Source organism: Onychomys torridus, chromosome 13 (assembly GCF_903995425.1).
Source record: "Onychomys torridus chromosome 13, mOncTor1.1, whole genome shotgun sequence".
NCBI classification, from domain to species: domain Eukaryota; kingdom Metazoa; phylum Chordata; class Mammalia; order Rodentia; family Cricetidae; genus Onychomys; species Onychomys torridus.
Window position 1 is genome coordinate 48,684,356 of NC_050455.1, and position 72,089 is coordinate 48,756,444.

General features: G+C 41.4%; 2 protein-coding genes across 3 annotated transcripts; both read left to right on the forward strand.

The window, feature by feature from the left end:
- The first annotated feature begins 8,008 nt into the window (after positions 1–8,008).
- On the forward strand, positions 8,009–9,703 carry LOC118594864 (interferon-inducible GTPase 1-like). Its single transcript, XM_036205091.1, has one exon. It carries the CDS (start codon positions 8,014–8,016, stop codon positions 9,283–9,285), a length of 1,272 nt encoding a protein of 423 aa, XP_036060984.1. The 5' UTR covers positions 8,009–8,013; the 3' UTR covers positions 9,286–9,703.
- Positions 9,704–18,531: 8,828 nt separating this feature from the next.
- On the forward strand, positions 18,532–37,523 carry LOC118594816 (interferon-inducible GTPase 1-like). Of its 2 annotated transcripts, none has more exons than XM_036205019.1 (2): positions 18,532–18,600; positions 35,158–37,523. In XM_036205019.1, exon 2 carries the CDS (start codon positions 35,179–35,181, stop codon positions 36,436–36,438), a length of 1,260 nt encoding a protein of 419 aa, XP_036060912.1. In that variant the 5' UTR covers positions 18,532–18,600; positions 35,158–35,178; the 3' UTR covers positions 36,439–37,523. The 2 variants fall into 2 exon arrangements, with proteins under 2 accessions (XP_036060912.1, XP_036060911.1); XM_036205018.1 differs by lacking the exon at positions 18,532–18,600 and adding an exon at positions 21,012–21,066.
- The last annotated feature ends 34,566 nt before the right edge of the window (positions 37,524–72,089 follow it).

Below are 72,089 nucleotides of genomic sequence, written 5' to 3' on the forward strand. Positions count from 1 at the left end.
ACTCCATATCCATGTTCATCATCCAAGGAAGTCAGGACTGGACCTCAAGTAGGGGAGGGCCCTGCAGCAGTTGGTAATGTAGTTAGTGTCCATGGATTGGAGCCACATGGCTTGCTAGACCTGCTTTATTTTATCCCAAGACCACCAACCAAAGGAAGGCATCCCCCATCAAACACTAATTTTAAAAGTTCCTTACGGGTTTGCCTGCAGTTCAGTCTTATGAGGGTGTTGTCTGAATTGAGGCTCCCTCCTCTCAGCTGCATATAGCTTGTGTCAAGTTTACATCAAATTATTCAGCACAAGGATCAAGAGAAAATGAACTCTAATGTGTCATGGAATATCTTTTTTTATTAAGAAAATTTGTCATTCATTTTACACACTAATCAAAGCTCCTCTCTACCCTGCTCACGCCCCCCCAGACTCGCCCTCCAAGCCCATCCCCCACTGCCACCCACAAGAAGGCAAGGCCTCCCAGAGGGAGGCACATGCAGTAGAGGCAGGTCCAAGCCCTTCTTCCCCCTGCCTCAAGGCTGCATAAGGTGTCCCATCACAGGTAGTGGACGCTAAAAAGCCCACTCATGCACCAAGGATGGATTCTGATCCTACCACAAGGAGGGCCCGCAAAGCAGTTCAAGCTACACAACTGTCTCTCCATGCAGAGGGCCTAGTCCAGTCCCATGCAGGCTCCACAGCCACTGATCCAACTTTCATGATTTCCCGCTAGTTTGGTTTGGTCATCTCTGCAGGTTTCCCCATCATGATCCTGATACACTTCCTCATAGAATTCCTCTTCTCATTCCCTGACTGGACTCCTGGAGCTCTGCCTGGTGTTTGGCTGTGGATCTCTGCATCTGCCTCCATCAGCCATTGGAGAACAGTTCTGTGATGACAGTTCAGGTATTCACCTGTCTGATCACTGGGTTAAGCCAGTTCAGTTCAGGCACCCTCTCTACTATTTCTAGTAGTGAGAGCTGGGTCATCATTGGGGATTCCTGGGAACTTCCCTAGGACCTGGTTTCTCTCTATCCCCATGATTTCTCCCTTTATAGTATCTCTTTCAATACTTTCCCCCTCCATCTCTGTTCCAGCTCAACATCCCATTCCCTTATGTGCTCATCTCCTATCACCTACCCTCCATTGCCCACTCCTCATCCCCAGTTTACTCATGGAGACCTTATCTATTTCTCCTTCCCAGGATGTTCCTTGCATCGTTCTTTGGGTCTTCCTTGTTAGTTAGCTTCTCTGGAGTTGTGGGTTGTTGTCTGAATATCCTTTGCTTTGCATCTAGTTGGCACTTATGAATGGGTACATACCATGTTTGTCCTTCTGAGTCTGGTTTACCTCACTCAGGATGATATTCTAACCTAGTTAGCAAGTTGATTCAGGAGCTTCTCTCACTGGCTAAGATTTGGGTTGAAATGAAATGACAGGGCAAATTCCCCTTCCTTGAATCCTGGAATCAATGAAGAAAACCAAAAGTGAGTTTAATAGTTTCACTTTCCTGTTCCTATAAATGCAGGAGATTCTGGAATGAGACTGGATATACTCTCCTTTGTGATTGGCTAGCACATTCTGAATGTGGGATGCCAATAGAGTATATAAGTACTGGCCAACTTCTAGTTTCTGCAGAAGAAACAGAGGTGGAGTTCCAGTAAAGAAATTCCAGCACAGCCAAGAGCTATTCCTCTGTCCCGAGCAGTGAGAGCATCGCCAGGACACAGGATTGTCTGGTAACTGAGCATTCAGATCTCACCTTTCAACCTCCCTGTCTCTTTCCTAGGGAGCCTGTGCATAAAGAGACATCTAGAGATGGGATCCTCAGTTTGGAAGATAGGGGGCTTTGATTAGAGACAGGCAAGACTTATTGAAGTTCTCATGTAATCATTCAAGTTTAGATAGACCTAAAGTAAAAGACCAAGTTAGTGCTTAATATTTACACAATTATTCTGGTTTCAAATTTTTGTTTGTTTGTTGGTTTGTTTTGAGGACATTTACTCCCTAGAACAGATGTAAATGAGCCTTTTAGGATATGTGTTGTGAAATATCATTACAGAATATATTAAAAGTGTTGTGTCTCAGTCTTGTGACTTCCTCGTACTCTTTTCTTGCCTCTTTTTACCCAGCTCAGCATATTTATTCTAAACTCCAGAGGAATCTAGACTGGGGTGAAAGACGACCCCTGTAGAATGCTTCTCCTATAACGTGCTAGGGAACTCTTTTAGGATAGGTTTGTCTTGTTTCAAAAATATTTTTCTGTGCTGTATGACAGATTCATACATCTATGTAGTACTTTTATAGTCTTCAAACACAATTCCGCTCTCTTTTCCCACTCTTATTCTCTCTGGGAACCTTCCTCTTCCCAATGTTTCCCCTATGTTTTCTTGTCTTTATGTTTTTAAATACTCCACTGATTTTAATCAGGATCAACTTTGTTTTCTGGTATGGGGTTTTTACTTGATTGTGGACAACTTTCTAGTGGTCATATGTTAAAGAACAACAACTCTCACTCCCTCAACAGTCACTAATCCTAATATCTCCTCAGCTAAGTCTTCAGGTACCCCTGATTTCCTTCATGCTGAAATGTGGACAGACTAGATCTTGTTGAAGTCTCCTGCAGGGAACCCCAGCAGCCATGAGTTCACACATTGAAATGCCATGTGATATTCAGAAGACATTTTTTCAGGCCACTCCTCCTGTCTACTTTGTTGGTGAAATTATTAAGGCCACCCCACGTAGTTAAAAGGAAGGTTTATTTTGTGGGGTAATTTACAAAAAAGGGGTAGGTTGCAGGGTCTGGCAAAGGTATAGCGCAGTCCGGCGGTGTTCTCTGGAGAACTCTGCTCTGTCTCCCTCCAGCGTCCAGGGTCTGGGAACTGAGAGAGTGACCTCTTGCCAATCCTTGGTCTTCAGCTGCCTCCGCCGCCCTGTCTTGTGGGCGTGACCATTACTGAAGCCTCAGTGGGGGTTGGAACTTCCAGGCCAATGCTGGGATGGCTATCCACTACACTACTCCTCTGGCTCTTCTATGATGTTTCTTGAACCGGGTTAGGGTGGGGGGTTCATAAAGATGTCTCCGTTATATTTAGGTATGAGCACTCCACTGTCATGTATTCTCACCACTTTGACCAGTTATAAGACTGTGCATTCAAACACTACCCACTGCAGAAACAGAAAACATGGGAATTAAACAGCAACAACACCAACAAATCCCATGTCTGAGTAAGGTGTCACTAATCTCTGGTGTAATCAGAAGTAATGAGAGGGAAATTGGCCCGTTTCTCAGAAAAGCAGAAGCAGATGCTGTGGGCATTTTTACTTAAGGAACCCTCTTTAACATCATGGTTTTTATTGGAAAGTTGGAGTTCTAATGAAGAAATGCATCCTTTTTGTTATGACTGATGTTTCATATAAGTGTAGTTTGTTGTGTTCGTACTCAGTGCAAGATATTTAAGACAAATATTTTTTTGCTTATTTTCCTCTTTCTTGTTTTCTTTTGTAGTTCTTTTGTAATTTGGTATGGTGCATTTTATTTGCTTTTTATTACATTTATTTATTCATTCTCTGTACTCAGGTACTGGGACTAGGTGCCCATATGTGAGCACATGTATGTGGAGGTCAAAAGACAAGTTGTGGAAGTCAGTTCTCTCTCACCACTAGGTGAGTCTTGGGACTAGAACTCAGATCATTGGCTTAGTGACAATTGTCCTTACCTGCTCAGGCATCTTGCTGGCCCAAGACAGTTTTAGAGTGTGTATGATGAGAACAAGGGATGGGGATCAAAGGAAGGGAGGCTTTGTAAAAAGATCCAGCAATTTTGTCTTGATAATTTCACCAGGCTAGATCCAGTGGTTCCAGGCTCATGGTTGCCCTGATAGATGTAACTACTTCCGTTTTCATCAGGGTCCAGTCAGCTTTGGTGATTTTCCCAATTGATTACCAAATAGTTAATTTCAGTAGCTATCAGAAAAGCTGAGGTCTGGCTTCCCCTCCTCTGTTAGGTTCATGTGAGGCTGACAGACTTGAACCTGGATGTCTGTCCAGTTTGGGAGATAGTAACAAAATTCAGAGGGGACCCTGGTATTTCAGTAGGAATTGCCTAGACAGGAGGCCAGAAGCTGAGCAGCACCACCAACCCCCTGTAGGGTGAGCCTTTTCCTGAGGTGGGCAGCAGGGTTTGGGCTTTGTGGCCTTTGTTCTTGGTTCTCTGGTTTGTTGCTGGCAGTTCAGGGACCCAGGGCCTGTCCCTGTCAGCAGCCAGGCTGCAGCAGGAGACTGAAATGATTACCTGAAGGAACATAAGGTTTAGAAATTTTTGCCCCCAAAAAATGTACATACCAAATTAGGTTTTAAAATACCTAATTCTGTAACATTATATAAAAATATGTTGTCCACTACACATGAAATGCTGTTAGATTCGGTTTTTTCTAACTTACCACAACCTTCATCTTATGGTTGTGATGAATGTTATTTTAAATAAGTCTACTTTTGTAATTTTACCAAAAGCAGAGATCAGTATTTTAAGAGAACCTCCTTGGTATAAATAAGGCTAGATTTTAGATTTATATCAGTGTAGTGAACTTTGACATTGGAAATTTTAATAACCCTTAACTGTAGCTAACTCAGTCATATTTATATACTTTATTGTTACTCTATAACTGTCCTCTATCTTAAAAGAACACCAATTTAAAAGTTCTTTTCATTCAGCATTTCCAAAAACACATTATCGGCGTACTTATAATATTTTAAACATTTTTCTCCTACTTATTGGATCCTTTTTTACTTTTTTTATATTGTGAGACATGACATAAATGAGCAACTTTGATGTAGAAAAAGTTTTTGTAGCCCCTGATGAACTTGGAGGGATATGAACTGAATCCTTTATCATAGGGTCATAAGCATAGTCAGAACAATTTCTCAAAACAGGCAAAAATGAGGTTATGTTCCCCACTGCAGTAAGTAGTCAGAGCTCTGAAAAGGGAAAGACAAACAACATACAGATACCTCAAACCAGAGGCTATTCAGCTGATACCAAAACACTCAAAAAAACACAATACATGTGTGCTTTCAAATTATAAGGCAGCAAAGTTTTAACTCAAAGTATTTATTCACCCTAAAAAATGAAAACCAACCTGTGGGAGACATTCTGGCCAGGGGCTGTGCTCAATTTCGAGTGTTCATTAGGAAAGCAAAGTTTATCTGTTTAGGAAATCAAAGAACATTGCAATATTTAACAGACAATTATTAAACAAGGCCAGGAGCCTGGGAGGATTATGCACGAACAATTGTAATGTAAACTCACCTTTCACCAGAAAATCTAAGTAATTTGTCAAAGATTTATTTACCTTATGTGAACTAAAAGGAAGTTGGACAAATCTAACAGTTTTAATTAATATTACTAGACATTTTGGTGCCAGGTAAGCAGTATATGAGCATAAGCATAAATGTAGACATGACACAATATGCACATACACATAAATATATATATCAAATACATTTTAAGGAAGCCAAAAGAATATTTTTGTTAAATTTACCCTGTCCAATTATTTTTTAAAGTCTTTTATTCTGATTAATATTTTCCTGATCTCGACGTGAGGTTTAATCTTCAATGACTTCTTTAATATTCTTAAATTTTACTTGAAGCAAATTAGAAAACTTCTAACTAATTATGTAGTACCTTAAACAGGATGACTAAACACAATGTGGATGAAGCTGAAAAACAATGATTAGTCAACAGCAAAACTATTTTTTTACTCGGTTGAAATTTTGAGTTAGGTGTTTACAGTCCTAAGCTGCAAAATCACACATCTGGGTCTGCTGGCACATGAAAAGCAAAATCATCCAATCAATAAAACCAAAACAGACCCATCTTTCTCCCTGAGGTTTCCTTATGCTGAAAAACTCCATCTCCATACCATTAGAAAAGATCCCAGGTCTGGAGTTCAAGAAGGACACTGGGGCAGATTGTTATTTGAGTAAGAGACTGGTTAAAAAGTGTTGTGAATGCCAATGATGGACAGACAGACAGCAGCATGGCAGAGGCTCTGAGACTGGAGCCACATGGCAGAATGAGGAGTCCCTTCTTATGGGTGTCAGAGAGAGGATATTCTGATGTGCCATGTTACTCTTGAGTGTGCTTGCAGTCAAGCAGTCTATGGACAGCAGTGGGGGGTGGGGAGGGGGAGAATCTAGGGGTAAAGGTGATTTTAGTCATGGAAACCAAAGCTCTATCATTTCTGAAATGATCACAGTCCAACCAGAGTGAGCTTGCTTTACAAAATGAGGGAGTCCTGGCTAACACTTTAGATTTCAAGAAACTAGGCCCTTTAGTTAACCAGCAATAAAATCCCAATGCACCGATTTTACATCTTCGTGAACTCAAAGACAATATAAACAAGCCAAAGATAACACAGTAGAAAAATACTGATTACCTCAGCCAGGCAAAGCTGACAGTGGAGATATTTCCAAAGTGGCACTCTAACTCACTCCCCAGCTATGAAAGAATCATGATTTTATTCATGGGGCCCATACATGTTCAAATAGGGTAGTCCAACATTCAAGCATGCTCATTTTAGGATTACATTCCCTGAGCATGCGCATTTAAAAGTGATGGACAGACATACCTCTGGGAATCCCCAGCTTTAACAATTTCATTGGAGCTGACAATAAGGAAAAGGACAGTTTGAAGGTATTGAATGAAGGAATCTGACCATGAAGGTGCCTGCCTTCATTAGTCAATAATAGATTGACAATGTTCTTGTCCTAGCTGAATATCCATTCATGGGGGCTGATCAAACATGGCTGCACAGCACTCAGGGTACCAAATATTTTTGTAGGAATGTCAGTGACTTCACCTGTTTTCCACCTCATGATAGCTTATTGTGTCCAGATTTTACATGAACCTATGGTATAGAATCTAGTAGCACTGGAAGATTGATAGCCTACTTTGCTCATGGTCTCTGCTTCCTGGTTTCCAGGACTCTCTGGGCTAGAGAATGCTACATGAAGAAACTACCTGGGTTCTTAATGCTGTAGAACTGACTTATACATGTCCATTTTTACCTGTTGTCCCAACAGTAGCAGACCTAGCACCTGCCAGTTCTTCTTTTCCCACTGGGCTATCCATAAGTCAAGACTCTGGATATAACCCAAGTGTCAAATCAAATCCAAGTCTCAAGACATATTGTGATGAATAGACTTGCAAATAGTGGTCCCATTTCACCTCAGAAAGAGGCTTGGCCATTGGCTTCACCCCAACTCTTCACTGGAAAAGAGTTACATGTTACAGATCAGGAAGGATTCCTCAATAAATATTGAATGGAGAATCTTCAGTAAAAGAAGAAATTCAGAAAATCAGTTATGCCAAACAGATAAATAAGGGACTACATGACAGCAAGAGGCCTGAGAGTGTTGAGGGCATTGCCAGATCTAAGCAAAGGGAATAACAAGAAAATATTAACCTTAAAATTACCATGAGTACTGAACAAAGGCCAAATAGCATAGATTGCGAAGAATGATGGGTGCATGCACAGTCGGACATGCAACACAAGCAGGGCAACATGGAGGCCATGAGCAGATATAGCTGAATGATACTGGAAGCTCATGTAGTCTACATAGCACAGAGGCACAGAGCAGACTGAAAAGATGAGGTAAATCTGTGAAGAGACAAGGGAGAATTAAACCATTAAACTCTTGTATGATTGTCTCAGCTACCTGCAGAAAGAATGCCCCTATTGTGTCATTTATAGGTGAAATCTAGAGTAGCCAAATTCATGGAGGTAGAAAACAAGGTACTGAGAAGAGCTGTGGGGAGAGGGAAACAGAGTGATATTAGTCAAAGGACACAAATCCCAATTGTGTAAAATAAACATAATGGGAGATCCAATGCATAGTGACAACGTTTAAGCATTGTATGTGGCAATATACTTGAAAGCTGCTATAATGAAGATTTTCAATTTGAAACACACCCTCCTGACTTGTCCTTCTATCTTTCAGTATCTTTTATGGAATACAGTCATGGGTCAGCTGTTCTCTTCATCTAAGGATGAACGCTACAAAGATTTGGCCTCCAGCTTTGCCGAATATTTTAAGAAGTTTAAAACAGGAAACAAAATCATTCCTCAGGAAACCATAGCTTCAATTGAGTTAAGCCTGAAAGAAGGAAACATTCAGGGGGCAAACTCTTCAATCACTGATGCAGTAAAAAAAATTGACAGTGCCCCACTCAATGTTGCTGTGACAGGGGAGTCTGGAGCAGGGAAATCTACCTTCATCAATACCCTGAGAGGGGTTGGGCATGAAGGGAAAGATGCAGCTGAAGTTGGGGTGGTGGAAACGACCATGGAGAGACATCCATACAAACACCCCAATATTCCCAATGTGGTTTTTTGGGACCTGCCTGGGATTGGAACCACAAATTTCCCACCAAAAGATTATCTGGAGAAAATGAAATTCCATGAGTATGACTTCTTCATTATTGTTTCTGCCACACGCTTTAAGAAAAATGATATAGACCTCGCCAAAGCAATCAGCATGATGAAGAAGGAATTCTACTTTGTGAGAACCAAGGTGGACTCTGACATAAGCAATGAAAAGATATTCAAACCACGCACCTCTAACAGAGAAATGGTCCTACAGAAGATCCGCAACGACTGTGTGAAAATCTTTAAGGACAATAAGATTGATGAACCACCAATCTTCTTGATCTCTAACATAAATTTGTCTGATTATGATTTCCCTATCCTGATGGACAAGGTTATGAGTGTTCTCCCTGTACACAAACGACATGTTTTTATGCTCTCTTTGCCTCATATTACAGGTGCATCCATTGAAAGGAAGCAGCAATTCCTGAAGCAGAGGATTTGGCTAGAAGCCTTTACAACTGACCTCCTGAGTATCATTCCTTCACTGAGCCTCTTCATGGGCAGTGATGTGGAGAATCTGGAGAAAAGCCTGAACTTCTATCGAACTGTGTTTGGAGTGGATGATGCATCCTTGCAGAGTTTGGCTAAGGACTGGCAAATGTCAGTGGATCTGATCAAGGCAAAGATGAAATCTCCTAATGTGTTTGAAACTACAAACAAAGAAACAATACAAGACAGGCTTTCAAGATATTATGAGGAGTTCTGTTTAGCTAATGGGCATTTGATTAATAAGAATGTTTATGTTAAAGAATTATATTACCTAAAATTATATTTTGTTGACATGGTGACAGATGATGCTAATGCTCTCCTCAAAGAGATATGTTCAAGAAACAACTTGGTGTCTGATGAGGCTGAAATCCTGTAGTTGTCAAAAATCAGAATCAATGACAGAAACATAGGACACTGATATTGCAAAATTACATACTGGGTTTATTCATGCCATCAAGGCTTTATCCATACTTAGTGATCATATATCCACATTAGCTATAGCTGAGATCAATCAGATGTATGTAAATAAGCTGAGATCTAAGAACTATCTACTCACTTTGAATGACCTCTCAGAAGGAGTAATTGCACAATTATTTGAATTACTTGACTATGAAGCAGCATCCATTTTTAGGTTTAACATTGTGATGGTTACAGTTTTGGACAGACTCTAGATCACATGAGAGATGAACCTCTGGGCTTGCCTTTGGGGAATTATGTGGCTTATGTTAATTGAGGTGGGAAGCCCTGCCTGCTGTGGGTACTATCATTCCCTAGCTAGTGTGTATCTTTGAGTGTGTATGTAGAGAGAGGTGCTAATCAGCAGCATGCTTTCATTCATCCATTGCTCTGTGCTTTTTCACTGTGGGTGGAGTGGCACTAGCTGCCTCCAGCTGGTGCTGTGACTTCTTGGTAATGATGGCCTCTGTAACCTTGAATTTGATACTTGTGTCCTCTCTTGATAGAGATACCCAAGGAGAAACCATAACTGGGCTGGGGACATGGCTCAGTAGATAAAGAACTTACCTTGCAAGTCCGAAGACCTCTGTTTAGACCTAGAGCTCACACAGAGCCAGCTAAGCATCTGTAATCCACACACTCCTGTGGTGAGATAGGAGGCAGAGACAGAGAATCTTGGAAGCTCTGAGGCCAGCTATCCTGCCACATGCCACAGGGAATAAGAGACCCTGACACAACAATTGGATGGTAAAAGTCAAGACCAAGGTTGTTCTGTGACCTCTGTACACATGACATGTCATTTTCATGCCTGCATTCACACGTGCAAATGTACACAAACAAAAGTTTATTCTTAGAAGAAGATGGAAGGTTTAGGGTAGCAGCTCAATGGTATAATATCGTATCACATGCATGAGACCTCGGGTTCAATCCCTAGCACTCCTGAAAATGGGTAAAAGGAGGGTGGAGAGATAGCTCTGAGGTTAAGAACACTGTCAGATCTTGAAGAGGACCCAGGTTCAATTCCCACATAATAGAACCCTCATAGTAGCTACAGTAGCCTATAACTTCTGTTCCAGGGGACCTGATACACTCTATTGACCTCCACAGGAATCAGGCATACATGTGGTAAACAGATATACATGTAAGGCAAACATTCAAAATATAAAAGTTTAGTCAAGAGCAAGAGAGAGAAACAATAACCATAGAGATCGCAATAGCCTTAATAATAACTAAGAAATTCCTACAAATCCTACTCAGATTCCTTGAGAAAATACTAAAGAAGCCTCAAACTCTGTGCCAGAACCAGTGAAGATGAATGGACTTCTCTACTTTATAGGTTTTCGAATGTTGTGATTGCTAAATGACTGATTTACTCGATATTAATACCAAAAGCCATTTAATACATACTTTCTGAAATAAAAAAGGCATTTGTTTCTTCTTAACATGACCTAGAACCCATAATAACTTCACAGTGTCTGTCCTTAGTATTGCTTTTATTGGTTGATTATCTCATTGTCCATTCCCTGGCTGACATTTTATCTTCTCTGAAATGAAATACAAACCAATAGTACATGGGTTAGTAAGACAAAAAGAGAGACCCAGAGGAAGGGGGAAAATTGTTCATGGTGAGGAGTAGTTTCTTAAAGTTTGAGCTGCTAGAATCCTATAGATTATGTGGATTAAACAATAGAATTTGTTCTCACACTGCTAGTGACTGATATCTGAGATCCAGGTGCCAGTGTAGCCAAATCCTCAGTGAAAGCATTCTTCCTGGTAATGTCTCACTTGGCCTTCCATGGTATATGTGTGCAGAGAATGATTCCCTGTCACTTCTTCTCATAATTCTATCATTTGGAATCCATTTCCATGACCTACTCTAATGATAGATGAATCCTAAAGCCTGCCCTCCTAAAAGGATACATCTGGATCTGCTCAAAAAAATGTTCATTTAGTGATTCTCAACCTGTGGGTCGTGACCCTAGTAGGGGTTACCTAAGAACACTAGAAATCACAAATATTTATACTACAATTCATAAAACTAGCAAAATTACAGTTATGAAGGAGCAATGAAAATGATTTTATGGCTAGGGGTTACCACTGTTCCACCTCACTGCTGCTCACCTTCCTGGCCATCCCAAACACTGGAATCTCCAAAAATAATGGGGTCCCTTGATGCCATCAGACTGCCACCAATAGCCACTCCTGGGCTCTCTTCATAGTGCCAACCATGCTTCAGCTTCTCTCCATGAATCCTTCAATCCTGGGCTTCCACTAATTCTGAGGCTGAACCTTCTCCAATAGCCTATCCTGGCCTCTCACAGTGCCAGGCTCAGCTGCTCTCCATGTAGCCTTCACACCTTTAAAACCATCACCCCAGGAAAGACTCTTGTACATTACCAAGTATGGCTGCCAGGGAGAAGTAAAACCTTAATGGCTGCTGGAACACAGTTTCTGTGCACTAACTCTGAGGAAACACTTCCCAAAACAGTTTGCCTTGGTGATGTTGGTCTCTTCTTAATCACTGCTAATTTCTTACCTCCAGTTGGCCAACTCCTATTGTCCCAGTAAAGCAAAGACTTACATCAGTAGCTCTGGCCTCATGCTAAAGACAGTTAATTCTTCAACCCCAGCTAACCATAACCACAGACTTTCACCTTTAGTCTTTAAGTGACTCTCAAACTTCCCTCTGGAACTTCACAAGCCAGGCCTCCATTGACTGACTGCTTTGCTGATAACATTTTTATCTTCCAAGATCCCACAGAAAAGGTCATCAAGCTTTGAATTCTTAATGGCTCTCTAGAACAAAGTTCCAAGGTCCTTTGTCAATCCCTCACAAAACAACATGGTCAGATCTCTCACAATACTCTATGATTCTGTTACTAAATTGTCTTTAACTTTCTGTTTCTGTGATGAATCACCATGAATGAATAAGGAAGCTGGGGAAGAAAGGGTTTTTTTCTTTACAATTCCATATGACGGTTCATCATCCAAGGAAGTCAGGACTGGACCTCAAGTAGGGCAGGGACCTGCAGCACTTGGTAATGTAGTTAGTGTCCATGGATTGGAGCCACATGGCTTGCTAGACCTGCTTTATTTTATCCCAAGACCACCTACCAAAGGAAGGCATCACCCACAAGGGGGCTTGCCCTCCCCCATCAAACACTAATTTAAAAAATGCCTTACAGGTTTGCTTGCAGTTCAGTCTTATGAGGGTGTTGTCTGAATTGAGGCTCCCTCCTCTCAGGTGACTATAGCTTGTGTCAAGTTGACATCAAATTATTCAGCACAAGGATCAAGAGAAAATGAACTGAAATGGGTCATGGAATATCTTTTTTTATTAAGAAAATTTGTCATTCATTTTACACACTAATCAAAGCTCCCCCCTACACTCCTCCCACTCCCCCAGACTCCCCATCCCAGCCCACCCCCCACTGCCACCCACAAGAAGTCAAGGTCTCCCATGGGGAGGCATGCAGTAGAGGCAGGTCCAAGCCCTTCTTCCCCCTGCCTCAAGGCTTCATAAGGTATTCCACCATAGGTAGTGGGCTCCAAAAAGACCACTCATGCACCAAGGATGGATTCTGATCCTACCACAAGGAGGGCCACAAAGCAGTTCAAGCTACACAACTGTCTCACCATGCAGAGGGCCTAGTCCAGTCCCATGTAGGCTCCACAGCCATTGATCCAACTTTCATGATTTCCCGCTAGTTTGGTTTGGTCATCTCTGCAGGTTTCCCCATCATGATCCTGATGCACTTCCACATTGAATTCCTCTTCTCACTCCCTGACTGGACTCCTGGAGCTCAGCCTAGTGTTTGGCTATGGATCTCTGCATCTGCCTCCATCCACCATTGGAGAACAGTTCTGTGATGACAGTTCAGGTATTCACCTGTCTGATCACTGGGGTAAGCCAGTTCAGTTCAGGCACCCTCTCTACTATTTCTAGTAGTGCGAGATGGGGTCTTCATTGGAAATTCCCTAGTACCCGGTTTCTCCCTATCCCAATGATACCTCCCTTTATAGTATCTCTTTCAATACTTTCCCCCTCCATCCCTGTTCCAGCACAACCATCCCATTCCCTTATGTGCTCATCTCCTATCACCTACCCTCCATTGCCCACTCCTCATGCCCAGTTTACTCATGGAGATCTTACCTATTTCTCCTTCCCAGGGCGATCCATGGATCCCTCTTTGGGTCTTCCTTGTTAGTTAGCTTCTCTGGAGTTGTGGGTTGTTGTCTGAATATCCTTTGCTTTACATCTAGTTTGCACTAATAATGGGTACATAACATGTTTGTCCTTCTGAGTGTGGTTTACCTCACTCAGGATGATATCCTTACCTAGTTAGCAAGTTGATTCAGGAGCTTCTCTCACTGGCTAAGATTTGGGTTGAAATGTTCTGACAGGGCAATTTCCCCTTCCTTGAATCCTGGAATCAATGAAGAAAAACAAAAGTGAGTTTAGTTTCACTTTCCTGTTCCTATAAATGCAGGAGATTCTGGAATGAGACTGGATCCACTCTCCTTTGTGATTGGCTAGCACATTCTGAAGGTGGGATGCCAATGGAGTATACAAGGACTGACCAACTTCTAGTTTCTGCAGAAAAAACAGAGGTGGAGTTCCAGTAAAGAAATTCCAGCACAGCCAAGAGCTATTCCTCTGTCCCAAGCAGTGAGAGCATCCCCAGGATGCAGGATTGTCTGGTAACTGGGCATTCAGATCTCACCTTTCAACCTCCCTGTCTCTTTCCTAGGGAGTCTGTGCATAAAAAGACATCTAGAGCTGGGATCCTCAGTTTGGAAAATAGGGGGTTTTGATTAGAGAAAGGCAAGAGTTACTTATCGATTATCTTAGGTAATCATTCAAGTTTAGATAGACCTAAAGTAAAAGACCAAGTTAGTGTTTAATATTTCCACAGATATTCTGGTTTGAATTTTTGTTTGTTTGTTGGTTTGTTTTGAGGACATTTACTCCCTAGAACAGATTAAAATGAGCCTTTTAGGATATGTGTTGTGAAATATCATTACAGAATATATTAAAATTGTTGTGTCTCAGGCTTGTGACTTCCTAATACTCTTTTCTTGCCTATTTTTACCCAGCTCAGCATATTTATTCTAAACTCCAGAGGAATCTAGGCTGGGGTGAAAGACAACCCCTGTAGAATGCTTCTCCTATAACGTGCTAGGGAACTCTTTTAGGATAGGTTTGTCTTGTTTCAAAAGTATTTTTCTGTACTGTATGACAGTTTCATACATCTATGTAGCACTTTTATCATCTTCAAACACAATTCTGCTCTTTTCCTACTCTTATTCTCTCTGGGATCCTTCCTCTTCCCAATGGTTGCCCATATGTTTTCTTGTCTTTATGTTTTTAAATACTCCACTGATCTTAATCAAGATCAATTTTGTGTTCTGGTGTGGGGTTTTCACTTGATCATGGACAACTTTCTAATGGTCACATGTTAAAGAACAGCAACCCTCTCTCCCTCAACACTCACTAATCCTCATATCTCCTTAGCTAAGTCTTCAGGTGCCCCCCTGATTTCCTTCATGCTGAAATGTGGACTGACTAGATCTGGTGGAAGTCTCCTGCAGGGAACCCCAGCAGCCATGAGTTCACACATTGAAATGCCATGTCATATTCAGAAGACATATTTTCAGGCCACTCCTCCTGTCCACTCCTCTGGCTCTTCTATGATGTTTCTTGAATCTGGTTAGGGTGGGGGGTTGATAAAGATGTCTCTGTTATATTTAGCAATGAGCACTCAACTGTCATGTATTCTCACCACTTTGACCAGTTATAAGACTGTGCATTCAAACACTACCCACTGCAGAAACAGAAAACATGGGAACTAAGCAGCAACAACACCAACAAATCCCATGTCTGAGTAAGGTGTCACTAATCTCTGGTGTAATCAGAAGCATTGAGAGGGAAATTGGCCCATTTCTCAGAAAAGCAGAAGCAGATGCTGTGGGCATTTTTAGTTAAGGAACCCTCTTTAGCTTCATGGTTTTTATTGGAAAGTTGGAGTTCTAATGAAGAAATGCATCCTTTTTGTTCTGACTGATGTTTCATATCACTGTAGTTTGTTGTGTTCCTACTCAGTGCAAGATATTTAAGACAAATTTTTTGTTGCTTATTTTCCTCTTTCTTGTTTTCTTTTGTAGTTCTTTACTAATTTGGTATGGTGGGTTTTATTTGCTTTTTATTACCTTTATTTATTCATTCTCTGTACTCAGGTACTGGGACTAGGTGCCCATATGTTAGCACATGTATGTGGAGGTCAAAAGAAAAGTTGTGGAAGTCAGTTCTCTCTTACTACTAGGTGAGTCTTGGGGCTAGAACTCAGATCATCTGACTTAGTGACAATTGTCCTTACCTGCTCAGGCATCTTGCTGGCCCAAGACAGTTTTAGAGTGTGTATGATGAGAACAAGGGATGGGGATCAAAGGAAGGGAGGCTTGGTAAAAAGATCCAGCAACTTTGTCTTGATAATTTCACCAGGCTAGATCCAGTGGTTCCAGGCTCATGGTTGCCCTGATAGATGTAACTACTTCTGTTTTCATCAGGGTCCAGCCAGCTTTTGTGATTGGCCAAATGTATTACCAAATAGTTAATTTCAGTAGCTATCAGAAAAAGCTGAGGTCTGGCCTCCCCTCCTCTGTTAGGTTCATGTGAGGCTGACAGAGTTGAACCTGGATGTCTGACCAGCTTGGGAGATGAGGAACAAAATTCAGAGGGGACCCTGGTATTTCAGTAGGAATTGCCTAGACAGGAGGCCAGAAGCTGAGCAGCACCACCAACCCCTTATAAGGTGAGCCTTTTCCTGAGGGGGGAAGCAGGGTTTGGGCTTTGTGGCCTTTGTTCTTGGTTCTCTGGTGTGTTGCTGGCAGTTCAGGGACCCAGGGCCTGTCCCTGTCAGCAGCCAGGCTGTCAGCAGGAAACAGAAATGATTACCTGAAGGAACATAAGGTTTAGAAATTTTTACCCCAAAAAAATGTACATACCAAATTTGGTTTTAAAATACCCAATTCTGTAACAGTATATAAAAATATGTTGTCCACTACACATGCAATGCTGTTAGATTCGGTTTTTTCTAACTTACCACAACCTTCATCTTATGGTTCTGATGAATGTTATTTTAAATAAGTCTACTTTTGTAATTTTACCGAAAGCAGAGATCAGTATTTTAAGAGAACCTCCTTGGTATAAATAAGGCTAGATTTTAGATTTATATCAGTGTAGTGAACTTTGATATTGGAAATTTTCATAACCCTTAACTGTAGCTAATTCAGTCATATCTATATACTTTTTTGTTACTCTATAACTGTCCTCAATCTTAAAAGAAAACCAATTTAAAAGTCCTTTTCATTCAGCATTTCCAAAAACACATTATCAGCGTACTTATAACCTTTTAAACATTTTTCTCCTACTTATTGGATCCTTTTTTACTTTTTTTATATTGTGAGACATGACGTAAATGAGCAACTTTTATGTAGAAAAAGTTTTTGTACCCCTGATGAACTTGGAGGGATATGAACTGATTGCTTTATCATAGAGTCATAAGCATAAGGAAAATAAAAGGGCTTGCAGTTGGCCATGAGCTGCCCAAGATGGCCAGAAAGAAAAAAAGGCAAGGCTTTGACTGTCTTGACAAGCTCTGGCTGGTTCCCATGAAGCCACACATAGTGAGAATCATTGGCAAGGCACCTCTGCCCACTCACCAAGTCTGCCTTGTAATGAAGCTAATTGTAACAAACTAAGTTTTTGAATAAGAACAATTTCAAAACCAAATACAAAAAACTACACCTACTCCAGGAAGATCGCCTGGAGCCCACCCCACAAACAAGGAGCTAACTGTGAGGTGACTGAGGAAAACTGCAGCTATGTCTTGGTAACAGTGATAAGAGTTAGCTCTGCACAGACAGTGAAGGAAAAAGGGCCCATGCTGAAACGACAATTTGGCCATGTAACCTTAAAGCAAATTATGTATAGTTCCATGGACGGCTAGTGTCCTGTGCCAAGGTCTGAGACCAGCAACACTTGGAAGCTTGATGAGCAGCAGGACAAGCCAGGACAATGGCCAGCAGAGGAGCCAAGGTCACATCAGGGAGCTTCAGATGTGTCCACCCCTAACTGGACAAATATCAATGAACACCACATGACCATCTATGTAGCATGTGACACATCCTAATTTATTCAGCCCAGGATAAGTCCAGAATATCAATCAACCTCAGTAGGAATGACTGTAAGCTTTGTCGAAATCCCTACAACACAGTTGTGTAAGTTCCCTCCTCTTGGGTCTCCCTCCCACACAGGAGTGATTCTAACCTTTCTGGAAACCACTGCTTAGATGAATAAGGAAACAACAGATGTCAGTTCAGATCCCTGCAGAAAGTCGTAGGGAAGAGAGACTCCCTGGGCCCCACTCCTCCCTTGTTCTAGGGTTTGAATCTCAAGAAAAGCAAGACCTCCAGGAGCAAACACTGCGAAACAAAAAGTGAAGTGAGGACAACCTGCCTGGACAGAGAGCCTTCCATGCCACTGCACACCTTGGGCAAGCACAGAGGAGGTGATGGATACCGAGAGAATTCAAAGTGCCCTGCTCCCAGCCTGTGCATAAAAAAAAAATAACTAGCTATGAAGATTCCTCACTCCATACTGATGGCTGGAGAGATCCTAAATGGAAACAAGCTTTTTTTTTTTTTTTTTTTTTTGATACTGCCCTTTTGTGGCAGGCAGATTATGAGATCAAATGGGTTGTGTCTTTGGTGAAACTAATTTGGCATCTGCACAGGACTTCAGACAATGTGTTGTGTGACTTCAGTTCAGGTTGCATTTGTGGAGTCAGGGAACAGGAAAATTGTCCTTCAAGGGTTGCATTCAAGCCTAGCTAATAAGCTGCTTCTCTGTGTTCTCCTTCTTTTTTAAGCCCTGTTCACATTGTTATTTTAGGACCGCCCAGCTTTTCTGCCAAGAAATGAAGTACTGATAGAATGAAAAACAGCTGTTATTTTATTTCACTTTCCTCTTCTTGGAAATGCAGGTGATTCTGAAAAGCAACTACATGGTCCTCCAGGATTGGCAAAAGCACACTGAGAGGGGAGGGGCAGAGCCCGGGAGAGTGTGTTAAGTTTTGCTGAACTGACATGAACCTGCTCCTTGCACCAAGGAAGCAGGAGTGGGTTCCTGCAGCTGACCTACAGTGAGTGCTTACACTGGACGCAGAATTTTCTGGTAAGTGGACAGGAGCATTTATATTTAACTTCTAACCCTCACCATCTCTTTTCTCTGAAGAGCTGATAGGTTGACAAGTCACTTAGGAAGGTGCTCTGAGAGTGGGATCCTCAGCTTGGATGCTAGAGTGTTTTGGTGGGAGCTGGACTGGGCAGACTTATGGATAGTGTTTGTCAGTCCTTCAAGTTGAGATAGACCTAAAGGAAATGATCTGAATATTGTTTTTGGTAAACGTATCCAATTGTTTTGGCTTGCCTCTTATTCCTCTTCCTAAAAATGGCTGTAAATGGATGTGTCAGGTGATGAAGTATCTCTGCAGTGTGCACAAGGTTGTTTTATCTTACTCTTATCTTGCTGCCTAGTTCAGGGTCAATTATTTAATTCCTTATATCCCGAGGCCTCTGGCCTGTGGAGAAGAGGTCTCTCTGCATGCTGCTTCTGCTAGAACTGGCTGTGGAAATCTGTGCCTGAAGAATCTGGTTCACTCTGGTTTTCTTCATTGTAAAGCAGGAGTGCTAAGCATCTTCTCTCCATCTGTGAGAACTTGAGCTTTGTCAGGATGTGGGGACAGCTGTCAATTAGGCAGGCTTCCTTTTGTAAGGCTTACTGTGTCACACCCTACTTATTTCCTGTGTTCACGTTCAGTGGACAGACCTTGCAGACAACTGTCACACTGGAGTCTGCACCACAAACCCAGGAGCTAGAACTGAGAGAATGAGAGGGGACTGAAGAGATAGAACAGCCTGTGTCCTGTAGGGACATTTTATCTGTTTCCTGTGGGTGACTGTCCATTCAATCTGACTATGGTGTTTATTTAAACAGGTCTAGCTTCCCTTTTAGGACATTCTCTTTACCCACCCCTTCCTGGCCTGTGTCTGCAGTCAAGTTAAACAGTGTTCTGCAGCTCTGGTTTCCTGCACAGCTGTCCCCATTTGTCCTGTGGATTGGACAGTGGCTGCATGTTCAGTTTGTCTGTATATGCTCGTCATGCTCATCACAGTAGGATTCTAGGATATTTCTGTTTTGTAATAGACTGTTTTTGTGCTCTTGACCGACTCTGAGCACCAACTATTAATTTAGGAAGATTTCAATTTCATACACACCAGTTAGAACTACAGAACAGGCACACAGGTTCAGAAGAGACATCGAGTGTTTTCCTCACGGCCCTCATCCATTGCCTGATGATAAACCACAATGCACCCGTGTGCTGGTGATGAAGAAGTGAGCAAGACAAAAGCACATTTATAATGCCTGAGGTTCATTATACTGTGGGCAGCTGACAGCAAATGAATCTAGACAGATACACATTATGTGGCAGCAAGTGCTGTGGAAAAACTGATACATAATGAAAGAACGGGCAATAGTAGAGGCAGAAACAAATTTACACCCCAATGGGAATCTAAATCCTGAATCCTGCCTAACTGAAGCAGAACCTAGAGAAAGGTGATTCAGTTAATTACCAATCCGCTGTTGGGGGAGAGCAACAAGGAAAGGAATCAGTCACTAAGTCCAAAGTCCTGAGATGAGAAGACAGCCAGGGTGACTGGGGTTCAGACACGAGAGACCCCAGAAGTAATGTATGTATTCAAAGCTATGTTATATGTAGCATGTGCACTGTATATGTAATGAACTTTCTCTGAGGGAACTGGGGATCCCATTGGTGCCTCTCAGAGGTGACTTGACATGACATGGCTTCAGTGTCAATAGGATAACTCTGGCTGATCATTCATTGCAGTTTTGTCCGGTCCTATTTGGCCCTGCAGTCCTGCAGCCACTTATAAAATAATTATTCAGATGTTTAATACTATTTGCAAACTGTATGGCCTAAGGCAGGCTTCTTGCTAGCTGGCTCTTATAACTTAAATTGACCCATAATTATTAATCTATATATTGCCATGTGTTCAGTGGCTTTATCTGTGTCCCATTACATGTTGCTCCTTTGGAAGCTGGCTGGCATCTCTCCAGACTCTGCCTTTCTCTTTCCTGTCTCTCTCCTTGGATTTCCTGCCCACCTCTAAGCTGCCTTGCCATAGGCAAAAGCAGCTTATTTATTAACCAATGGGAACAACACATATTCATAGAGTATGAAAAGACATCCCCCATAATTTCCCCTTTTCTATCTAATCAAAAAGAAAGGTTTTAGCTTTAATGCAATAAAATTATACTGAAATGTTTGTTCAGTTATCAAGCAAGAATTGCAGTTACAATATTTAGTCTATTTTTGTTTGGCAAAATTAAAGAAAATATTTTATCATCTGTCTTATATTTGTGAGTCTAAAGTTTCATATCTAATTTTTTTATCATATAGCCCAAAGGAGGTGGTGCTTCCTGCCATTGTATGTGACCTCTTATAAGGAGTTGGAGGAGGGTCACGTGCCCCATCTCTCCCTGTTCCTGCCTGTGAGGTGGATTCATTCCTGGTCAGATCAAAGTACACCTTCAGCTGTCTACTCCATTCTGTATTTTGTGAGTGTATTTCCTCAATTTATATCTTAATAAATTCTGTTACCCTTTTTTTTTTTAAGGGGAAGGCAGGAAGTACCACCTCCTTTGGGCTGTATAGCCCAAGGTCATGGGCGAAGCAAATACCACTACAATTTACATTGTTGCAAGAACAGTCACAGGAAATATACTAATGTTAATGACATAATCTAAGTTGGAATTGAGGAGGTCTTGAAGAAGATGATATATGAAGAATGATAATTGTGATTGGATTTGAAAATAGAGATTAAGTCTGTCAATTGATTTGATGTAGGTAAGACAGAAAGAGGAGGCTCTAGAGTCACAGTGAGGATTTGCTGTTGATATTTTCTCTTTTTTTTTTTTTTTTTTGGAAACAGGGTCTCAAGTAGCCTAGGCTAGCCTCTAACTCACTATGTGCCCAGGATGACCTGGAAGTAATTGTCCCTCTTTTTTTTTTTCATTTTTATTATTATTATATTTGTGTTTTAATTTTACACATCAGCCATGGGTTCCCCTGTCTTCCTCCCTCCCGCCACCACTCCCTCCTTCCTCGGATCCCCTCCCCTCTATTCCCAAGACTTGCCTGGGGAATCATTTCAACCTGGTGGATTCAATACAGGCAGGTCCAGTCCCCTCCTTCAAGGCTGAGCAAAGTGTCCCTGTGTAGGCCCAAAGTTCCAAACAGCCAGCTCATGCACTAAGGGCAGGTCCCGGTCACACAGCGTGGATGCCTCCCAAACAGTTCAAGCTATTCAATTGTCTCACTTATCCAGAGGGCCTGATCCAGCTGGGGGCTCCACAGCCTTTGGTTCATAATTCATGTGCTTCCATTCATTTGGCTATTTGTCCCTGTGCTTTTTCCAATCTTGGGCTCAACAATTCACGCTCTTACAGTCCCCCCTGTTTCTTGACAATTGGACACCTAGAGCTCCACCTGGGGCCTGCCTGAGGATCTCTGCATCCACTTCCATCAGTTATTGGATGAGAGTTCCAGCTCGAATGGTAGGGTGTTTGGCCATCTGATCACCAGACTAGGTCAGATCAGGCTTTCTCTTGACCATTGCCAGCAGTCTACAGAGGAGGTATCATTGTGAATTTCTGGGGACCTCTCCAGCACTCTGCCTATTCCTGTTCTCATGTGGTCTTCATTTATCATGGTCTGTTATTCCCCATTCTCCCTTTCTGTTCTTGATCCAGCTGGGATCTCCTGCTCCCCTAAGCTTTCTTTCCCTCAAACCTGGCCCTTCATTCACTGTCATCCAGGTTGTTCATGTAGATCTCATCCATTTCCCTGTCATTGGGTGATCCCTGTGTCTTTCCTTGGGTCCCATTTTCTAGGTAGCCTCCTTGGAGTTGTGTAGCAGTCTAGTCATCTTTGTTTTACATCTAGTCTCCTCCTATGAGTGAGTACATACCATGTTTGTCCTTCTGAGTCTGGGTTACCTCACTGAGGATGATTTTTTCTAGCTCCATCCATTTCCCTGCAAACCTCATAATGTCATTGTTTTTCTCTGCTGAGTAGTACTCCATTGTGTATATGTACCCGATTTTTTTTTTTTCAATTCTTTAGTTTAAGGGCATCTAGGTGGTTTCCAGATTCTGGCTATTACAAACAAGGCTGATACGAACATAGCTGAGCAAATGCCCTAGTGGTATGATTGAGCATTCCTTGGGTATATGCCCAAGAGTGCTACAGCTGGGTCTTGGGGGAGATGGATTCCCAATTTTCTAAGGAAGCACCATATTGATTTCCAAAGTGGCTGTACAAGCTTGCATTCCCACAAACAGTGAAGGAGAGTTTCCCTTGCTCCACATCCTCTCCAGCATAAGCTGTCTTCTGTGCTTTTGATCTTAGCCACTCTGACAGGTGTAAGGTGGTATCTCAGAGTCATTTTGATCTGCATTTCCCAGGTAATTAGGGATGTTGAGCAATTCCTTAAATGTCTTTCAGTCATTTGAACTTCCTCTGTGGAGAATTCTCTGTTTAGCTCTATAGCCCATTTCTTAATTGGACTGTTGGGCATTTTGATGTCTAATTTCTTGAGTATTTATATATTCTGGATATCAGCCCTCTGTCAGATGTGGGGTTGGTGAAGACCTTTTCCCATTCTGTAGGCTGTCACTTTGTCTTGATGACCATGTCCTTTGCTCTACAAAAGCTTCTCAGTTTCAACAGGTCCCATTGATCGATTGTTTCTCTCAGTGTCTGTGCTACTGGTGTTATATTTAGAAAGTGATCTCCGGTGCCAATGCATTCAAGAGTACTTCCTACTTTCTCTACTATCAGGGTCAGATTGGCTGGATTTATGTTGAGGTCTTTGATCCACTTGGATTTAAGTTTTGTGCACAGAGACATATATGGATCTATTTGCAGCCTTCTACACATTGACATCCAGTTATACCAGCACTATTTGTTGAAGATGCTTCCCTTTTTCCATTGTAAATTTTTGGCTTCTTTGTCAAATATTATATACTCATAGGTGTGCGGGTTAATGTCAGGGTCTTCAATTCGATTCCATTGGTCCACATGTCGGTTTTTATGCCAGTACCAAGCTGTTTTTATTATGATAGCTCTATAGTAGAGCTTGAGGTCGGGGATGGTGATGCCTCCAGAGGTTGTATTATTGTATAGGAATCTTTTGGCTATCCTGGGTTTTTTATTTTTCCATATGAAGTTGAGTATTATTCTTTCCAGATCTGTGAAGAATTGTGTTGGTGATTTGATGGGGATTGTGTTGAATCTTTAGATTGCTTTTGGTAAAATCGCCATTTTTACTATGTTAATCCTGCCTATCCATGAGCATGGGAGTTCTTTCCATTGTCTGACATCTTCTTCAGTTTCTTTTTTCAGGGACTTAAAGTTCTTGTCATATAGGTCCTTCACATGCTTAGTTAGAGTAACCCCAAGGTATTTTATATCATTTGTGGCTATTGTAAAGGGTGATGTATCTCTGATTTCCTTCTCAGCCTGTTTGTCTATTGTATATAGGAGGGCTACTGACTTTTTTTTGAGTTGATATTGTATCCTGATGTCTTGCTGAAGGTTTTTATTAGGTGTATCAGTTCCTTGGTTGAATTTTTGGGGTCAGTCATGTATACTATCATGTCATCTGCAAATAGGGAAAGCTTGACTTCTTCCTTTCCAATCTGTATCCCCTTAATCTCCTTATGTTGTCTTATAACTCTGGCTAGAACTTCAAGTAATATATTGAATAAGTATGGGGAGAGGGGACAACCTAGCCTTGTTCCTGATTTTAGTGGTATTGCTTTGAGTTTCTCTCCATTTAATTTGATGTTGGCTGTTGGCTTGCTGTAGATTGCCTTTATTATGTTTAGGTATGTTCCCTGTATTCCTGATCGCTCCAAGTCCTTTATCATGAAGGGGTGTTGGATTTTGCCAAATGCCTTTTCTGCATCTAGTGAGATGATCATGTGGTTTTTTTCTTTGAGTTTCTTTATATGGTTTATTACATTGCCGGACTTTCATATGTTGAACCACCCTTGCATCACTGGGATGAAGCCTACTTGATCATGGTGGATAATTGTTTTGATGTGTTCTTGGAGTCTGTTTGCCAGTATTTTATTGAGTATTCTTGCATCAATGTTCATGAGGGAGATCGGTCTATAGTTCTCTTTCTTTGTTGCATCTTTGTTTGGTTTAGGAATCAGGGTAATTGTAGCCTCATAGAAGGAGTTTTGTAATATTCCTTTTGCTTCTGTTGTATGGAACAATTTAAAGAATATCGGTATTAAGTCTTCTTTGAAGATCTGGTAGAATTCTGCACTGAAACCATCTGGTCCTGGGCCTTTTTTGGTTGGGAGACTTTTAATGACTGATTCTATTTCCTTAGGGATTATTGGACTATTTAAATGGTTTATCTGGTCTTGATTTAACTTAGGTATGTGGTGCCTATCCAGAAAGTTATCCATTTCTTTTAGATTTTCCAGTTTTGTGGAGTAGAGGATTTTGAAGTATGACCTGATGACTCTCTGGATTTCCTCATTGTCTGTTGTTATGTCCCCCTTTTCATTTCTGATTTTGTTAATTTGAATGCTCTCTCTCTTTCTTTTGGTTAGTTTGGATAAGGGCTTGTCTATCTTGTTGATCTTCTCAAAGAACCAACTCTTTGTTTCATTAATCCTTTGTATTGTTCTCTTTATTTCTATTTTATTGATTTCAGCTCTCAATTTGATAATTTCCTTGTGTCTGTTCCTCCTGGGAGACTTTGCTTCTTCCTGTTCAAGGGCTTTCAGGTGTGCTGTCAAGTCACTAGCGTGAGATTTCTCCAACTTCTTTATGTGGGCATTCAGTGCTATGAATTTCCCTCTTAGCACTGCTTTCATAGTATCCCATAAGTTTGGTTATGTGGTGTATTCATTTTCATTGATCTCTAGGAAGTTTTAATTTCTTTCTTTATTTCTTCCTTAGCCCATTGGTGATTCAGTTGAGCATTATTCAGTTTCCATGAGATTGTAGGATTTCTGTAGTTTTTTTCTGTTGTTGAAACCTAACTTTAAACCATGGTGGTCCAATAGGACACAGGAGGTTATTCCAATTGTTTTGTATCTGTTCAGATTTGCTTTGTGGCCAAGTATGTGGTCAATTTTGGAGAAAGTTCCATGGGGTGCTGAGAAGAAGGTATATTCTTTTTTGTTTGGGTGGAATGTTCTGTAGATATCGATTAAGTCCATTTGAGCCATAATATCAGATAAGATCATTATGATTCTGTTAAGTTTCAGTTTGGCCAATCTGTCCAGAGGTGAAAGTGGGGTGTTGAAGTCTCCCACTATTAATGTGTGGGATTTTACATGTAATTTAAGCTTTAGTAATGTTTCTTTTACATATGTGGGTGCCCTTGTGTTTGGGGCATAAATGTTCAGAATTGAGACTTCATCTTGGTGGATCTTTCCTGCCATGAATATGTAATTTCCTTCATCATCGCTTTTAATTGATTTTAGTTTGAAGTCTATTTTGCTGGATTTTAGGATGGCTACACCAGCTTGCTTCTTAAGGCCATTTGATTGGAAAGTCTTTTCCCAGCCTTTTATTCTTAGGAGGTGTTTGTCTTTGAATTTGAAGTGTGTTTCTTGTATGCAGCAGAAAGTTGGGTCCTGTTTTTGTATCCATTCTGTTAGTCTGTGTCTTTTTATAGGTGAATTAAGTCCATTGATATTAAGGGATATTAATGACCAGTGATTGTTCATTCTTGTTGTTATTTTTATTTTTTTTTGGTGGTAGTGTGTATGTACTTCTCTTCTTTGGGGTTTACTGCTTTGGTGTTATCTATTGCCTGTGTTTTCATGGGTGTATCTGTCTTCCTTAGGTTGGAATTTTCCTTCTAGTGCTTTCTGTAGGGCTGAGTTTGTGGATAAGTATTGTTTAAATCTGGTTTTGTCTTGGAAGGTCTTGTTCACTCCATCTATGATGATTGAAAGTTTTGCTGGGTATATTAGTCTAGGCTGGCATCCATGGTCTCTTAGTGTCTGCATTATATCTGTCCAGGTCCTTCTGTCTTTCAAAGTCTCCATTGAGAAATCGGGCGTTATTCTGATGGGTTTGCCTTTATAAGTCATTTGGCCTTTTCCTTTGCTGCCCTTAATATTATTTCTTTATTCTGTACATTTGGTTGTTTAATTATTATGTGGCAAGGGGACTTTTTTTGGAGGGTCTAGTCTGTTTGGTGTTCTATAGGCTTCTTGTATCTTCACAGGCATTTCCTTCTTTAAGTTGGGAAAGTTTTCTTCTATGATCTTGTTAAATATGTTTTCTGTGCCTTTGAGTTGGTATTCTTCTCCTTCCTCTATCCCTATTATTCGTATGTTTGGTCTTTTCATGGTGTCCCAAATTTCTTGGACATTTTGGGTCATGACTTTGTTGGTTTTAGTGTTGTCTTTGACTGATGAATCTACTTCTTCTACCGTATCTTCAACACCAGAGATCCTCTCTTCCATCTCTTTCATTCTGTTGGTTATACTTAACTCTGAAGTTCTTGTTTGTTTACTCAGATTTTCGATTTCCAGCGTTCCTTCTGCTAGTGTCTTCTTCATTTTTTCTATTTCCCTCCTCAGGTCTTGGACTGTCTCCCTTGCTTTTTCATGGTTTCCTTTCAGGGACTTATTTTTTCTTCTGCTTTAATTGTCCTTTCCTCTAGTTTTTTATAGCCTTCTTCCCATTTTTTTGTTTGTCTGTTCCTCCATTTTATTTTTGATTTCTTCTATATAAGGCTCTAGCCTCTTCATAATGTTACTTATAACGTTGTTTTCTTCTTCTTCTTCCATTCCGTGATGTTCAGGTCTAGCTGTTGGAGAAGGGCTAGGTTCTGGTGATGCTATATTGCTCTTTATTTTGTTGTATGTACTTCTGCCTTGGCGTCTGCCCATCTCCTTGTGGGTTCATTCTTGGTCTTATCAGTGTACTTGGTCCAGACAGAGCTGACAGATTTAGGGAGCCTCTCTCTGGTCTAGATGAAAGCTCTGGGCGGGATGGGAGCTCTGATCCAGATGAGAGTACTGGCTGGATAGGAGGTGGGGGGCTGGAATCTGAGTCTCAGGAAGTCCCTGGGGTCTCCTTATCTTGTCCAGATGGGAGCTCCTCTTATCCAGATGGGAGTTCCGGGGCAGGATGGAATGCTGAACACTGGTCTCGAAGTCTCTGGAAGTGGCTGGAGTCCCCAGCAGATTGGTGTTGATGTTGTAGTGTCCACCGGAGGGTCTCTCTGGTCCAGATGGAAGTTCTGGGGCAGATGGGAGCTGGGGGCTGGTATCTGAGTCTCAGGAAGTGGCTGGGGTCACAGGCAAATGGGTGTGGGGGCAGGGTGTGGAGACTGCAGGGTCTGCCTGCAGTCTTGGAAAAGGGGAGCCTTCCCACAGTGCCCGCCAATTGACCGGAAACTGGGGCCAAGTTGGGCAGGTCCTCCCAGGATGACCAAAAATAACCATATTTTTCCCCTGTGGAAACAGAGGCATACTTTGTTCCAAACATAGTATTTTATAGGCTGGTTGATTCCAGCACTTTCTTACTGTCACGACAGGAAGGGATTAAGGGGAAGTGGCTGTGGCAAGGACCTTAGTCCACAGTGAAGAAGTTGGTTCAGAAAGGGAAGGAGTGGAGTGTCACATCTACAAGGGCAGTTAGTGGGCAGAGTGCCTGCCTGGCAGTCAGTATCCTGCAAAAATGATGGCCAGCTCCCCTGGCCTCAATAATTAACCCCAATTCTTGGTGTTTAAAGTTCTGTCCCACTCTGCCTTCCCCTTACATTATGCCCCAGACACATGCCCTATGTACAATGTCACATCAACCCTTAGTAGCTAAGCAACCACAGGAAGTTTCTCTTTGCTGTCCCTCCCTGGGAGTGTATCCTGTTGGTCTGAAGCCTGATCCCTGCATTCCATGCCTTATTGAGCATCCCCCTCCTTTACAGAAAATGAGCCCCAAGTCACTGGATTGGGCCTGAAAGTCCTTGAAATAGTCCAAGAAAATATTCCCAGGGTGGCGATGGTGGTGGTGGTGGTGGTTAGTGTTGTTGTTGTTGGAAGCCATTTGCCTCATCCCTTCTAGGGGAGCAAGGGTAGTGTTCAGACAAAAACACAAGAGGGCAACAGAGCACACTGAACCAGTAGGGCACATTAAACAGAAACCAGGAATGGGCTTACAGCTTGTCTCACTGGGGGTGGAGTAGGGGTGGGGTGGGAGGAAAAGTTCTGTCTTTATAACAGGAGCAGCCTTGGTTTCCATTCAACCAAAGGAGTCCTCTGTCCCAGTTCAACCAAAGGGACATAGTCCCTTCCAGGTAGGTCAGAGACATCTCTGGATCCATGTGGTATGAGTGCTAATAGTGCAACCAGGTAGCACTCAGGCCTCCAGATTCAGTTATCTCAAGCTTCCCAGAAACATGAACAAATAGAACAAAACAATGAGAGTCAGAACAATGACACACCAAGGCAAAGAGTTCTCAATTACCAGCTTGGTTCAAATGCTCAACATGTCAGGAATCTTGGTAGGACTTCCTGGCCAATGCACCATATGTTCAGATCCATGAGAAGTCCCATAAAAGACCACCAGTCACGTATGCAATCAGCAAGAGCAATGATTAAAATTACCAATGTATATGTGTCTAATCATCTGCAAAAATAGCAAATGGTAACCTGGAGAGAAGCTCAAAAGCTCCTTTTAAGCAGGGTTAGATAACTTCCAGGGAGGAGAGATTAGTCTGGGGGCTGACTGGTAGGTTTAAACAAAAAGTTTATAAGATTGGTAGGTATCTCTAGTGGTTAGGGACTTTCCAGAGGTGGGGTAGGGAAAGCTATCTTTTTCGAGCAGAAGGCTGTAGAGCTCCTGATGATTAGTTGCAGATGAGTTGTGGTTTTCCTGAGAACTACTTGGTAAACTCCAGCCACCTCCTCTAAACTGAAGCTAAGGCTTGGTCTCTGTCAGGGATATTAGGAGAGCCTGTCATGGCCCTTGTCTGGCTCCCTGGCTGCTCATGCAAAATATATGAAAATTTTTGTGTCTCAATCCTGTGACTTCCTAGTCCTCTTTCCTTTTCTCCTTCTACCAGCTCAGCATATTTATTCTAAACTCCAGGGGAAGCTAGACTGGGGTGAACGGCGCCCCCTGTAGGATGCTTCTGCTTCAACCTGCTGGGGACAATTTTAGGATTGGTTTGTTTTGTTTTAAACATATTTTTATTTACTCTATGACAATTTAGTTCATCTATGTAGCATTTTTTATTCTCTTCACCCACATTCCGCTCTGTTTTCCCACTCTTATTCTCTCTGGGATCCTTCCTCTTCCCAATGGTTGCCCCTATGTTTTCTTGTCTTTATGTTTTTAAATACTCCACTGATTTTAAGCAGGATCACTTGTGTGTTCTGGTGTGGGGTTATTGACTTGATCATGAGCAACTTTCTAGTGCTCACATGTTAAAGAACGGTGACTCTCTCTCTCTCCCCGAACAGTCACTAATCCTCATATCTCCTCAGCTGAGTCTTCATGTGCCCCCGATTTCCTTCATGCTGAAGTGTGGACAGGCTAGATCTTTGGAAGTCTCCTGCAGGGAAACCCAGCTGCCAGGAGTTCACATGTGCAAATGCCATGTGTCATATTCAGAAGACATATTTCAGGCCACTGCCCCTACCCCATCCATGATGTTTCCTGAACCTGGTTAGGGTGGGGGGTTGATAAAGATGTCTCTGTTACATTTAGGAATGAGCACTCAACTGTCATGTATTCTCACCACTTTGACCAGTTATAAGACTGTGCATTCAAACACTACCCACTGCAGAAACAGAAAACATGGGAACTAAGCAGCAACAACACCAACAAATCCCTTGTCAGAGTAAGGTGTCACTAATCTCTGGTGTAGGCAGAAGCACTGAGAGGGAAATTGGGCAGTATGGCCATTTATCAAAACAGCAGTAGTAAATGCTGTGGGCATTTTTAATTAGGGAACCCTCTTTAGCTTCATGTCTTTCATTGGAAAGTTGATGTTTTAATGAAAGACTGTATCTATTTGTAATGATTAATATTTCATATTACTATAGTTTGTTGTGTTCATACTCAGTGCAAGACATTTGAGACAAATTTTTGTTGTTACTTTTTTTTTTCTTGTTTTTAGTAGTACTTTGAGAGTTTTCTACAGTGCATTTCATTGTATTTTGATTATATTTATTTATTCATTCTCTGTGTACTCATGTACTGGGGCTAAGTGCCCATATGTTAGCACATGTGTGTAGAGGTCAAAAGACAAGTTGTGGAAGTCAGTTCTCTCTCACCACTAGGTGAGTCTTGGGGCTAGAACTCAGATCATCTGACTTAGTGACAAGTGGCCTTACCTGCTCAGGCATCTTGCTGTCCCAAGACAGTTTTAGAGTGTGTATGATGAGAACAAGGGATGGGGATCAAAGGAAGGGAGGCTTTGTAAAAAGATCCAGCAACTTTGTCTTGATAATTTCACCAGGCTAGATCCAGTGGTTCCAGGCTCATGGTTGCCCTGATAGAGGTAACTACTTCCATTTTCATTAGGGTCCAGTAAGCTTTGGTGATTGGCCCAATTGATTACCAAATAGTTAATTTCAGTAGCTATCAGAAAAGCTGAGGTCTAACCTCCCCTCCTCTGTTAGGTTTATGTGAGGCTGACAGAGTTGAACCTGGATGTCTGTCCAGCATGGAAAATGAGTAACAAAATTCAGAGGGGACCCTGGTATTTCAGTGGGAATCGCCTAGACAGGAGGCCAGGAGCTGAGCCACACCACCAACCCCCTGTGGGGTGAGCCTCTTCCTGAGGTGGGCAGCAGGGTTTGGGCTTTGTGGCCTTTGTTCTTGGTTCTCTGGTTTGATGGCAGTGCTGGCACCCAAGGCCTGTCCCTGTCATCAGCCAGGCTGTCAGCAGGAAATGGAAATACTCACCTGAAGGAACATAAAGTTTAGAAAAATTTTCCCCAAAATAAATGGACATACCAAATTAGGTTTTAAAATACTTAATCCCATAACATTATATAAAAATATGTTGTTTTTTGTAACTTACCACAACCTTTATCTTATTGTTCTGATGAATGGTATTTTAAATAGAGTCTACTTTTGTAATGTTACCAAAAGTAGAGATAAGTATTTTAAGAGAACTTCCTTGGTATAAATAAGGCTAGATTTTAGATTTATATCAGTGTAGTTAACTCTGACATTGGAAATTTTAATAACCTTTAACTGTAGCTAACTCAGTCATACCCATATACTCTTTTGTTACTCTATAACTGTCCTCTATCTTAGAAGAAAACAAATTTAAAAGTCCTTTTCCTTAAGTATTTCCAAAAACACATTATCAGCGTACTTAAAACCTTTTAAACATTTTCTCCTTCTTATTGGATCCTTTTTTACTGTTTTTATATTGTGAGACATGACATAAATGAGCAACTTTTATGTAGAAAAAGTTTTTGTAGCCCCTGATGAACTGATTGCTTTATCATAGAGTTGTAAGCATAGTCAGAACAATTTCTCAAAACAGGCAAAAATGAGGTTATGTCCCCCATTGCAGTAAGTAGTCAGAGCTCTGAAAAGGGACAGACAAAGAACACACAGATACCTTAAACCAGAGGCTACTCAGCTGGTACTGAAACTGTCAAAAAAAACCACAATACATGTGTGCTTTCAAATTATAAGGCAGCAAAGTTTTAATTGAAAGTATTTATTCACCCTAAAAAATGAAAACCAACCTCTGGTAGCCATTCTGGCCAGGGGCTATGCTCAATATCGAGTGTTCATTAGGAAAGTAAAGTTTATCTAGTTAGGAAATCAAAGAACATTGCAATATTTAACAAACAATTATTAAACAAGGCCAGGAGCCTGGGAGGAATACACACTAACAAATCTAGAGGTAAACTCACCTTTCACCAGAAAATCTAAGTTATTTGTCAAAGATTTATTTACCTTATGTGAACTAAAAGGAAGTTGGACAAATCTAACAGTTTTAATTAATATTACTAGGTATTTTGGTGCCAGGTAAGCAGTATATGAGCATAAGCATACATGTAGACATTACACAATATGCACATACACATAAATATATATATCAAATACATTTTAAGGAAGTCAAAAGAATATTTTTGTTAAATTTACCCTGTCCAATTATTTTTTAAAGTCTTTTATTCTAATTATTTTTTCCTGATCTCTACAAGAGATTCAATCTTAAATGAGTTCTTTAAAATTCTTAATTTTTACTTGAAGCAAATTAGAAAACTTATATCTCAGTATGTAGTACCTTAAACAGGAAGACTAAACACAGTGTGGATGAAGCTGAAAAACACTGATCAGTCAACATGAAAACTAGTTTCTTTACTCGGTTGAAATTTTGACTTAGGTGTTTACAGTACTAAGCTGCAAAATCACACATCTGGGTCTTCTGGCACATGAAAAGCAAAATCATCCAATCAATAAAACAAACAGAGACCCACCGTTCTCCCTGAGGTTCCCTTATGCTGAGAAACTTCATCTCCATTAGAAAAGATCCCAGGTCTGCGGTTCAAGAAGGACACTGGGGCAGATTGTTATTTGAGTAAGAGATTGGTTAAAAAGGGTTGTGAATGCCAATGATGGACAGACAGACAGCAGCATGGCAGAGGCTCTGAGATTGGAGCCACATGGCAGAGTGGGGAGTCCCTTCTTATGGGTGTCAGAGAGAGGACATTCTGTTGTGCCATGTTACTTATGAGTGTGCTTGCAGTCAGCAGTCTATGGGCAGGAGTGGGTTTAAGGGGGAGAATCTAGGGGTAAAGGTGATTTTTGTCATGGAAACCAAAGCTCTATCATTTCTGAAATGATCACAGTCCAACCAAAGTGAGATTGCTTTACAAAATGAGGGAGCCCTGGCTAACACTTTAGATTGCAAGGAACTAGGCCCTTTAGTTAACCAGCAATAAAATCCCAGTGCATTGATTTTAACATCTTAGTGAACTCAAAGACAAAATAAACAAGCCAAAGGTAACACAGTAGAAAAATACTGATTACCTCAGCCAGGCAAAGCTGACAGTGGAGATATTTTCAAAGTGACACTCTACCTCACTCCTCAGGTATGAAAGAATCATGATTTTATTTATGGGGTCCATACATGTTCATATAGGGTAGTCCAACATTCAAGCATGCTCATTTTAGGGTTACATTCCCTGAGAATGCTCATTATAATGTGATGCACAGACATACCTCTGGAAATCCCCTGCTTTCACAATTACATTGGAGCTGACAATAAGGAAAAGGACAGTGTGAAAGTATTGAATGAAGGGATCTGACCATGAAGGTGCCTGCCTTCATTAGTCAATAATAGATTGACACATGTTCTTGTCCTAGCTGAACATCCATGCATGGGGGCTGATCAAACATGGCTGCACAGCACTCAGGGTACCAAATATTTTTGTAGGAATGTCAGTGACTTCACCTGTTTTCCACCTCATGATAGCTTAATTGTGTCCAGATTTTACATGAACCCATGCAATAGAATCTAGGAGCACCAGAAGGCTGATAGTCCACTTTGCTCATGGTCTCTGCTTCCTGGTTTCCAGGACTCTCTGGGCTAGAGAATGCTACATGAAGAAACTACCTGGGTTCTTACTGGGGTAGAACTGAGTTATGCATGTCCATTTATACCTGTTGTCCCCACAGTAGCAGACCTAGTACCTGCCAGTTCTTCTTTTCCCACTGGGCTATCCATAAGTCAAGACTCTGGATATAACCCAAGTGTCAATACAGATTGTCAAATCCAAGTTTCAAGACTTAGTGTGATGAATAGACTTGCAAATATTGGTCCCATTTCACCGCAGAAAGAGGCTTGGCCATTGGCTTCAACCCAACTCTTCACTGGAAAAGAGTTACATATTACAGATCAGGAAGGATTCATCAATAAATATTGAACGAAGAGACTTCAGTAAAAGAAGAAATTCAGAAAATCAGTTATGCCAAACAGATAAATAAGGGACTACATGACAACCAGAGGCCTGAGAGTGTTGGGGGCCATTGCCAGATCTAAGCAAAGGGAATAAGAAGAAAATATTAACCTTAAAATTACCATGAGTACTGAACAAAGGCCAAATAGCATAGATTGCAAAGAACGATGGGTGCATGCACAGTCAGACATGCGACACAAGCAGGGCAACATGGAGGCCATGAGCAGATACAGCTGAATGATACTGGAAGCTAAAAAGTGGGGGACCTCTGCTCATGGAGTCTACATAGCACAGAGGCACAGAGCAGACTGAAAAGATGAGATAGATCTGTGAAGAGACAATGGAGAATTAAATCATTAAACTCTTGTGTGACTGTCTCAGCTACCTGCAGAAAGAATGCCCCTATTGTGTCATTTATAGGTGAAATCTAGAGTAGCCAAATTCATGGAGGTAGAAAACAGGGTACTGAGAAGAGCTGTGGGGAGAGGGAAATAGAGTGATATTAGTCAAAGGATACAAATCCCAATTGTGCAAAATAAACATAATGGGAGATCCAATGCATAGTGACAGCCTTTAAGGACTGTATGTGGCAATATACTTGAAAGTTGCTATAATCAGATTTTCAATTTGATACACACCCTCCTGAATTGTCCTTCTTTCTTTCAGGGCTTTGATTTGCGCACAGTCATGGGTCAACTGTTCTCTTCATCTAAGGATGAAAACCACAAAGACTTGGCCTCCAGCTTTGCAGAATATTTTAAGAAGTATAAAACTGGAAACAAAATCATTCCTCAGGAAACCATAGCCTCAATTGAGTTAAGCCTGAAAGAAGGAAACATTCAGGGAGCAAACTCTTCAATCACTGATGCAGTAAAAACAATTGACAGTACCCCACTCAATGTTGCTGTGACAGGGGAGTCTGGAGCAGGGAAATCTACCTTCATCAATACCCTGAGAGGGGTTGGGCATGAAGGGAAAGATGCAGCTGAAATTGGGGTGGTGGAAACGACCATGACGAGACATCCATACAAACACCCCAATATTCCCAATGTGGTTTTTTGGGACCTGCCTGGGATTGGAACCACAAATTTCCCACCAAAAGATTATCTAGAGAAAATGAAATTCCATGAGTATGACTTCTTCATTATTGTTTCTGCCACACGCTTTAAGAAAAATGATATAGACCTCGCCAAAGCAATCAGCATGATGAAGAAGGAATTCTACTTTGTGAGAACCAAGGTGGACTCTGACTTAAGCAATGAAAAGGAATTCAAACCACGCACCTTTAACAGAGAAATGGTCCTGCAGCAGATCCGCAGCAACTGTGTGAAAATCTTTCAGGAGAATAACATTGATGAACCACCAATCTTCTTGATCTCTAACAGAAATTTGTCTGATTATGATTTCCCTATCCTGATGGACAAGGTTATGAGCGTTCTCCCTGTATACAAAAGACATGCTTTTATGCTCTCCTTGCCTAATATTACAGGGTCAGTCACTGAAAGGAAGCAACAGTCTCTGAAGCAGAAGATTTGGCTAGAAGCCTTTACAACTGTGCTCCTGAATATCATCCCTTCACTGACCCACCACTTCATGGACAGTGATGTGGAGAATCTGGAGAAAAGCCTGAACTTCTATCGAACTGTGTTTGGAGTGGATGATGCATCCTTGCAGAGTTTGGCTAAGGACTGGCAAATGCCAGTGGATCCGCTCAAGGCAAAGATGAAATCTTCTAATGTGTTCAAGACTACAAACAAAGAAACAATACAAGACAGGCTTTCAAGATATTATGAGGAGTTCTGTTTGGCTAATGGGTATTTGGTAAATAAGAATGTTTATGTTAAGGAAGTATATTATCTAAAATTATATTTCCTTGATATGGTGACAGATGATGCTAATGCTCTTCTCAGAGAGATATATTTAAGAAACAACTTGGTTTCTGATTAGGCTGAAATCCTGTAGCTGTCAAACATCAGAATTAGTGACAGAAAAATAGGATGCTGATATTGCAAAATAACATACTGGGTTCACTCAGGCCTTGCAGTCTTTATCCATAGTTAGTGATCATATATCCACATTAGCTGTAACAAGGGGAGCAGATATGTGTAAATAACCTGAGAGCTTAAAACTAACTATTCACTTTGAATAAACCCTCAGGTGGTTTAATTGAACTTTTATTTGAATTAGTTTAGTATAAAGCAACATCCAGTTTTAGGTTTAACATTGTGATGATTAGTGTTGTAGACAGACTTTAGAATCACTTGGGAAATGAACCTCTGGGCTTGCCTTTGGGGAATTATGTAGCTTATGTTAATTGAGGGGAGATGCCATATCCACTGTGGGTGGCACCATTCCCTAGCTGGTGATCTCTGACTGTGTATGTGGAGGTGCTAATCAGCAGCATGCTTTCATTCATCCATTGTTCTCTATTTTTTACTGTGAGTACAGTAGCACTAGCTGCCTCCATCTGCTGCTGTGACTTCTTAGTAATGATGCCCTCTGTAACCTTGAATTTGATACTTGAGTCCTTTCATGATAGCAGTACCCAAAGAGAAACCATAACAGAGCTGGAGAGGTGGCTCAGTAGATAAAGCACTTACCTTGCAAGTCTGAAGACCTTTGTTCAGATCCCCAGAGCCCACATAGAGCCAGCTAAGCATCTGTAATCCACACACTCCTGTGGTGAGATAGGAGGCAGAGACAGAGGATCCTGGATGCTCTGAGGCCAGCTAAACTTCCACATGCAGCAGTGAATAAGAGAACCCGACACAAGGAAGTAGAAGGTAAAAGCCAACACCAAAGCTTGTCCTTTGACCTCTGTACACATGCTAGGTCATGTTTGTGTCTGCAATCACACATGCAAATGCACACAAACAAAAAGTTTATTCTTTAGAAGCAGGAAGGTTTGGGGCAGTTGCTTAGTGGTATAATACTTGCCTCACATGCATAAGACCTCTGGTTCAATCCCTAGCACTCTAGAAAAATGAGAATGGGGGAAAGGGTAGAGAGATGGCTCAGAGGTTCAGAACCCTGGCTGTTCTTCCAGAGGACCCAGGTTCAATTCCCACATAATAGAACCCACATAGTAGCTGCAGTAGCCTATGACTCCTGTTCCAGGGGATCTGATACCCTCTCCTGACCTCCACAGGGACCAGGCACACATGTTGTGAACATATATACATGTGAGGCAAACATTCAAAATATTTATGTTTAAATAATAAGAAAGAGAGAAATAATAAACATAGAGATCACAATAGCCTTAATAATAACTAAGAAATTCCTAAAAATCCTAGTCAGAATCCTTGAGAAAATACTACAGAAGCTATCTAATTCTGTGCCAGAACCAATGAAAATGAAGAGATTTCTCTACCTTTTGTTGATAGATTTTTGAATGTTGTAATTAGTAAATGACTGACTTACTCGATATCAATACCAAAAGCCATTTAATAAATAAATTCTTTATTAAAAAGACATTCGTTACTTCGTGACATTTCCAAGAACCCATAATAGCTTCACATTGACTGTTGTAAGTATTGCTATTATTGGCTGATTATCTCATTGCCCATTCCCTGGCCTACTTTCTATCTTTCTTGAAATAAAATACAAATAAATAGTACATGTGTTTGTAAGACTGAAAGAAGGACCCAGAGGAAAGGGAAGAATTATTCATGGTCAGGAGTGGTTTCTTAAATTTTGGGCTGCTATAATCCTATAGACTATGTGCATTAAACAATAGAATTTTGTTCTTACACTTGTTGTGACTGATGTCTGAAATCCAGGTACCAGTGTAGCCATACCCTCCGTGAAAGCACTCTTAGTGGTAATGCCTCCCTCACATGGTCTGCCTTGGTGTTTGTGTGCAGAGAATGATTCCCTTTTCACTTCACCTCATGATCCTATCATTTGAACTCCATTCCCATGACCTAGTCTAACCATAGATGCCTCCCAAAACTTTTTCTCCTACCATAATCCCACTGAGGCTTTGGGCTATTAACATATGATTGCAGGAGGGAAAAACAATCAGTCTGTACCAAATTATATAAATTATGCTAGAGATTCAGTTGCTTTTTTAATAGAAGCTATGCCATTCACCAACACCAAATACTCCAAAGTATTTTTACCATAAACTGAGATGAAGACTTCTCAAAAAGATTGCTAAGGAGAGACACAAGACAACCCCTTCCCCTCTGAAGAAATAAAACCAAAGAACAAGCAGACTATGTTTGCTGAGAGTATTTGGAGATGCTGGAATACAGTGCACCTGAAAGAGAATTTTGGAAAAAATGGAGGCTCCATGTGGCCAGGTCAAAAAGGAAACAAAGCACCTTGCATAAAGTCCTCTTGATTCCCAGCCTGAGCTTGTTTGAAAGTGGCAAGTTGGTGTGCCCCATAAGGCCTGGGCGTGAGGCCCAGTGTAACTTCCTGAGCCTGGCTCGAGCTTGGCAACCTGTCCTGGGACATGACTTCTGAATATGAGTGACTCAGCACTGCCCGACCTAGACTCGCCTCTGCCTTGTAACTGCTAAGATGGCATCATCTCATCGGCCTGCTGTCCTCACTCCATCCCCCCCATTACCCCAACCTATATAAGTTCACCCTGATGTAATAAAGCAAGTTCCTGCTTCAAAAAGACTTCCGGCCCAGCATGCTTCTCTGGTGGAGGGGGCGGAGAATGGGGAGGGCTGGGCTGTTAGGCACTCATCACCCTGCTCAGCCCCAGGGAGAGACCAGCTGGACAGGTCCTGCCTCCACCTTACCTGTTGGTCAGACCGACAGCAAGTCCTCTTACAACTCAGAAATTGTACATAGTAGAGCCTGAATTGTCCATATCAGCCCACTGAGGCATGGATTTCTCTGTAAGGCAATACTGCAGCCATCAACGCTTCTGAGCTCCACAAGGAGCTGTAATGGACCACACACCATTCCACATAGGTACCTTTATTTACATAGCTCCCTCTCATATGTAAGCTTTTGTGTATGGTGCCGTTTTAAGACCAAATCTAACCACACTTCACCCCAACTTCATCTATGGTATGCCCTCAAATACTGCTTGAGTGTCCCAATCACTGTACCCCAAATTATATGTACCTGTTTGGCTGTTAGAATGTCATCACTGTGTGAACTGATGCAGATCAGGGTCCCTGACTTTGCTACCACACTCATCAAGTCCTCCAGTTACGGTTTGTGGAGACACCATTGGTATCCAAATGGAAACAAAGCCTATGCAGCCTCTAACATAATACCCAATACCTTCAGGGGAAAATATTTTCCTAATTAATTCTCCTGCCCAATTGGTAAGACACTGGCACACCAGATGTATCAAAGAGGATCAAGAAGTATGGAAATGCAAGGCAAAATGATGCAACCAAGGAAACAAAATATTCTCTCAGTGAACACTGTGAAGGAATTTGAGGAAATGCCAGAAAAAGAAAAGAGTAATTCTAAGGAAATTGACTGAGAATAAAAAGAATATAGCATCATTACATTAATAATATTAACACAATTCATTGTATGAATAATGAGAAGTTCATCAATGAAGTAGAGATCTTTCATTTAAAAAAAGATGTTGTGGGGCTGAGGAGGTTAGTGGGCAAAAATTTGCTCTGCATATAAGAAGACCTGAGTTCAAATCCCCCGATCCCAACTGTATTAATTCAGTTCTCTAGAGGAACAGAAATGATTAGATATATAAATAGGTAAGGTACATAGATGTGTGTGTGTGTGTGTGTGTGTGTGTGTGTGTGTGTGTGAGAGAGAGAGAGAGAGAGAGAGACATAGAGATACATACATACATACATGCATACATGATAAATAGGTAAGTAGATAGATAGATAGATAGATAGATAGATAGATAGATAGATAGACAGATAGAGATATATATTAGAGTGGTTTATAGGCTGTAGTCCAACTAGTTCAACAATAGCTGTCTACCAATGGAAAGAGCAGAAATCCAGTAGTTTCTCAGTCCATGAGGCTGAAAGTCTCATTTGGTCTTCAGTATAGGCTGGAATCCTGAGTAACTCAGCTCTAATGCCAATAAAGGAAGGAACTTGCCAGTGAGAGTGAGGACCACCAGGCAAAGAACAATAACTTCCTTCTTCCATGTCCTTTATAGAGGCTGATAGCAGAAGGTGTGGCCCAGAATAAAGGTGGATCTTTCCACCTCACTAGACCCAGATTTAGTGTGGGTCTTCTAACTTGAAATGGTTTAATTACAAAAAAAAAAAAAAATCCCTCACAGATAGACCTAGATGCTTGGGTTTTAGTTAATTCCAGATATGATGACATTGACAACCAAGAATAGCCATCATACCAAGTAAAGCCAGATGTAGTACTGTATTTCTGTAAACCCGGTGCCACAGCAGTGGATGGCATGCAGAGACAAGAGAATTCCTGGAAGCTTGTGGGCCAGCTAGCCTTGCAGATGCAGTACAAACAGTAAGAGAACCTATCTCAAAGAAGAAAAACACACATGGACCAGGAACCATGGTTGTCTTTGACTTCCCAACCTGTGCTGTGCAATGTGTTCAAACAAGAATACACATCACATACACACACACACACACACACACACACACACACACACACACACACAAGCACACATACAGACACAATCACACACACACATGCAAGGAGGGGTATGAAAAAAAAAGACAAAATTACTCCACCAGAGAAACACCTTGTCTGTCTTCTATTCATTTTTTATATATTGAAAAAAACAAAGGAAGAACAAACAGACGGGAGTTAGGGATGGAGAAGCAGGTGCTGGATCCAGTAACAGAAAAGAGTTACAAAACCATGAAGCCAAAAAAAGTGTTGATGGTAAAGACAGGAATGTTAGGACCAAAAGGCTGGTCTGGAGGACTAAGAAGGAAAATAAAAGGGCTTGCAGTTGGCCATGAGCTGCCCAAGATGGCCAGAAAGAAAAAAAGGCAAGGCTCCAACCATCTTGGCCTGCCTTGGCTGGCTCCCATGAAGCCACACACAGTGAGAATCATTGGCAAGGCACCTCTGCCCACTTGCCAAGTCTGCCTTCTAACGAAGCTAATTGTAACAAACTAAGTTTTTGAATAAGAACAATTCAAAACCAAATACAAAAAACTACACCTACTCCAGGAAGATCGCCTGGAGCCCACCCACCGCACAGACAAGGAGCTAACTGTGAGGTGACTGAGGAAAACTGCAGCTATGTCTTGGTAACAGTGGTAACAGTTAGCTCTGCACAGACAGTGAAGGAAAAAGGGCCTATGCTAAAACGACAGTTAGGCCATGTAACCTTAAAGCAAAATATGTATAGTTCCATGGACGGCTAGTGTCCCTGTGCCAAGGTCTGAGACCAGCAACACTTGGAAGCTTGATGAGCGGCAGGACAAGCCAGGACAACGGCCAGCAAAGGAGCCAAGGTCACATCAGGGAGCTTCAGATGTGTCCACCCCTAACTGGACAAATATCAATGAACACCACATGACCATCTATGTAGCATGTGACACATCCTAATTTATTCAGCCCAGGATAAGTCCAGAATATCAATCAACCTCAGTAGGAATGACCGTAAGCTTTGTCGAAATCCCTACAACACAGTTGTGTAAGTTCCCTCCTCTTGGGTCTCCCTCCCACACAGGAGTGATTCTAACCTTTCTGGAAACCACTGCTTAGATGAATAAGGAAACAAGAGATGTCAGTTCAGATCCCTGCAGAAAGTCGTAGGGAAGAGAGACTCCCTGGGCCCCACTCCTCCCTTGTTCTAGGGTTTGAATCTCAAGAAAAGCAAGACCTCCAGGAGCAAACGCTGCAAAACAAAAAGTGAAGTGAGGACAACCTGCCTGGACAGAGAGCCTTCCATGCCACTGCACACCTTGGGCAAGCACAGAGGAGGTGATGGATACCAAGAGAATTCAAAGTGCCCTGCAGTGGAGGGCACAAGATGAAGTGAATGAAGACTTGGAAGATCCTGTGAACACCAAAGGGGAACTCGCCTGCTCACAAACTCACAGAAGTAAACATACTTAGGCAAAAATATTAGGTCGCTGGTACCAAAGCAGCCCAAGCCAAAATAAGCTGGGCTTTCCAGCTGCGAAAGTCATTGCATACACATGCAATCCTCTCAAGCCCTCAGACAATGAAATTTGTGCCCGCAACCAGCCAGTACATAAAAAAAAAACCAACTAGCTGTTAAGAGTCCCCCACTCCATGCTGATGGCCTGAGAGATCCTAACAGGAAACAAGCTTCTTTTTTTTTTGTTTTTTTTTGGTTTTTTTTGGTGCTATTCTTTTGTGGCAGGCAGAGTATTAGAAGTTTGTCTACATTTCAGTCTGTGGAACATACAAATATGAAGTGTTATATGGGAAGGAGGCTTTGATGTTGACCACAAAATTAAAATTAATTTAAAAACATCCTATTGTCATCAAGAAACAACTTACTGGTAAAAACACCCACACACTCATGGTTGGGGGGGGGGGTTTAATCATTGAAGCAAACAGAAACTGAAAATAACCTGACATAGACATTCCACTATGTGAGAAAATGAAATTTCAACCAAAATTAGTCAGAAGAGATGATGAAAGCTACTCTACATTAATAAAGCAACAATCCATCAAGAACATATAACAATTGTAAACATATATTCATCAAACCTTTGAGACCACAAAGAGATAAAGATTTTGTTTTTCATAGTGATAAACAAAATTGACAGACCTTTAGCCCAACAAACCAAAGGAAAAAAGGAAGACAGAAATTAATAAAATTAGAGATGAAAAGACAAACCTTACAACAGTTACTAATGAGAGAGAGTTGAGTCATTGAGGAGTACTTTGAAATCTATATTCCCCAAACTGGAAAACTGGAAGGGAGTGGAGAGACTTCTAGATACATAACTTACCAATATTAAACCAAGAGACCATAACATTAAAACCGATCTCTAAGGAGCAAACATTTCTGGGCCTGGAGTTTTACCGATGAATCTGTTTATTTTACAAAAGGCTGTTTAGGTAGTCTACTTCCTCAGGAGTCATTTGGAAAATGGATACCGCTCAAAGAATTGCTGATTTAATCAAGTTGTCCACTTTGCTGTCAGATGTGAACTGGACATTTTCCCATATTATCCTCTTGTGGTAGGAATGCTAAAAGAAATCCACCTACAGTTTTGACTGGGAACTAGTAAAGGTTTGCAGTAAAATGAAAGAGAACCTCTTAAAGTCACAGATCTTTAATTCCAGCGCTAGGAAAGTTGAGACAGGAAAGGATTTGGGTGGGCAGAGAAAGGAATATAAGGCGGGAGGAGAGAGGAACTAAGGTCTTTCTGCAGGAGCTCTTACAGGCTGAGGAGCTGGTTAGGTGAGAGGTGGTGGCTGTGGCTTGCTCTGCTTCTTTGATCTTTCCACTTTCGCCCCAATATCAGGCTCTGGGTTTTTTATGATAAGACCTTTAGAAATTTGAGTTACAGTATCTATTTACTTCTTTATTTGCTATATTTGTGCGGTATGTTTGTTCTATATTTACTTTAGCCTGATCTACACCTGTATTTAAAGTGGTTCTGTTGTAGGCTGCGAACAGAACAGTCTTGATTTTTTTTTCTTTAATATATTTCAACAAAGTTGACATTTTAATTGGACCTCTTTAACCATTTACATTTTTATATGTATTGATATGATTATACTTATGTGTGCCAATTTGCTCTTTTCTCTTTTCTTGCTTGTTCTTTTTGGGGGGTGTTCTCCTTTCCTTGCATGTTTTTAATTAAACGATGATATACTATTTTCCATTTCTGGCTTATTATCTCTCAGTTATATGTTTACAAAATAGTCCTCGGGTTTACAATGCACCCATCACTAACATTGTTTGCGGATAAAAAGAATGCACAACAAGTTGGGTCTCTTCTTCCACTAGGTGGCTTCTGGGCTATGGCTCAGGACCTCAGGCACAGAGGCAGGTGTCTTACTCCTGAGTCTTCTGGTGACTTTCCTGTCACAACTACACCTCAGCAGGCTTCCCGTGTGCCTCCCTCTCACCATTCTGTCACTGTCGTCATTGTTCTAATCACTCCTATGGCTGAGGGGATCATGACACTTTTTTATGACCCTCAGAAATCTCAGAGACTGGGCTGGAGAAATGGCTCAGTGGGTTAGAGTGTCTGCCACAAAACAATGAGGCCCTGAGTTCAAAGACTGTCTACAAGGAGGTGAAAGGCTGGCATGGCCACACTGGGGAAGGGGTGAAGACAGGAGATGCCAAGGTGTTCTGGCCACGATCATAGCTCCAGATTCAGTGAGAGATCCTCCGTCAAATGAATAAGGCATAGTATGAAATAGTAAGATACTTGACATCTTCCTTTGGCATCTATACATGAACAGTCACTCCCATACTTACACACACACACACACACACACACACACACAGGTTTGCACATACACCATACACAATACACCACACTCATACAACATACATACATATGTGCACATAGGCACACACACCACACACAAGAAATCTCAAGAACTATCTCAAACTTACTTGTAAAATTTGGCTGAAAAATTAAGGTCTAAAAACTACTGTTTCATAGATTCATATGTACTTTTCAGCTAATATGGGGAACATCTATTTCTAATTAGAGCATCCTGGCTCACTGCTAGATTTCTAGTGCACATTTGAACAATTACAGCTAACATTTCTATAATTTACATTTGCTTCACCAAATCCTTAAAGCCCTCTACCTTTGTATATATTTTAACATTGTGACAGGCCCCCAGACCTTAGCACAACTGACACCATGACAGAAATACCATTTAAGTCACACAACTTAGCACAAATTTCATACCGAGATGAAAACAAGGGCCTGATTTACCAAAATCCACATTGCTAGGAAAGTCCCAACATATACTAACCTTGCTTTTTTTCTTCTGTGGTTCCACTTCTGGTGAATTGTTCTTGTTAACTAAGTGTGTCAACGAAGATGTGAGTTTTGTGCTTATAAACTCTGAGGAAGGCTCAGGACTGCATTGGGATAGCAAACACCTAGTATAGTCACCAGTTAGCTAATAAAAGACTTTCTTTTCCTTTCTTTCTTTCTGTCTTTCTTTCTTTGTTTCTTTCTTTTTTTTTTTTTTTTTTTTTTTTTTTTTGCTTTTATGTGTGTGTGTTTCTAAATTTCTTAAGGATTTATGTATTTATTATCTACACAGTGTTCTGCCTGCATGTGTCCCTGCAGGCCAGAAGAGGGCACCAGATCTCATTATAGATGATAGTGAGCCACCAGGAGTTTGGGGGTAAATGAACTCAGGACTCTTAACCTCTGAGCCACCTCTCCAGTCCTATAAAAGACTTTCTATTGGCTTAAACCCATATCTGAATGGTTGTCTGTGATGAATACCCCACAACAAAGTGGATTTCATGTATTATTTTTAGAACATTTCTAAATTGATATGCTAACAATGGCTTTTCTTGGAGCCTTGGAGTTCCACCCTAGCCTACTTCCAAACCAGAAATACTCTGACAATGGCAGACTTTTCTATGGTTTTGGTGATCTTTGATCATTAAGGAAGGTTTGCGGGAATATATGGGTGCCAGACTGCCTTACTGAGTGAAGTCTTCCAACTCTTCTGTTTCTGCAGATTGTAAGGCTATTGAACCTCTAACTCTAGGACCAATGAAGCCTGGGTGAAGCATTGGGCTACATGTGGAGTTTTCAGGTTCAATTTCCTCTCCTTGTACCTTCTCTAGGGAACAATATTCACACCATGTTTCTCTAATATTCTGGGTGATCATATTTTCAATATGTAATTTTCAGTCTAAAGAGTTTCTCTTCCTGTTCAGACCCAGAAATGCTAACATTAGAATTATTTTTCCTGAAAGATGATGAAATTTGCAGACACTTGTGCTTTCTGACTTCTGAGTCAGGTTCTAACTAGTTTGGAGTGTAAGGTTTGTGGGGTGAGTTCTCAGAAGGATCATCAATAATGTTCAAGAGTTTATTCACTTACCACATCAGAGATACAGGCTATGCTAACCTGGGGTCATGCTGACCTTCTGTTTCCCTTCCTTCAAATGACTATATTTGTAGGAGACTGGCCATCTCTGGTGGCTATTCTTGGTTGATAAGTTGACTATGTCTGGAATTAACTAAAACCCAAGTGGCTAAGTACACCAGCGAGGGACTTTTTTTATTAGTTAAATTATTTGAAGTGTAAAGATCCACTTTTAATCTAGACCTTTTGAAGTGGGAAGACACATGCTTAATCTGGGCCACACCTCCTGGTCCCACTAATATAAAGGACACAGAAAAAGGAAATTTCTGTGCTTTGCCTGCTTGCTCTCATCTCACTAGCAAGTCCGTTCCTTTCCTGGCATTAGAGCCTAATTCTTTAGGATTTCCATGTACACTGGAGACCAGTTGAGACATTCAACTGGATTCTTGGAAATTCCATTGGTAGACAGCCATTGTTGGACTAGCTGGGCCACAGCTTGCAAGCCATTCTAATAATCCTATAGAGACATCCATGTAGGAGAAGGCCATCAAAAGGACAAGTGCTCTGGATAGTAATGTAATCCAAAGGTTGGTAGCTTGCAAGCCAAGACACTTGTTGATTGATAGCACCCACTATGTCAGCTTATCCTGAACCTGAATTTAAGGGGGGATGGAGAAAAGGGTAGTGGGAAAATATTAAGACATACTAATGGCATTAGTTAAGAGACACTCATTCTCCAACTGAATGCTACAAAATGGCATAGTGTGACAGCTTATCCACAGAAATACTATCATCTCTCACCCACTGAAGCCCCAGAAGCTGCTCAGCAGGTAAGAATCCTGCAGTCTGGCCATTCTTCCACTCCCACCACCCACTGAACCTCCTGTAACCTACAAATCCCAGCCTGCTCCCCAAACCCAGGGAACCTATCATCCTCCCTCCCCCCACAGAACCATCCCTTGTGTCATCAGAGTCCCCCAGAGGCACAGGATCCACCTGCACTAATTGGAAGAAGAGTACCAACAGCCAGTCAGCAGCATCTTTCCCCCACCAATCCCCAGAGACCCCCTCCTCACCCTCATGCCTCACTGCCCAACAACCATCTTTCATGGTATTAGTGACCCCCAAAGGTACAGACATCACCTGCACCAACTGTAGGAAGAGTGGCTCCCAGAGACACAGGTATCACCTGCACCAATGAGAGGAAGAATCAACACCTGTATCTATAATTACCCCAAACACAGATGGGTAGACAGCAGTGTAAGAATACATTCAACAACATAAAGAGCAATATGGCACCACTAGAACCTAGTGGGTCTATAACAGCCAGACCTGAACATCCCAGTGCAGATGAAGCAGAAGAAAATGACATTAAAAATAATGTTATAAAGATGATAGAGGCCTTTAAAGAGGAAATGAAAATTTTCCTTAAAGTAATGAAGGAATAGACAAACAAAAATGGGGGGGGGATCCATAAATCCCTTAAAGAAATCCAAGAAAAAACAGACAGATGAACAAAACAGTTTAAGACTTAAAAATTGAAATAGAGGCAATAAAGAAAACACAAACCAAGGGAATTCTGGAAATGAAAAATCTGAATAAAGGAACAGGAGCTATAGATGCAAGTATATCCAACAGATTACAAAAGGTAGATGAGAGAAAGAATCTCAGGCAATGAAAATACAATAGAGGAAATACTTTCATCAGTCAAAGAAAATGGTAAATCTAACAAATTCTTAACACAAAACATACAGAAAATCTGGGACACCATGAAAAGACCAAACCTAAGAATAAGAGGGATAGAAGAAGGAGAAGAATTCCAGCTTAAAGGCACAGAAAATACATTCCAAAAAATCATTAGAAGGAAACTTTCCCAGTAAAGAAGGACATACCTGTGAAGGCATAAGAAGCTTATAGAACACCAAATAGACTGAACGGTAAAAAAAAAAAGTGAGTCCCCTTGCCACATGATAATCAAACCACTAAACATGAAGAATAAAGAAAGAATATTAAGAGCAGCAAAAGAAAAAAGGCTAAGTAACATATAAAGGCAGACCTATCAGAATTATACCTGACTTCTCAATGGAGACTCTGAAAGCAAGAAGGTCCTGGACAGACATTTTGCAGCCACTAAGAGACCACCAATGAAAGCCCAGACTACTATATTCAGCAAAACTTTCAGTCACCATAGATGGGGAAAACAAGATATTTCATGAGAAAACTAGATTAAAACAATACCTAGCCTCAAATCCAGCACTACAGGAAGTACGAGTGCTGTGGGAAAATGCCCTTGTACACTGGTTTAACAAAACACTGATTGGCCAGTAGCCAGGAAGGAAGTATAGGCAGAGCCAGTGGAGAGGAGAATTCAGGGAACAGGAAGGCTGAGTCAGGAGTCGCCAGCCAGACACAGAGGATGCAAGATGTCAAGGCAGAACTGAGAAAATGTACCAAGCCATGTGGCTAAACATAGATAAGAATTATGGGTTAATTTAAGTGTAAGAGCTAGTCAGTAATAAGCCTGAGCTACTGGCCAAGCAGTTATAATTAATATAAGCCTCTGCGTGTTTACTTGGGGGACACAAGTGGCTGACTGCTGGCCAGCTGAGACACAGGAAAATCTTCCATCCACATACTAGAAGGAAAACTCCAACCCAAAGAACTTAGATGTACCCATGAAAACTCAGGCAACAGAAAATCCCAAAGAAGAGAAACATACAGACACTACTGCCAGCAACAACAAAACCAAAACTAACAGGAATTAATAATCACTGGTCGTTAATATTTCTAAATATCAATGGACTCAGCACACCTATTAAAAGACACAGGCAGCAGTCTCCACACCCTGCCCCCACACCCATTTGCCCCAGACCCCAGCCACTTCCTGAGACTCAGAGACCAACCCCCAGCTCCCATCCACCCCGGAACTCCCATCTGGACCAGAGGTGAGTGCCTGGGGTTATAGCCACAGAGGCAACTGCCCTTGGGTCCCACCGCTGGACACAGGCCACTCCGGGAGGACCTGAACAACTTGGCCCCAGTTTCCTGCCAATCAGCAGGCCCTGCGGGAAGGCTCCCCTTTTCCAAGACTGCAGATAGACACTGTAGTCTCCACACCCTGCCCCCACACCCATCTGCCAGAGACCCCAGCCACTTCCTGAGAATCAGAGACCAGCCCCAAGCTTCCATCCTGCCCTGGAACTCCCATCTAGACCAGAGACCAGAGGAACTCCCATCTGGACAAGAGGAGCTCCAATCTGGACAATATAAGGAGACATCAAGGACTTCCTGAGACTCAGAGTCCAGCCCCACAGCTCCTATCTGGCCAGCACTCTCATCTGGACCAGTGCTCCATCTAGACCAGAGCTTCCATTTGGACCAGAGAGAGGGTCCCTAAATCTGTCAGCTCTCTCTGGACCAAGTACACTGATACGACCAAGAACGAACCCAAGAGGAGATGGGCAGATGTCAAGGCAGAAGTACATGCAACAAAATAAAGAGCAATACAATATCACCAGAACCTAGCCCTTCAACAGCTAAACCTGAACATCATGCAATGGAAGAAGAAGAAGAAAACAACCTTATAAGTAACATCATGAAGAGGCTAGAGCCTTATATAGAAGAAATCAAAAATAAAGTAGAGGAACAGAGAAACAAAAAAATGGGAAGAATGCTATAAAAAACTAGAGGAAAGGACAATTAAAGCAGAAGAAAACAATAAATCCTTGAATGAAAATCATGAAAAAGAAAGGAAGACAATCCAAGATCTGAAGAGGGAAATAAAAAAATGAAGAAGACACAAGCAGAAGGAACGCTGGAAATAGAAAATCTGAGTAAGCAAACAGGAACTTCAGAGGCAAGTATAACCAACAGAATGCAAGAGATGGAAGAGAGGATCTCTGGTGTTGAAGATACGGTAGAAGAAATAGATTCATCAGTCAAAGACAACACTAAAACCAACAAAGTCATGACCCAAAATGTCCAAGAAATTTGTGACACCATGAAAAGACCAAACCTACAAATAATAGGGATAGAGGAAGGACAAGAATACCAACTCAAAGGCACAGAAAATATATTTAACAAGATCATAGAAGAAAACTTTCCCAACTTAAAGAAGGAAATGCCTATGAAGATACAAGAAGCCTATAGAACACCAAACAGACTAGACCCTCCAAAAAAGTCCCCTCACCACATAATAATTAAACAACTAAACATACAGAATAAAGAAAGAATATTAAGGGCAGCAAAGGAAAAAGGCCAAGTGACTTATAAAGGCAAACCCATCAGAATAACGCCCGATTTCTCAATGGAGACTTTGAAAGACAGAAGGACCTGGACAGATATAATGCAGACACTAAGAGACCATGGATGCCAGCCTAGACTAATATACCCAGCAAAACTTTCAATCATCATAGATGGAGTGAACAAGACCTTCCAAGACAAAACCAGATTTAAACAATACCTATCCACAAACTCAGCCCTACAGAAAGCACTAGAAGGAAAATTCCAACCTAAGGAAGTCAGATACACCCATGAAAACACAGGCAATAGATAACACCACAGCAGTAAACCCCAAAGAAGAGAAGTACACACACACTACCACCAAAAAATAAAAATAACAACAGGAATGAACAATCACTGGTCATTAATATCCCTTAATATCAATGGACTTAATTCACCTATAAAAAGACACAGACTAACAGAATGGATACGAAAACAGGACCCATCTTTCTGCTGCATACAAGACACACACCTCAAATTCAAAGACAGACACCTCCTAAGAATAAAAGGCTGGGGAAAGACTTTCCAATCAAATAGCCTTAAGAAGCAAGCTGGTGTAGGCACCTAATATCCAGCAAAATAGACTTCAAACTAAAATCAATCAAAAGAGATGATGAAGGACATTACATACGCATCACAGGAAAGATCCACCAAGATGAAGTTTCAATTCTGAACATTTATGCCCCAAACACAAGGGCACCCACATATGTAAAAGAAACATTACTAAAGCTTAAATCACATATAAAACCCCACACATTAATAGTGGGAGACTTCAGCACCACACTTTCACCTCTGGACAAATCGGCGAAATTGAAACTTAACAGAGACATAATGGACTTAACTAATGTTATGGTTCAAATGGACTTAATCGATATCTACAGAGCATTCCACCCAAAAAAAAAAAAAAAAAAAGAATATACCTTCTTCTCAGCACTCCATGGAACCTTCTCTAAAATCGACCACATACTTGGCCACAAAACTAATCTCAACAGATAGAAAACGATTGGAATAACCTCCTGTGTTCTATCAGACCACCATGGTTTAAAGTTAGATTTCAACAACAGAAAAAACTACAGAAATCCTACAATCTCATGAAAACTGAATAATGTTCAACTGAATCACCAATGGGTTAAGGAAGAAATAAAGAAAGAAATTAAAGACTTCCTAGAGTTCAATGAAAATGAATACACCACATACCCAAACTTATGGGATACTATGAAAGCATTGCTAAGAGGGAAATTCATAGCACTAAATTCCCATATACAGAAGCTGGAGAAATCTCACACTAGTGACTTGACAGCACACCTGAAAGCCCTTGAACAGGAAGAAGCAAAGTCTCCCAGGAGGAACAGACGCCAGGAAATTATCAAATTGAGAGCTGAAATCAATAAAATAGAAATAAAGAGAACAATACAAAGGATTAATGAAACAAAGAGTTGGTTCTTTGAGAAGAAAAACAAGATAGACAAGCCCTTATCCAAACTAACCAAAAGACAGAGAGAGAGAGCATTCAAATTAACAAAATCAGAAATGAAAAGGGGGACATAACAACAGACAATGAGGAAATCCAGAGAATCATCAGGTCGTACTTCAAAAACCTCTTGTCCACAAAACTGGAAAATCTAAAAGAAATGGATAATTTTCTGGATAGCTACCACATACCTAAGTTAAATCAAGACCAGATAAACCATTTAAATAGTCCAATAACCCCTAAGGAAATAGAATCAGTCATTAAAGGTCTCCCAACCAAAAAAGGCCCAGGACCAGATGGTTTCAGTGCAGAATTCTACCAGATCTTCAAAGAAGACTTAAAACCAACACTCTTTAAATTGTTCCACACAATAGAAGCAGAAGGTATATTACCAAACTCCTTCTATGAGGCTACAATTACCCTGATTCCTAAACCAAACAAAGATGCAACAAAGAAAGAGAACTATAGACCGATCTCCCTCATGAATATTGATGCAAAAATACTCAATAAAATTCTGGCAAACAGACTCCAAGAACACATCAAAACAATTTTCCACCATGATCAAGTAGGCTTCATCCCAGGGATGCAAGGGTGGTTCAACATATGAAAGTCCATCAATGTAATACACCATATAAACAAACTCAAGGAAAAAAACCACATGATCATCTCAGTAGATGCAGAAAAGGCATTTGACAAAATCCAACACCCCTTCATGATAAAGGTCTTGGAGCGATCAGGAATACAGGGAACATACCTAAACATAATAAAGGCAATCTACAGCAAGCCAACAGCCAACATCAAATTAAATGGAGAGAAACTCAAAGCAATACCACTAAAATCAGGAACAGGGCAAGGCTGTCTTCTCTCCCCATACTTATTCAATATAGTACTTGAAGTTCTAGCCAGAGCTATAAGACAACATAAAGAGATTAAGGGGTTACAAATTGGAAAGGAAGAAGTCAAGCTCTCCCTATTTGCAGATGACATGTTAGTATACATGAGTGACCCAAAAAATTCAACCAAGGAACTGATACACCTAATAAAAACCGTCAGCAACATTGCAGGATACAAGATCAACTCAAAAAAATCAGTAGCCCTTCTATATACAGTAGACAAACAGGCTGAGAAGGAAATCAGAGATACATCACCCTTTACAATAGCTACAAATGTTATAAAATACCTTGGGGTTACTCTAACTAAGCATGTGAAGGACCTATATGACAAGAACTTTAAGTCCCTGAAAAAAGAAATTGAAGAAGATGTCAGAAAATGGAAAGAACCCCCATGCTCATGGATAGGCAGGATTAACATAGTAAAAATGGTGATATTACCAAAAGCAATCTAAAGATTCAATGCAATTCCCATCAAATTACCAACACAATTCTTCACAGATCTGGAAAGAATAATACTCAACTTCATATGGAAAAATAAAAAACCCAGGATAGCCAAAAGAATCCTGTACAATAAAACAACCTCTGGAGGCATCACAATCCCCGACCTCAAGCTCTACTATAGAGCTACTGTAATAAAAACAGCTTGGTACTGGCATAAAAACCGACATGTGGACCAATGGAATCAAATTGAAGACCCTGACATTAACCCGCACACCTATGAGTATATAATATTTGACAAAGAAGCTAAAAATGTACAATGGAAAAAGGAAAGCATCTTCAACAAATGGTGCTGGCATAACTGGATGTCAATGTGTAGAAGGCTGCAAATAGATTCATATATGTCTCTGTGCACAAAACTTAAATCCAAGTGGATCAAAGACCTCAACATAAATCCAGCTACTCTGAACCTGATAGTAGAGACAGTACGAAGTACTCTTGAACACATTGGCAACAGAGATCACTTTCTAAATATAACACCAGTAGCACAGACACTGAGAGAAACAATCAATCAATGGGACCTCTTGAAACTGAGAAGCTTTTGTAGAGCAAAGGACATGGTCAACAAGACAAAGCGACAGCCTACAGAATGGGAAAAGGTCTTCACCAACCCCACATCTGACAGAGGGCTGATATCCAGAATATATAAATACTCAAGAAATTAGACATCAAAATGCCCAACAGTCCAATTAAGAAATGGGCTATAGAGCTAAACAGAGAATTCTCCACAGAGGAAGTTCAAATGACTGAAAGACATTTAAGGAATTGCTCTACATCCCTAATTATCCAGGAAATGCAAATCAAAATGACTCTGAGATACCACCTTACACCTGTCAGAATGGCTAAGATCAAAAGCACAGAAGACAGCTTATGCTGGAGAGGATGTGGAGCAAGGGGAACTCTCCTCCACTGCTGGTGGGAATGCAAGCTTGTACAGCCACTGTGGAAATCAATATGGTACTCTCTTAGGAAATTGGGAATCCATCTCACCCAAGACCCAGCTATAGCACTCTTGGGCATATACCCAAGGAATGTTCAATCATACCACAAGGGCATTTGCTCAGCTATATTCGTATCAGCTTTGTTTGTAATAGCCAGAACCTGGAAACAACCTAGATGCCCTTCAACTGAAGAATGGATAAAGAAAATATAGTACATATACACAATGGAGTACTACTCAGCAGAGAAAAACAATGACATCATGAGGTTTGCAGGCAAATGGATGGAGCTAGAAAAAATCATCCTCAGTGAGGTAACCCAGACTCAGAAGGACAAACACAGTATGTACTCACTCATAGGAGGATACTAGATGTACAACAAAGATGACTAGACTGCTACACAACTCCAGGGAGGCTACCTAGAAAATGGGACCCTAGGAAAGACCCAAGGATCACCCAATGACAGAGAAATGGATGAGATCTACATGAACAACCTGGACGACAGTGGGAGTAATGAAGGGCCAGGTTTGAGGGAAAGAAAGCTTAGGGGAGCAGGAGATCCCAGCTGGATCAAGAACAGAAAGGGAGAATGAGGAATAACAGACCATGATAAATGAAGACCATATGAGAACAGGAATAGGCAGAGTGCTGGAGAGGTCCCCAGAAAATCCACAATGATATATCCTCTGTAGTCTGCTGGCAATGGTCGAGAGAAAGCCTGATCTGACCTAGTCCGGTGATCAGATAGCTAAACACCCTAACTGTCATGCTGGAACTCTCATCCAATAACTGATGGAAGTGGATGCAGAGATCCTCAGCCAGACCCCAGGTGGAGCTCCAGGTGTCCAACTGTCGAGAAAGAGGAGGGTCTGCAAGAGCGTGAATTGTTGAATCCAAGATTGCAAAAATCACAGGGACAAATAGCCAAACAAATGGAAGCACATGAATTATGAACCAAAAGCTGTATCAGGCCCTCTGGATAAGTGAGACCATTGAATAGCTTGATCTGTTTGGGAGACACCCAGTCTGTGGGACCAGGATCTGTCCTTAGTGCATGAGCTGGCTCTTTGAAACCTTGGGCTTACACAGGAACACTTTGCTCCATCTGGAAGTAGGTGACAGGACCTGCCTGTACTGAATCCACCAGGTTTAAATGAATCCCCAGAGGTGCCTTGATCCTGGAGGACATGGGAATGGAGGGGAGGGGCTGGGAGTAGGTGGGGGTGGATGCTGGAGGGGGGAGGACAGGGGAACCCATGGCTGATGTATAAAATTTAAAACACATAATAAAAAGGAAAATTTTTTTTTAAAAAAGACACAGGCTAACAGAATGGGTGTGAAACAGGATCCATCCTTCTGCTGCATACAAAAAACACACTTCAACTTCAAAGACAGACATTACTTTAGAGTAAAGGGTTGGGAAAAAAATTTCCCAATCAAATGGAGCTCAGAAAAAAGCTGGTGTAGCTATCTTAATATCTTACAAAATAGACTTCAAACTAAAATTAATCAAAAGAGATTGAGAAGGACGTTTTATATTCGCCACAGGAAAAATCCATCAAGATGAAGTCTCAATTCTGAACATTTATGCCCCAAATACATGGGTTAGTCACATTTGTAAAAAGAAACATTACTAAAGATTAAATCACACATCAAACTCTACACACTCATAGTGGGAGACTTCAACACCCCACTCACAAATGGTGGACAGGTCTGCCAGAAAGAATCTTACAGAGAAATATGGGAACTAACAGATGTTATGACTCAAATGGACTTAACAGACATCTAGAGAACATTTCACCCAAACATAAAAGAATATACCTTCTTCTCAGCACCTCATGGAACCTTCTCTAAAACTGACCACTTACTCAGTCACAAAGCAAACCTCAACAGATACAAAAAATAATTGCGATAACCCCTTGTATCTTATGAGATCACCATGGCTTAAAGTTAGAATTCAACAACACAAAATGAAGAAAGCCTACAATTATTGGTGGAATTATTAAGGCCACCCCACATAGTTAAAAGGGAGGTTTATTTTGTGGGGTAACTTGCATGTGAAGGGATAGGTAACAGGGTCTGGGAAAGTTGTGGAGCAATCTGGCGGTGTTCTCTGGAAAACTCTGCTCAGTCTACCTCCAGCACCAGGGTCCAGGAACCAAGAGAGCATGTGCATCCAGAACTCGAGTCTTGAGCATCCTTTCTCAGCACTGCCTTGTAGGTGTGACCATTACCAAAGCCTTGATGGGGGTAGGAACTTCCAGGTCAAAGCTGGAATGGCTACCCAAGACGTACAATCTCATGAAAACAGAACAATGTTCAACTGAATCACCATTGGGTCATGGAGAAATAAAGAGAAAAATTTAAACTTTGTAGAATTCAGTGAAAATGAATACACCGCACACACAAAATTATAGGACACTATGAAAGCAGGTCACAGCACTAAGTGCCTACATAAAGAATTTGGAGAAACCTCACACTAACAACTTACCCGCACACCTGAAGCTCTATAGAAAAAAACGTAGATGACAGGAAATAATCAAATTGAGGGCTGAAATCAATGAAACAGAAACAAAGAACAATACAAAGAATCAATAAAACCAAGAGTTGGTTCTTTGAGAAAATCAATAAGATAGACAAACCCTTATTGTAACTAACTGAAAGGCAGAGAGAGAACATCTAATTAACAAAATCAGAAATGAAAAGGGGGACATAATAACAGACACTGAGGAAATCCAGAGAATCATTAGGTCATACTTCAAAAAAACTGTACTGCACAAAATTAGAAAATCTAAAAGAAATGGACAATTTTCTGCATAAGTACTACATACCAAAATTAAATCAAGACCAGATAAACAATGAAATAGACCTATAACCCCTAAGGAAGTAGAGACAGTCATTATAGTCTCTCAAATAAACAAACAAAAAAGCCCAGGGCCAGATGGTGGTAGCACAGAACTCTACCAGAATTTCAAAGAAGAGCTAATACCAATACTCCTCAAATTGTTCCACACAATAAAACAGAAGAAACATTGTCAAATGCTTTTTATGAGGCTACAGTTACCCTGATACTCAAACCACACAAAGATGTAACAAAGAAAGAGAATTACAGACCAATCTTCCTCATGAACATTGATGCAAAAATACTCAATAAAATACTGGCAAACTTTATGTCTTTCCTCAGTACAATAAAATTCCTCATTGGGTTTCTGAGCACTGAGGGCACCCTGTGGCTGCAGCTGAAGCCCAACATGGCAGAGACCTATTGGGCCTTCGTGAAAAACTCTCCCCTTCCAATGCCAATGGGGATTGAAAGCCCAATATGGCCAGCTTTGGCAAGCATTCACATAAGCCTAGGAACTGCAGCCATGTGGTTGGATTCTCCAGAAGATAATGTATGGCAACTGCTCTTTCAAGTATGTTTGAGATTGTGTCACCCAGATACCTAGGAGATTAAGGACAACATTGAAGGTCACTGACCTCCATTTATTCACAGTAGCCTGCCAGCTAAGCATTTTCATTCTCATAACCCTATTCAAGCTGGAGTAGTACTTACTTCTCAGGAGTGGCTCTGTGCAACATTTTTTGGCCTCCTCAAATTCATCTAGCCCCCTTTGAAGATACCTTAAAATTTGTGAGTCTGAATGTAGTCATTATGAGACCATTAGTTCTGTTCCTTGTGAGCTGCCTGTTTTTCCTTTATGGTTCTTAGGTGTTCTTTTGCAGAGCTGCCAGATTAAATCATGCTGGGATCAAGAATAATGGGCCTCGTTGGTTCGTGTTCCTGGAGTTGTGTCCATGCCAATGGCTACCCACATGCTCCAGAAGAGAATTTGACATCGCTGCTGCCATTGTTGCTGTTATAACAGTGATGACCACTGCTACTACTGTTTTGGGGATTGCCATTTCATAATTGGTTACTACAGCTAGCACAGTGGAGACCCTGGCAGCAAAAGTAGCTACCACAATTAATTAATCTTTCATTCTGTTGGGCATGACAAATTTAAATCAATAGTTATATACATTTCAATTGGTCTTGAAAGCTATAAATTTACAAACTCAAGTTCCACTTGCTCTCAGGATACCATCTTACAAGGTCTCCAATTTGCAGTAAGACTCATTAAGGAAGGGAATGGCTCTGCTGCCTTTAACCTACCGGCTATGGGTGGATTAAGACTTCTGTTGGTCTTTTTTGTGTTGAACACACAGATTGCAAGCACAACACCACTTAGAGATCTTTGGCAACAGTTAACTCTGCAGCTCTCACACAATTGAGCCTGTATGATAATGAGTATTCAGAGATGGGTAATATCTGGGGGGCATTCACCAACCTAAGACAGAATACCTGTGTGGCCTGGACAGGTGTCTCCATGACGGGTAAGGTAACCTGCTGACATCCCATGCAACCTAAGTCAGAACCTCATTTTTTAGTAAAAGTGGGGGGGACCTGTAGGGTCCCGGCCCCCGTTTTGGGTAACTGTTGTCTTGCTTGCTGACCTTGACCTTGATATCCTCCCTATGCTAATTCCCTGTGAGATTCCACCCTCCTGAATGCTTAAGGGAAGCTCCTTGTCTGTGTGTCCAGCATATTGGGCATTAACTGCTTAGATGCAAGATTGTAAAACATCAGGAGCAGGAGGGGGGGTTAGCTCAATGGTAGAGCACTTGCCTAGCAAGTGCAAGGTCCGGGGTTCGATCCTCAGCTCAAAAAAAAACATCAGAAGTGAACTTCTGCCATCCGGGGTCCCCCCATTGTGCTGTAAGCCTGTATTTAAGACCTCCTCCCTCCTTCAATAAATGGCATTTGACATTCAAAAGAAAAAAAAGAAGAGGGGGTTAAGAACATGATGGGGAAACCCACAGAGACAGCTGACCAGTGCTAGTTGGAGCTCACTGACTCTAGATTGACAGCTCAGGAACCTACATGGGACTGAACTAGGCCCGCTGAATGTGGGTGACAGCTATGTGGCTCGATATGTTTGTGGGATCCCTGGCAGCAGGACCAGGACTTATCCCAGATGCATGAACTGGCTTTTGGAGCCCATTCCCATGGTGGGATACCTTGCTCAGCCTTGATAAAATGGGGAGGGGCTAGGCTCTCCTTCAACTTGGTATGCCAGACTTTGTTGACTACCATGGGAGGCCTTACCCACTCTGAAGAGTGGATGGGGGCAGAGTAGGATGGAGGTGAGGAGGTGGGAGAAAGGGAGAGAGGGGGAACTGGGGTTGGTATGTAAAATGGAAAAAAAATTAATAAATAAACATTTAATAAAAAATACTGGCAAACTGAATCTAAGAACACATAAAAAAAATCATCCTCCCTGATCAAGTAGCCTTCATCCCAGAGATGCAGAGATGGTTCAATATACAGAAATCTGCCCATGTAATCCACCATATAAACAAACTGAAAGAGAAAAAAAAAATCATCATCTCATTAGATCCTGAAAAAGCCTTTGACAAAATCCAACACCCCTTCATGATAAAGGTCTTGGAAAGATCAGGGATACATAATAAAGGCAATATATAGCAAGCTGGCAGCCAACATCAAACTAAATGGAGAGACACTCAAAGCAATTCCACTAAAATCAGAAACAAGGCTGTCCACTCTTTTCATATTTATTTAATATAGAACTCAAAGTTAAGAATTTGGCTGGTTAAGCTTTTAGGCTTTGGAGCAGCACAGTTCAGCAGAGATTCATTTGGATGAGGACTCAGAGGCTTCTAGTCTGAGGAAACAAGACCAGCTGAGGAACTGGCAAGGTGAGGTAGCTGTGGCTTGTTCTGTGTCTCTGATCTTCCAACATTCACCCCAATAACTGGCCTTGGGTTTGATTTTATTAATAAGAACTTCTAACCATTTCTACATCTGGCGCCCAACGTTCATGGTACGAATTCATGAAAAAGTCTCTTGCCTGTGGCCTTGTGGGCCCTAGCTCAGGCCCGAGCTACACTCGGCCGGTTGTGGTGGCACATGCTGGTAGGATTTACTAAAAAAGGCAGAGGCAGGAGGATCCCGAGTTGAGGCTGATGGCCTAGGAGGCTTGCTAAGGAGAAGCTTCAGCCCAGCCCCAGACACAAATGGTGGCAGTGGGACCATGGAGACAGTGACTGCTGCTCCAATTTGCTGTCTGCTTCTCATTGTGTTGGTGACTGCAGTGATGCTGCTGCCTGGGATGAATGGTTTACTATTGCTTGTTCAGAGAAGAATTGCTAGGACCATTGTGTTACAAGAAAGCATCAGCAAAGGTCAGTTTGAAAAAGTTTGGCAATACAAATGGTGGGGAGAAATTGCTGTGAAGATTTTCTTTTCCAGGGAAGAACGTTCATGGTTCCAAGAGACAGACATTTATCAGGCTGATTACTCGAAACCAGAGAGGAGGCACTAAAAGAAAAAAAAAAAAAAAATCTACAGGGAACCATGACCATGCCTAACAGTGACTTTGAAATCTTTAAAAAGGTTACAGGATCCCACAACGATGATTCCACATGGACTATGGTAAAGCCATTAAGCTGATTAATACCACTGAAAATTTGACTTTGGACTACAAACTGCTCAGGACAATTTTGAGATGGCTAGCTGAGATGATACAGCCTGACAACTACTTGAACAAGGACTTGAAACAAGCCCTGCACTTTCTCATTATGCAGTGGTGGGACAAATGATACAGGACTTGACAATTAACCCCAAAATAGAGTTTTTGTTTAAAAAAGAAAAAGGAGACTATAGATATGAGGTAGATCACTGAATCTACCCTGAGAAAAAAGATAAAGAAATAATAGGATAAATGGGTAGATCATTGAATCTACACTAAAAAGAAAAAGGGAAAAATATAAAAATAACAAAAGGTAGATTACTGAAGCTGTTATGAAAAGAAAAAAGAGAGAATTTGGATATGATCAGATAAAAAGGTCAATTATTGGATCTACATTTTAAAATGAACTACTTGTTTTAAATAGGATAAGTAATGAAAATTTCTTGTCTGAGTTTATCAAATGTTACTGGACTGGACATTGTTATATATTAATGGAGTTTTTCATCTGAATCTGTCAAATGTTAATGGACTAGACATCATTAATGTAATCTTGACTGTGTATATTGTATACACTTACTGGATATGATTTTTCTTGTATTAGTTATAACCTTTTTTAAATTTTAGACAAAAAAAAGGGGAAATGTGGTGGTATTGTGTTCCCCACAATATTGTGCACCCTAATAAATTTATCTGGGGTCAGAGAACAGACAGCCACTAGAACAGAGCCAGAAATGGTGGCTAGAAAATGGGTCAGAGCAAGCCATTGCAGAAGCTGGGCAGTGGTGGTGCACGCCTTTAATCCCAGAACTTGGGAGGCAGAGCTAGGTGAATCTGTGTGAGTTCAAGGATACAGCCAGCATGGAGACACACGCCTTTAATTCCAGAAATCCAACCTTTAATCCCAGGGAGTGATAGCAGAAAGCAGAAAGGTATATAAGGCGTGAGGACCAGGAACTAAGTTCGTTAAGCATTTGGCTGGATAAGCAGTCAGGCTTTGGAGCAGCACAGTTCAGCTGAGATTCATGTGGAGGAGGACTCAGAAGCTTCCAGCCTGAGGAAACAGGATCACCTGAGCAAGGTGAGGTAGCTGTGGCTTGTTCTGCCTCTCTGATCTTTCAGCATTCACCTCAATAACTGGCCTCAGGTTTGATTTTATTAATAAGAACTTTTAAGATTCCTACTACACAGTGTCAAACAGCTAATGACACTTTTATGTGTCCTGAGGCCAGATGCCATTTTGTAATCAACTGATGACATTTAAACCTCCCAAGAAGTCTAATGAGGCAACCAAACAGGTAAGCCTTTCAGAAATATAACTGCTAAGCAAATGTAAGGCAGTTAGCTCTCTTTTGAGAACACTACAGTCCTACAGATGTTGTCATTGGTTCTGTTTCTAGCTCTTACTGATAAACATGCAACACTGAATTCATCCTACAAATAAGGTCATTTCAAGTCACTGATATCTGTAGCAAGCAGTAAAATGAGAGTAAAGAGTTTATGCCTCATTTTCCATCAGTTAGGCAAGGCTCAAATCAGACTCAGAAGATGGAAATCATTTGCTGCTCATGTCATTGATTAAAAATGGCTTTTTACTTTATAATTCATTGTACAACAAGTTTTTAGAACTTTTAGAAATTCAAATTTGATTTGTGTGTGTGGTATATAATTGTGTGTGTGTGTGTGTGTGTGTGTGTGTGTGTGTGTGTGTGAGTGTGTATGTGTACATACGTTTGCACTCAACCATGCATGTACATGTGTAGGCTGGGGATCAATGTACGGTGTCTTTCTCTGTCACTCTCCAACTTACTTTTTTGAAGATTGGGTCTCTTATTGATCCTAGTAATCACTGATGGGCAGAAGATGGCACAGTGACCCCACCTCACCACACGTGGCTTTTCTGAGAGTTTCAGTGCTAAGTGAAGTCCTCATGTTAGCATCGCAAGTGCTTTACCACTAGGCCAACACGCCAACACTCAATATTTCACTTTTAGAGATAAGTGGTCCTATGGTAGTAGCACATGCCTGTAGTCCACCCCTCAGAGTTCAAGATCCAGCAGATCTCCATGAGTTAGAGGTCTGCCTGGTCTACATAGTGAGTTCCACGATAGCCAGGGTGACATAGTGAGGTGCCATCTCAAATAAATGAATAAATAGTTCTATTCATTTTTAAATTTTTAGAAAAGAAACAAAGGGTAAAACTGTGGATGTAGTTCAGTTGGTAGAGTTCAGAAAGCCCTGGATTTATCCCTCATTACCAAATCACACCAGTGATGGCAGCCCTGGGGAGCTAGAGTTGAAACAAACAGAAATTCAAGCTCATCAACTGTTGCAATGCAATACAAGGCCAGCCTGGCTGCATAAGAACGTGTTGAAAAATAAAAAAACATGGTGGTGAGTGTACTGTGGTGGGCTGAAGGACGGTGTGTTGGGGAGCAAGGGACAGACAGGGAGAAGGAAGAGAGAAGGGTCCACATGGAGCAGGGAGACTCAACCACAGCTTCCCCTCTGTGGCTTCCACTTCTTCCCACATTCCCTGTGGGCACCGTTTCTGACCAGCAAGCAGCATAGAGAAGGAGTTGCAGTTTCGCATTCCCGGCAATGACTGGAAATGCAGCTATCCTTGTTATTTTGGCAAAGAGTTCACTGGGAGTCCTGCATTCCTTCCAAGGTCAGAACAGCTCTTGCTTTTCTCTAAGAACTGTAAGAAGGCTCCTGGAGCTTGGCCTAGGACCTGGCTGTGGATCTCCGCATCTGCTTCCATCAGTTACCGGATGAGAGCTCTATCATGACAGTTAGGGTGTTCAGCCATCGGATCACCACAGTGGGCAGGTTCAGGCATCCTCTCAACTATTGCCAGTAGTCTATGGTGTCTGTGCAACCTTGGTTCAGGGAGGAGGGGCTTGGACCTGCCTCAACTGAATGTACCAGGCTCTGCTGACTCCCCATGGGAGACCTTACCTTGGAGGAGGTGCGAACGGGTAGTGGGTTGAGGGAGAACACTGGGGCAGGAGGAGAAAGGACAAGGAAATCTGTGGTTGGTATGTAAAATGAATAGAAAATATCTTAATAAATAAGAAAGAGAGAGAGAGGAGGGAGGGAGGAAGGAAAGAAGGAAGGAAGGAAGGAAGGAAGGAAGGAAGGAAGGAAGGAAGGAAGGAAGGAAGAACTGTGAGCAGACAGTGCTTCAGGACCTGATCAAGCCTGAGGGAAAAACAACAACATCATCAACACCTAACTAAATTACAACCCTGGAAAAGAGCTCCAGTGGCTCAGATGATGACATTGACCATGGCAGGTGTCTTCACTGGGGTTGGCCAATCTCTGCCACTTGTGACCAGGATCTACTCAGTGTTCACCCAGCAGAGTTGCTTAGGATAAACTGGAGTTCTTAAAAACAGCTGCTGTAGGTGAGTTATGTGTTGTTTCTCATGGGAACTCAAAGAAATTGAAATTGGTGAGGTTGGGAACTTTATGCTTTCCCAATCTCCATCCACAGAGGGCTGTTTAATGTACACACAATGCCAGTAAGCTGTAGACTGACTCACAAGATCAAGAAGGAGGTTTCTGAGCCAGGCAGGAACAGGGGTTCACAGCTGTAATATCAGCAGTCAGAAGAACTGGGGCAGGAGAATTACCAGGTGCTCAAAGCCTGTATGAACTACATAGTCCTACAGAGGTACTAGACCTATGTGGTATAGAAAGAAAGAGTCTGTCTCAAAATATTTTTAAAAGACACCATCCCTTGAAAGAAGAGGCAGCTGACAGAATGGGAAAAATCTTTATCAGCTCTGTACTGGACAGGGGATTAGTATTTGGAATCTGTAAAGAAATATTAAACATTAAGAAAACAAGTAACCCAATCTAAAAATGGAGCATAAACTAAACAGAAAGTTCTCAAAAGATGACATGCAGATGGCTGAGAAGTATTTTTTTAATGTCCAACATTCTTATCCATCAGGGAAACACAAGTCAAAGCTACTTTGAAATTTGGCCTCACCCCAGTCAAAGTGGCTCAAAACAAAAATACAAATAGAAGCAAATGCTGCTGTGGATGTGGGGAGAGGAGAACACTCAGTCCCTGATGGTGGGAGGGCCAACTGGGGCAGTTACTAAGGTAACTTGTATGGAAGCTTCACAGAAAGGGAACACAGATTTCCTACATGATCCAGCTGTCCTACCCTGGGAATATCCCCAAATGCCTTTGTTCTGAGCTACTTGCTCCTCCGTTATTCCTGCTCTATCCACAATGGCCAAGAAATGGAAACAGTCTAGATGCCCATCAACTGATGAATGGATGAGGAAAATGTGCAGCTTTACAGAATGGAGTATTAGTCATCGGTTAAGCAAAATGGGAACTATGAAATTTATGGGGGATTGGATGGAGATGGATTCAATCATTCTGAGTGAATTAACAGAGGCTCAGAAAGATAAACATCATTTAATCCCTCTCATATGTAGATCTTCAACCCTTCAGATATGTGTGTTCCATTTGGAATACCCACCAAGGGTTGGAAGTTACTAGGGTGCCATGGAGTGAGACTTGCAAGAGAAGGAAGATGGGATTTAAAAGGGAATTGTTGAGAAAGAAGGGTTAAATGGAGTTGAAAGGTGAGAATAGGGGAGGAGGTAGAAAGTAGGAGGGGTAACTAACACTAAAGGATGTTCAAAATGTCATATGTAACCCTACTAATGTAGCTGTTTCTTAAAATATATCTATACACATATAAAAGAGAAGATGGAGTTGCCCTCTACTGGAACAACAATGTCTCTGCTAGACACTACAGGGTAACAATAAAAAGTCCAGACCCAGGAATTACTTAGCTTTTTTGGACTTGTTGGCCAGTGATGGCCATAGTCATTACAGGCCATTGTCAGTGCCCCTGGTTACCCTCCAGAACTTGATGCTGGGATTGTGTTAGTGAAAACACCACTTTCCTGAGTTATAGAACATGGAGATATCAAACTAATACAGATCCAGAAGATTCATCCCTAGTGGTTATCTTTCATAGTGCTGGAAGGTTCTAGCCACACTAGTAGAGGAGAAAACAAAACATTTATCAAATCCAGGTGTAAACTCTGTGAGCTACAATAATGACTGACCAGATAAGATATAACCACCAATGTTATAGTGATAAGAATGTCATGGTAGTAATAAACTACTTCCTGATTGGATTCAATATTACTTCACAATATGAAACCCATATTTGGTACCATATCTGGACAATAGCCTAAGGCTATCTGGGTCATACACCCTAGTGAGAACCTACTACTATTGTTATGCTAAATGGACATAATATTTAACGGTTTTCCATTATACCCATAGGTTAGGCTATTGCTTGACCCTTACCATTGAAGATCATATTTGCAGTAAATGATAATCTTTATGGATATTCACAACTGGCCAAGATGTATAAAATAAGACACTGATAAATATCCAGAACTAAATGGAATATACGTATTTCTACTTCCAAAGGCACAGGAATGGCTGTGGAAGGAAGGGTGAATGAACTGTAGGAGCCATAGCTGGTGGATGATCACAAGGAATCAGTGTCTTCTGGACACTGCAGGGCAGCTCCACATAAACTCACAGTGGTTGTGACAGCATGTGTAACACCTGTCAATCCCAAGCCAGGCCAAAACCCTGCATTGAGAGGGGAGTTGAGAAGAACAAGAATTAAGGAACATGAATCCACAATTGTGAAAAAATAAGGTTGTATTCAGAGGGGATCAAATGGGTTGTGTCTTTGGTGAAACTAATTTGGCATCTGCACAGGACCACAGACAATGTGTTGTGTTCTTGGTACCATATCTGGACAATAACATAAGGCTATACTGGTCATTCACCCTAGTCAGAACCTACTGCTGTGATGCTAAATGGACATAACATTAAACTAGCTCCAAATAATTTTCCGTAATACCTATATCTGCACAGGACCCCAGACAATGGGTTGTGTGACTTCAGTTCAAGCTACATTTGTGGAGTCAAAGACCAGGAAAATTATCTTTCAAGGGTTGCTGTCTAGCCTAGTTAGTAAACTCTGTATTCCCTTCATTTTCCAAGCCCCGTTCCACATTGTTATTTTAGGACCATCCAGCTTTTTCTGCCAAGAAACGAAGTGTTGATAGAATGAAAAACAGCTGTTCATTTTATTCCCCTTCTTGGAAATGCAGGTGATTCTGAAAAGCAACTAGATCCATGCTCCTTCATGATTGGCCAACACACGCTGAAAAGGGAGGGGCAGAACCCAGAAGACTATATAAGTCCTGCAGAGGAAGCAGAGATGGGTTCATGTGAAGAGCCTGGAGTACAGTGGACATAACAGGAGGAGTTCCTGTAGCTGACCTACAGTGAGTATGTACACTGGACTCAGGATTTTCTGGTAAGTGGACAGGAGCATTGTGATCTAAGATAAGGGGAGGTGAGGTTCATTGTGCTGCCATGGGAGGTCTAGTTGTCAGGTTTGTGGAAAATAAAGGGCACAAATATGAGATTAGAGCTAACTAAATACCCAACAATCATACTCAGGTCCTCAGGCCTGACAGCAATTATATTTACCTGTTGAGCCATCTTGCTTAACTTGATGTTCATTTACATTGAGACAAGGTCTCAAGTAGCCCAGGCTAGCCTCTAACTCACTATGTACCAAGGATGACCTGGAAGTGCTGAACCTCTTACCTCTACTCCCTGAGTACCAGAATTACAGGTATTCACAATCACCTGCATTTGATGAGGTGCTGGGGATTGAACCTAAGACCTTATTCATGCTGGGAAAGCTCTCTACAAATTGACCTACATCTGCAGTGCACAGTTAGATTGCTTTCATAAAATAAAAGGTTTAAAAGAATATTGTCAATCTAAATGATGACTTAAGGACACTGAAATGTTGTGTTAATGAAATGGATTTTAACATGGACTTTAAGGGTAAAGACGTTTTTATTTATTGCTAGTTGATATTCCTCATGGAGAGGAGTTCCAGATCATGAAAAGACAGATGAAAAGTAAATCTAGGAAAATAAAAAATTAATTCAACCAAATACAGTAGATGAATTTACTGATAACTTTTGAAAACATCAATAAAACAGATAAATTAGATTTATGTGATCATTAGAGATTTGTCATTGATTAAACACTGATGCCAGTCATCATTCATTATTTTTTTTCTTTTCTTTTTTTTATTATATTTGTGTTTTAATTTTACACATCAGCCATGGGTTCCCCTGTCCTCCCCCTCCTGTCCCTGCCCTCACCTCCCCCCAGCCCCTCCCCTCCATTCCCATCTCCTCCAGGGCCAAGACTCCCCTGGGGATTCATTTAAACCTGATGGATTCTGTACAGACAGTTCCAGTCCCCTCCTTCAAGGCTGAGCAAAGTGTCCCTGTGTAAGCCCAAGGTTCCAAACAGCCAGCTCATGCTCTAAGGACAGGTCCTGGTCCCACAGCCTGGATGCCTCTCAAAACAGTTCAAGCTATTCAATTGTCTCACTTATCCAGAGGGCCTGATCCAGCTGGGGGCTCCACAGCCTTTGGTTCATAATTCATGTGCTCCCATTTGTTTGGCTATTTGTCCCTGTGCCTCTCCAATCTTGGTCTCAACAATTCACGCTCTTACAGTCCTTCCTCTTTCTCGACAGTTGGATACCGGGAGCTCCATCTGGGGCCTGGCTGAGGATCTCTGTACCCACTTCCATCAGTTATTGGATGAGAGTTCCAGCACGACAGTTAGGGTGTTTGGCCATCTGATCACCAGACTAGGTCAGATCAGGCTTTCTCTCGACCATTGCCAGCAGTCTACAGAGGATGTATCATTGTGGATTTCTGGGGACCTCTCCAGCACTCTGCCTATTCCTGTTCTCATGTGGTCATCTTTTACCATGGTCTGTTATTCCTTGTTCTCCCTTAGAAATAAACAGAGAATTCTCAACAGAGGAAGTTCAAATGACTGAAAGACACTTGAGGAATTGCTCTACATCCCTAATTATCCAGGAAATGCAAATCAAAATGACTCTGAGATACCACCTTACACCTGTCAGAATGGCTAAGATCAAAAACACAGAAGACAGCTTATGCTGGAGAGGATGTGGAGCAAAGGGAACTCTCCTCCACTGCTGGTGGGAATGCAAGCTTGTACAGCCACTTTGGAAATCAATATGGCACTTCCTTAGAAAATTGGGAATCCATCTCCCCCAAGACCCAGATGTAGCACTCTTGGGCATATATCCAAGGAATGCTCAATCATACCACAAGGGCATTTGCTCAGCTATGTTCATATCAGCTTTGTTTGTAATAGCCAGAACCTGGAAACAACCTAGATGCCCTTCAACTGAAGAATGGATAAAGAAAATATGGTACATATAAACAATGGAATACTACTCAGCAGAGAAAAACAATGACATCATGAGGTTTGCAGGCAAATGGATGGAGCTAGAAAAAAATCATCCTGAGTGAGGTAACACAGACTCAGAAGGACAAACATGGTATGTACTCACTCATAGGAGGATACTAGATGTAAAACAAAGATGACTGGACTGCTACACAACTCCAGGGAGGCTACCTAGAAAACGGGACCCTAGAAAAGACACAGGGATAGCCCAATGACAGAGAAATGGATGGGATCTACGTGAACAACCTGGACAACAGTGGGAGTAATGAAGGGCAAGGTTTGAGGGAAAGAAAGCTTAGGGGAGCAGGAGATCCCAGCTGGATCAAGAACAGAAAGGGAAAACATTTTATTTATTTTTAACCTTGGGAAACTAGATGTATGTTGTTTCTGCTCATTTGAAGGCACACACTGAAGGAAGTGTGCACAGATGGAGAAAATAGCTTGTATTTGATATACAATACTGCAGTCAGGTTAGATGCAACACAGTTGCTCATGTTTATATAGTTATTGCTGCTGGCTAAAGGACTCTTGCAGAATTGACACTATTTTCCCTTCCTTTACCTAAGTTTTTTCCCCTATTTGGCCTATAGTGTGATTTTTTTATTAAATAATTCTTTTATTGAGAGATTTTCTATTCATTTTATATACCAACCACAGATTCTCCTGTCCTCACTCCTCCCACCCACCCCCAGGCTTCCCCCCACAACCCACCACCATTTGCACCTCCTCCAAGACAAGGTCTCCCCTGGGGAGTCAGCAGAGCCTGGTATATTCAGATGAGGCAGGTCCAACCCCCTCCTCCCTGCACCAAGACAGTGCAAAGTATCTCACCATAGGCACTAGGGTCCAAAAAGACAGCTCATACACTAGGGACAGGTCCTAATTCCACTGCATGGGGGCCCCCTAAACAATTCAAGCTAAACAACTGTCTCGCTTATCCAGAGAGTTTAGTCCAGTACCATGGGGGCTCCTCAGCTATTGGTCCACAGGTCCTGCATTTCCACTAGTTTGGCTAGTTGTCTCTGTACTTTTTCCAGTCATGGTCTCAATATCTCTTGCTCATAGAATCCCTCTTCTTTCTCATTGATTGGACTCCTGAAGTTAAACCTGGGGCCTGGCTGTGGATCTCTGCATCTGCTTCCATTAGTCACTGGATGAGGGTTCTATGATGACAGTTAGGGTATTCAGCCATCCGATCACCAGAGTATACCAGCTCAGGCACCCTCTCAACTATTGCCAATAGTCTATGGTGGAGTCATCCTTGTGGATTCCTAGGAACCTCCCTAGCACTGTTTCTCCCTATTCCCATGGTATCTTCATTTATCATGATATCTCTTTCCTTGCTCTCCACTCTGTTCCCATTCCAGTTCAAACCTCCCACTCCCCTAAGCTCTCCATCCCTTGCCCCCCATTACCCCTTCATCCCCAGTTTGCTCATGTAGATCTAATCCATTTCTCCACCACTGGGCAACCCATGGGTCCTTCTTAGGGTCCTTCTTACTAGCTAGCCTCACTGTAGCTGTGGGTTGCAGTCTGATTATCCTTTGCTTTATATCTAGTATCCACTTATGAATGAGCACATACCATGTTTTTCTCTGAGTCTCGGTTACCTCACTCAGGATGGTATTTCTAGTTCCATCCATTTGTCTGCAAACCTCATGATGCCATTGTTTTTCTCTGCTGAGTGGTACTCCATTACGTATGTATACCACATTTTCTTTATCCATCCTTCAGTTGAGAAGCATCTAGGTTGTTCCCAGGTTCTGGCTATTACAATAATGCTGCTATGAACATAGTTGAGCATGTGTCCTTGTGGTATGATTGACCATTCCTTGGGAATATGCCCGAGTGGTATAGCTGGGTCTTGAGGGAGATTGATTCCCAATTTTCTGAGAAACTGCCATACTGATTTCCAAAGTGACTGTACAAGTTTGTATTTCCACCAATAGTGTAGGAGTGTTCCCCTTGTTTCACATCCTCTCCACCATAAGCTGTCTTCAGTGTTTTTTATCTTAGCCACTCTGACAGGTGTAAGATGGTATCTAAAATTTTCATTTCCCTTATGACTAAGGATGTTGAGCAATTCCTTAAATGTCTTTTTGGCTATTTTGAGATTCTTCTGTTGAGAATTCTCTGTTTAGCTCTGTAGCCCATTTTTCAATTGGACTGTTAAGTATTTTGATGTCTAGTTTTTTGAGTTCTTTATATATTTTGAAGATCAGCCCTTTGTCAGATGTGGGGTTGGTGAATAATTTCTCCCATTCATTTTGTCTTATTGACTGTGTCCTTTGCCCTACAAAAGCTTCTCAGTTTCAACAGGTCCCACTTATTAATTGTTGCTCTCAGTGTCTGTGCTACTGGTATTATACTTAGGAAGTGATCTCCTGTGCCAAGACTACTTCCTATTTTCTCTTCTATCAGGTTCAGAGTTACTGGATTTATGTTGAGGTCTTTGATCCACTTGGACTTAAGTTTTGTGCATGGTGACAGATATGGATCTATTGCAATCTTCAACATGTTGACATCCAGTTATGCCAGCACCATTTGTTCCAGATGCTTTCTTTTTTCCATGGTACAGTTTTGGCTTCTTTGTCAAAAATTAGGTGTTCATACATGTGTAGATTAATGTCAGGGTCTTCAGTTTGA

Coding starts and splice junctions, on each gene's coding strand:
- LOC118594864 (XM_036205091.1), top strand. CDS start 8,014: ATGGGTCAGCTGTTCTCTTCATCTAAGGATGAACGCTACAAAGATTTG.
- LOC118594816 (XM_036205019.1), top strand. CDS start 35,179: ATGGGTCAACTGTTCTCTTCATCTAAGGATGAAAACCACAAAGACTTG.